Source organism: Danio rerio, chromosome 5 (genome assembly GCF_049306965.1).
Source record: "Danio rerio strain Tuebingen ecotype United States chromosome 5, GRCz12tu, whole genome shotgun sequence".
In the NCBI taxonomy this organism is placed as follows: domain Eukaryota; kingdom Metazoa; phylum Chordata; class Actinopteri; order Cypriniformes; family Danionidae; genus Danio; species Danio rerio.
Window position 1 is genome coordinate 60,687,341 of NC_133180.1, and position 72,089 is coordinate 60,759,429.

At 45.1% G+C, this 72,089-nt stretch overlaps 1 protein-coding gene across 9 annotated transcripts; it reads right to left on the minus strand.

Moving 5' to 3' along the window:
• Positions 1-3,869: 3,869 nt before the first annotated feature.
• On the minus strand, positions 3,870-25,421 carry prune2 (prune homolog 2 with BCH domain). Of its 9 annotated transcripts, none has more exons than NM_001111154.2 (12): positions 24,680-24,830; positions 24,424-24,544; positions 23,050-23,126; positions 22,700-22,900; positions 22,455-22,631; positions 14,731-14,833; positions 14,518-14,649; positions 14,358-14,444; positions 13,340-13,438; positions 4,689-4,727; positions 4,548-4,592; positions 3,870-4,021 (listed from the first exon to the last, which is right to left on the minus strand). In NM_001111154.2, the coding sequence occupies exons 3-12, from the start codon at positions 23,102-23,104 to the stop codon at positions 3,994-3,996; spliced, it is 966 nt and encodes a 321-aa protein (NP_001104624.2). In that variant the 5' UTR covers positions 23,105-23,126; positions 24,424-24,544; positions 24,680-24,830; the 3' UTR covers positions 3,870-3,993. The 9 variants fall into 9 exon arrangements, with proteins under 9 accessions (NP_001104624.2, NP_001361443.1, XP_073806557.1 ...); XM_073950456.1 differs by lacking the exon at positions 24,680-24,830 and adding an exon at positions 25,293-25,421 and having other exon boundaries at positions 3,872-4,021; positions 24,424-24,541; XM_005165659.6 differs by lacking the exon at positions 24,680-24,830 and adding an exon at positions 25,293-25,421 and having other exon boundaries at positions 3,872-4,021.
• Positions 25,422-72,089: the final 46,668 nt, after the last annotated feature.

Genomic DNA, 72,089 nt, shown 5'->3' on the forward strand with positions numbered 1-72,089 from the left:
CACATACATTTGTGCGTCACTATCAACTCGATGTAGACCCCTCACCAGGGTCCTCTATTCTCACTGCGTAGTGTGCGTTCACAGTCAGCAGTGAGTCTGGCCTAGTGGGTATTGCGTTCCCCTAGCGTTCTGGTTAGACACAGTGTTGAAGTTCCCTATAAGGGGAACGTCTCGGGTTACGTATGTAACCATAGTTCCCCGAGAGGGAACGAGACACTGCGTATTCCGCCATACTCTCTTCTGCCTGTTACTTCTTTCAAGCAAATTCGAAGTTGATACTGAATGCTCAGTACAGGCTTTTATACTCTCTGGTCTGACGACACCAGCTTAATTACATTAGATTGATTTCACATGTGCTTCAAGACGCGTATAAAAGAGGTGTTCCCCTAGCGTTCTGGTTAGACGCAGTGTCTCGTTCCCTCTCGGGGAACTATGGTTACATACGTAACCCGAGACGGTTTCGCTGTTTGATGTTGCAAGCTGATATTTCCTTATTATATTATTCTACTTAGTCTATATAGTCATGCAAACATTTGTTTGTAGAGCAAGTAGTTTGACTGTTTTCTGCCGTTTATTATTCCTAGTCATTTCTCGCATAGGCGACTGAATCAAAAGTTCTAAAATAATCACAAAAACTGGCGCACTTCTGAGTGAGGTCAATTTTAGAGTGAGGTCAATATCACACATATTCAGATAAGATTTTAATTTATTGATTTACTCTGCAATATAACATACATCTCAATTTCAATATGCTCTGCTGGAGAAGGCCTCTGAATTAAAGTTCATCTATTTATTTTATTCAATATCATTTCAGTCTAATTAAAAGGATCAGACATCAACAATCAGGACACATGCAGTGATACAATCACACACATTATGTCTCACACATACACTGTAATAGCACACACACACTCACCCTTGCACACTTAGTTTGAATATTGTGCTTTACAGCAATCTTTTAAAGTCCCTTTCTTTTAGTTTCAAAACCTGATAGCAGGAAGAACACAGGAGACCTAACAGCATATAAACACATACAAACAATCACACACCCACATACGAACCTATACACACTCTCACACACTGACAGAAGAGGTGTTCAAAAGTCACAATGACTGTGAAAACATTTGAAACAGCATGCTCTTAGGATTTGATAGAGTTCTGAAAGTGGCAACTATTTTTACATAGCACACACATTTAAAGACATCAAAGTTCTGAAACATCTAGGACTGAGTTTAGTGCTCTGAGCACAATTAACAACTAATTCAATACGACAGCTTATGATTCTTAAAGGTGAAGTGTGTCATTCTGCTGCACATAATGGAACCAGAATTGAAAATATAAATGAATTGATTCAACAGTAAATTTGAGTAGTGTTTTCTATTTACCACAGTCTGCTTCAATGCAGTTGCCTGATGATTGTAGCTTAATTAATACTTTGCTTTAAATCTAAGTTGGTAATGAATTGATTTGTCTCATAGCTTGTTGGTTTGGTTAAAGGCTTACAACTCTTTAACAAAGACTTTCTAAGAGAGGTGACTCTGAAGAAACATAGGCCATTGAAAAGTGATCAGGCAAGGATCCGCTCTATGGTCATTTATTTTAGCAAGCAGTGGGTTTTACAAATGTTCTTAAAGGTGACATTAGATTAAACCTTCATGTTTTAAAAATTTTCTGTGTTTAGGATTCAGCTAGGTCTGCCAGCTCAGACAAGTTGAAAAGAAAACACACAGCTTGTTCATTATTCAGTGAATGAATTTATGTGAAATTAATTGACCTGTTTGAATCCTGTGTTTATAAGTAACCAGATACTTCCGTGCCTTCTTCCAAACAAGCTATGGACTTCGTCCTCCTCCCACCTCTTTTTGTAAAATGATAACAAAGTTTCTAACAATGATGCCTTGCTTTTTTCTCATTTGAACAATAAAGTGATCCTGGCATGCAGTCTGCTCAGCGTGTTCAGATGTTAAGTCTCACATGTGTTATTACACATAATCTCAGCTTTAGAAGAGGAAACAGCTAGATGAATTAGCTTTAAATATAAAGGTAATGTCCTAAAAATGGGGGTAAAAACTTGCTTGTGTGTGCAAAACAACTAACGCTAAACTAAAAGGACAATTGACGCTAAACTCATATAAAAATTGCATTTAAAGGATGTAGTTGTACCTACAATTTGTCTAAAAGATATGTAAGCATTTTTTATATACAGTGCTCAGTATAAGTTAGTACACCTGATTTTGAAAATGAGTATTTCTATCCATTTCTCAGTGAATCTAGGCAATGTATTTTAGTGCATTTAAACTAAACAGGTTTATTAAACTGATATGTTTATAAAATAATATTTTAGTCACCAAACATATTTAGTTATTGAAAGATAAAACAATTCAAGCTAAAAATAGCAAAAAATTACAATCTACAAAAACTACATTCTTCAACTTTTTCTATAACATAAGTTTGGGTGTACTAGTTTTTGAACCGTTATTGTAAGTTATTTTGTTAGATAAGCTCCAGATTTGGCTTTAGTACTGACTAATCTAATGTATATGAACAAATAAAATATTGTTGAGCTTCCTATTAAAAATATGAATTCAAAAGATAGATTCGTGGGGGGTGTACTTATAAATGCTGATTACTGTATATCATTTGAATTAGTTTAGTTTGGTTACGCCAGTTTAAGTTCACTTATGTTTAGAATCAGATCATCATCTTTCATGTTCACAGCATTGTTTGTCAGTGTGGTGTTGTTGATTTACACAAATGAATAACATTTGTTAAATACTGAAGTTTCACTTTTATTATGTATAGATGTTTGTTTATGTTACATCACATTTAGTCATCATATTGTGAAAACAGATTTTAATACTTTGTTTGTCAGAAATACAGACAAAAGTCAGCAGTTGCTCGAGTTTTAGTTGAGTGCTGTGTGTGTACTATGCTAGTTTAGCTTCTACAGAATAGATCAGTAGGTTAAACACAACTGTGACCCTGCATCCTCAGAAAGGGATGGGAAGCAGCAGCTCATTAGTATTTAAAGAGATATAAAGCAAAATGGCTCACTGTGTACTAAAACTGTGTGTTTTTGTGACAGAGTAAATGCTGTTTATCTACACTGCCATTGAACTTTAACCGAAGATAATATAGACTTTTCATTAAGACCTTATCATATTAATAAGCATCCAATGTCACCTTTAAGCCACCTCTTGTGGCAGCATCCACCAAGTTGTGTACATTTAGCAATTTTGAAACCATTTTTAAAAAGCCACATATTGAATTTTTCAAGAAGTCAGTCTATGAAGGGCTTATAGTAATAGTGAAAGCATTTACCAACACACTTCACGTTTAAGAGCTACAAATGATTTGTCCCTGCTTCTTTTGAACCTATGCTAAGTAAACCTGACTTTGTTTCTGACAAAGGTGGTAAATAACTTGGAGTGTGCTATCAGTAGCATGAGAGGTTAAAGAGTTAGCAATCATGCTAACAGGGTGCTACAAATTGCCTTTGTGTTTAGAATTACTTTGCATGCATTAATGTTTATACTGGACAGCTGAAGTGACAGTATTATTTGTCTGTTTTGCCCTTTGTACATGCTCCAATTAGAAAAATACCTGACTGAAAATTTATGAGCCTTATAAGGGGAAAAGTACAACATGATATTATTGCTAAAATGCCTCCCATGCATAAATTCAAGTAACAAGAGAAACCTTCGCAAGACAATAAGAGACAAAGTATATTTCAAGCACTGAGCTGGTTTAAGCTACTGTTCTGTGGTGCAAATTCAAACGTGTGAATTATTGTATTAGAGGTGATTTGTTTTCAAGAACGTGATTCTGCTCTATTCATCCCAGCACTGTGAGACACCAAAGCACAAAAATAACATTTCTCTTATTTTATGCAATTATTGTATCCACACCAGTGTGCAATCATTACAATTTGAAATACTCAAAACATCCTTTACAGACATACAGTTTTGTTCTTGTACCGACATCCAATGGTTCCTATGAACTGCTAGCATTGGGCTGAGCTCTGCAACAGACATGAATATGTAAAAATGAAAATAATATAGTATTAATTACATAATTATTTAACATTAAAATGCTGCTACTACTACTATTACTACTACTACTACCAATAATAATAATAATAATAATATTAATAATAATAATAATACTTTAAAGTCTACACGAAACAGCATTCATAACACATTTTAATGTAATATAACAATATTTCAGTAAAACTGGAAAATAACACAGAAGACTAAACTATTTCATTCATTGTTAAGATTGTTTTCTTTAATGCAATAATTAAATGTAAGAATAAATATATATGACTGTTGATAAACAACCTTGCAATAAATATTTTCTTTGTAGCAATTTGGCTATTTATGTAGGCCAATAGACTTTTTAGCACAGCAGTTTTTTTATTATATATTTTGTCTTTTTTTCTTTATTATTATTAATAATATTATTATTATAATTGCATTATATAAGCAGAAATAATATTTATGGTGATTTTCATGTTTACTTGATTAAGAATGATTCAGAAAACTTACATAGGTTCTTGTGGAATCTCACTTCCTTGGAGAAAGCTGTTGATTCTTCATTAAGAAATGAAAAAGTTAGATGTGTTCATATAACTATGACAGTATTACATAAATACAGAGGGAAAACCATTGAACATCTGGAATACTCACCTAGAGCTTTCCGCAGCTTCCCGCAACTCCTCATCCACTCTAAAGACGCAGAGATTAATTAGGTAATGGTTGAAGTCAAAAACTTTATCCCACATGAAATTTTTACTCTTTTTTTATATTTCCAAAGTGTTGTTTAACATAGAGAAGAAAAATGTCAACTCATTTTTAATAACAAATTTCTTTTGTCTTTATCATGATGACTGTACATAAAATACAAGTACAATTAGATAGTATACAGGTTTTCAGCCTAAAGTGCAAAAGTCTTAACCAGGTTAATTAGGCAAGTCATTGGACAACAGTGGTTCTTAATGGGGCTGATAATTGAACTTACATTTTTTATTTAAAAAAAAATGCAATAGCCGTTTTTATTTGACCCAAAATAAAAGAAAAAAAGACTCTCTGGAACAAAAAAATATATAATAGAAAATACTGTGAAAATTTCCTATCTCTGTTAAACATCACTTGGGAAATATTTGAAAAAGACCAAACATTTCAACTTCAGCTTGGTTGTATACACCTATGACTATTTAAAAGCAACCAATTATGCAAAAATCACTTTTATTAGGGGTTAAACACAGTTATGTGGCAATCGTCTGTGGATGTAATGTGCTTCTAATGTTTTTTTTTTTTTTTTTTTTTTTTATATATATATAAATCACACTTCATAAAAACAGTTTGCAAAAACACTTTGATTGACATTCTCCCTTTGTACATGTCATCAGAGGGGGAAGGCCTCTGGGGACATTAGTCTTGTTTTTGAATCTGTAATGCTGACACATAGGAATTTGTAGCTCCACCCTGATTTGAAAGGAGTACAATTTCATTTGAATTTAAAGCAACAGTCACCAAAACGGCACAATTTGGATGGAAGCCTAAAAGGTCCACTATGTGGGATATTTTGAGCTGAAACTTCATAAACACATCCTAGGGACATCAAAAACTTATTTTACAATAAGTCTTATCTTGTAAAAAGGGGCAGAAAAATGCAGAAAAATGTTTCAAACAATTCATTCATGTTGTCCCAACACAAATTGATTAAATTAACTTTTAACAAATTAACACTTTTAACAAATGTATGCGGATTGAACATTAAAAAAATTAAGTTGTCCTAATGAAATCTCAAGAATTGTGTTGTTTCAGCTCTTTTTAAATACATAGTTTGAACAAATAAAATGTAAATATTTATATATTTGAGTGTAATTGGTCCTTTTTAAATGAAATAAGAAATAAAGAATAGTTAAAACAACACAAAATAAACATTGACTCAGTTTTCATATATAAACATCTGACAATAAATTCATTAATCATAATATTTAAATTAATATTTATTATTTATCAATATTTGTGTGGCGGACGGTTTCGCGTCATCCGCCGCAGTTTCGGCCCTTGTTTTGACTCTCGAGGCGTGTCCAAACGCCAGGTAAACACTATATAGTGAGCACGCTAGCTTTAGTCGGCAGGAGAAGCATTTTACCAACGAGACCAGCAGCCTGTAAGTACATTTAAGACTTGTTTCAGTTGTTGTGTATGGTTTGAGGACTAGTTTTCAGCTGTTTGTGTAAGGTTGTAGGACATTTAAACTTGCTTTCAGTTGTGTATAATACTAGAAGTGTTTAGCCACTGTTTCCTTGGTTACTATAAGAGCTTGTGTAGCGAACGCAGACGGTTTCGCGTCGTCCGCCGCAGTTTCGGCCCTTGTTTTGACTCTCGAGGCGTGTCCAGCTGAATTCAATCAGCTAGTGATTTGGGGTTATATAAGCAACTAGTTTCACTGCGGCAGCAGTTGCGGCAGCCTCGTGTGAAGACCGGCGAGTGTAAAGACCATCGACTCTACCTTCGCCATCGACTCTACCTGCGCGACTCAAGACCGACAAGTGTAAAGACTATCGACTCTACCTTCGCCATCGACTCTACCTGCGCGACTCAAGACCGACAAGTGTAAAGACCATCGACTCTACCTTCGCCATCGACTCTACCTGCGCGACTCAAGACCGACGAGTGTAAAGACCATCGACTCTACCTTCGCCATCGACTCTACCTGCGCGACTCCACCAAGCAAAGACACCGACAAAGCACTTGAGTACTTTATTTTCTTGTTTTACTTTATCTTTACACTTATTTTTTGTTGTCATTGCACTTTTATTATGTGTTTTCTAATTCCTGTTGTTACTAACACTTGCAAAACACAGGAGGTACGCTGCAGGCGTAATCCTCACAACCTTCGTTCAATACATGTATCTGCTATTTCACAACTCTCTCTCTCCGTGGGCCTCTGGAATTGTCAATCAGCTGTTAACAAGGCAGATTTTATTACCTCCATAGCTACATATTCTGACTATAATCTCATGGCTCTAACTGAGACCTGGTTGAGGCCGGAGGACACTGCTACACATGCTACTCTTTCTGCTAATTTCTCTTTTTCCCACACTCCTCATCAGACAGGGAGAGGGGTTGGGACTGGACTACTGATTTCCAAAGAATGGAAATTTACTCTGATACCGTCCCTGCCAACAATCAGCTTCTTTGAATTCCATGCAGTCACCATTATCCACCCCCTCTACATAAATGTGGTTGTCATCTACCGCCCACCGGGTAAATTAGGTCACTTCTTAGATGAACTGGATGTTCCTCTCTCATCTTTTTCTAATTTTGACACTCCCTTGTTGGTGCTAGGTGACTTCAACATTTACATTGAGAAACCGCAAGCTGCTGACTTTCAGACTCTGCTTGCCTCTTTTGACCTAAAAAGAGCACCTACTTCTGCTACCCACAAATCAGGTAATCAGCTAGACCTTATTTACACACGACACTGCTTCGCTGATCAAACAATAGTAACTCCACTACAAATATCGGATAATTTCCTTCTGTCTCTCAACATCCACATTACTCCTGAGCCGCCACACACTCCAACACTGGTTACCTTTCGCAGAAACCTACGATCTCTCTCACCCAATAGACTATCCACCATTGTTTCAGACTCTCTCCCTCCATCTTGCAAACTCTCTGCACTTGATACGAACAGTGCCACTGATACACTCTGCTCCACACTAGCATCATGTCTAGACCGATTATGTCCTCTTGCATCCAGGCCAGCCCGTGCCAGTCCTCCTGCACCCTGGCTCTCGGATGCTCTCCGTGAGCATCGCTCAAAACTTCGGGCTGCAGAGAGAATTTGACGGAAAACTAAAAGTCCTGCACAGCTCTTATACCAAACTCTTCTGTCTTCTTTCTCGGCTGAAGTTACTTCTGCAAAGTAGACATATTACCGTCTAAAAATCAACAATGCCACTAATGCTCGCCGACTTTTTAAAACATTTTCCTCCCTCCTCTATCCTCCTCCTCCACCCGCATCCTCCACACTTACTACTGATGACTTTGTTACATTCTTTTGCACCAAAACTGCAAAAATCAGTGCTCAATTTGCTGCACCTACAACAAACACACAAGATACACCACCAACACCACACTCACTCACCTCTTTTTCTCAGCTCTCTGAGTCTGAGGTGTCCAAACTCGTGCTATCTTGCCATGCAACCACCTGTCCACTCGATCCCATTCCCTCTCATCTCTTGCAAGCCATCTCTCCTGCAGTCATACCAACACTGACTCACATAATTAACACATCTCTTGACTCTGGTTTATTCCCCACTTCATTTAAGCAGGCTAGGGTAACCCCACTGCTAAAAAACCCAACCTGGACTATACACTACTTGAAAACTACAGACCAGTATCCCTGCTTCCATTCATGGCCAAGATTCTGGAGAAAGTAGTGTTCAATCAAGTCCTGGACTTTCTTGCTCAAAACAATCTCATGGACAACAAGCAATCCGGCTTTAAGAAAGGCCACTCAACTGAGACTGCTCTGCTCTCGGTCGTGGAGGATCTCAGACTGGCTAAAGCAGACTCAAAATCATCAGTCCTCATTTTGCTGGACTTTTCAGCTGCTTTTGACACTGTCAACCACCAGATCCTGCTATCTACGAGTTACTGGGCGCTGCGGGCACTGTTATACAATGGTTCAGATCTTACCTCTCTGACAGGTCATTCAGGGTGTCTTAGAGGGGAGAGGTGTCCAACCTACAGCATCTAAACACTGGGGTACCTCAAGGCTCTGTTCTTGGGCCACTTCTCTTCTCCATCTACACGTCATCTCTAGGACCAGTCATCCAGAGACATGGATTCTCCTACCACTGCTATGCTGATGATACCCAGCTATACCTCTCTTTTCATCCTGATGATCCTTGATGATTCCAGCTCGCATCTGAGCCTGCCTGTTGGATATTTCACACTGGATGAAAGATCATCATCTTCAGCTGAACCTCGCAAAAATGGAAATGCATGTAGTTTCTGCCAACCCGACTCTACACCATAACTTTTCAATCCAGATGGATGGGGCAACCATTACTGCATCCAAAATGGTGAAAAGCCTTGGAGTAATGATTGATGACCAACTAAACTTCTCTGACCACATTTCTAGAACTGCTCGATCGTGCAGATTCGCACTCTATAACATCAGAAAGATCCGACCCTTCTTATCTGAACATGCAGCTCAACTCCTTGTTCAAGCTCTTGTTCTCTCCAAACTGGATTACTGCAACTCTCTACTAGCTGGGCTTCCAGCTAACTCTATCAAGCCTCTTCAACTGCTCCAGAACGCAGCAGCACGAGTGGTCTTCAATGAACCTAAATGAGCACATGTCACTCCGCTGCTAGTCCGTTTGCACTGGCTGCCAGTTGCTGCTCGCATCAAATTCAAAGCTTTGATGTTTGCCAACAAAGTGACTTCTGGCCTTGCTCCTTATCTGCTCTCACTTCTGCAGATCTATGTGCCCTCCAGAAACTTGCGTTCTGTGAATAAACGTCACTTCGTGGTTCCATACCAAAGAGGGAAGAAATCACTTTCGTGAACGCTCACGCTCAATCTGCCCAGTTGGTGGAATGAACTCCCTAACTGCATCAGAACAGCAGAGTCACTCGCTATTTTCAAGAAACGACTAAAAACTCAACTATTTAGTCTCCACTTCACTTCCTAATCTGCAATTGCCTCTCTGGATATCACAATAACTGTAAAAAAATACTAATACTACTAATACTTTCCTTTTTAGACTTTACAAAACTGAAACTTGCCTATAGCACTTATTCATTTTTGCTCTAATAGTTGTGTAAATTGTTTAGTCCTCATTTGTAAGTCACTTTGGATAAAAGCGTTTGCTAAATGACTAAATGTAAATGTAAACAGGCTGAAAGACAGCTTCATCCATCAGGCTGTCAGAAAGCTGAACTCTCTCCCAGCTCTACCACCACTCCTCTCTCCCTCCCCACGCAGCTTTGGACTCTGACACTGACACACTGAAACACTTACACAATCTCTCTCTCTCTCTCTCTCTCTCTCTCTCACACACACACACACACACACACACACATCTGCACTGGTCACCTTATGACCTTATGTAGACACACCGTACTACCTCCCTATATGACACTGTCACAACTCTGGTTTGCACTCATTTGCTATTTGCCCTTAATGTCATTGTCATTGTATTGTTTACAAATTTTATTACTTATGCATATGTTTAGACCACATTTTATGTACAATTGTATATGTTGTAAATTTTCTTTTTTTATTAAAACTTTACTTTTTATATTAACATTATATGCTGAGCACCTAGGGTTTGAGAGTAACGTAATTTCGATTCTCTATATCTCCTGTACATGTGGCTGAATTGAAAATAAGGCTGTAATGAGGAGCCTGACACGGAGGGATCCATTTGCAGTATATTTATTTGACACAGTTCAATCACAATCATACAATACGCACTTACGTGCGAACTCACATCAACAGCATTCAATATGGGTCTAAGGGCTGGCCGCTGGCAGTCACAGAATGATAGTACAGGCATGGATCAGTGGCCGAGGGTGAGGTTCAGAGTCCAGATATCGGGCGTGGGTCAAGGGCAGGCGGCGTGGTTCAAAGTCGAAGTACAAGCAAGGTTCGGGGCAGGCAGAAGGCAACTCAGAATCAGAAACAGTCCAGGATAATACACGGGAGATCAGGCAAGGGAATAACGCTCAGAGATGTTAGCCGTGGCAGAACAAGACTTCGCAATGATCTGGAGTGTGTGTGCTGCTTATATGTGTGAGCGTGGGTCATTAACTGAATATGGTGCAGGTGTGCTGGCTGTCAGTGTAAGTGGGTGACGTAATGTTCAGAAGTCTGGTGATGGTGGCCTCTGCTGGCCAGCGAGGGGAATGACAGGGACCGAGTCGGTGACAGAGCCCCCCTCTAACGAACAGCTCCTGAAGTGAGAAGAATCGCGACGCTGGGGTCTTCCACGGGGGCCGAGGGGCCGGCATTTCCAGATGCTGCAGGTGAAACTCATTCAACAGAGTTGGGTCGAGAATATCCTTTCGATTGATCCAAGATCTTTCCTCCGTGCTGTACCCCTCCCAATCGATGAGGTACTATAATTGTTCCCCCCAGCATCTGGATCTCAGGATCTTGTGGATCTGGTAAGCCTCTTCTCTTCTGCCACCTCCCTATCCACCTCGGCTGGACCAACAGCAGGCTTGAGAAGGGAAACATGGAATGTAGGAGAGATACGGTAGTGGTTAGGCAAGGTTAGTCGGTAGGTTACAGGGGAAATTTGACGTTCGATTTGGAAAGGACCCACGTACATGGGTCTGAGTTTTCTGCAGGGAGTCTGAGGCGGAGGTCTCGGGTGGATAACCAAACCCACTGTCCTGGGGAGTAAGTGGGACCAGGACGCCGATGACGATCTGCTTGTTCCTTAAATCTTCTAATGGCATGAGAGCACGTTCCAAACCTTTTCACACTTCTTGAACCTGGAGTCAACGGCTGGGAGTTCTGAGGGTTCTCCGGACCATGGGAACAAAGGGGGTTGAAAGCCTAGTACACACTGAAAGGGGGTTAGACCAGTAGACGGTTTCCTTAAGGAGTTCTGTGCATATTCTGCCCATATTAGAAATTTGCTCCATTCAGCTTGGTTGTTGTGACAATAGGTCCGTAGGAAACGACCAATCTCTTGGTTGAAATGTTTAGTTTGGCCGTTGGACTGAGGGTGATAACCGAAAGTGAGACTGACGTTAACTTGAGGGTTCTTGAAAAAGGCAGACCATAATCGGGATGTGAACTGGGGACCTCTGTCGGACACAATGTCCTTGGGTAATCCATAGAAGCGGAAGACAAATTCACTGATCAGCCCGGCTGTTTCTAGGGCTGTGGGTAACTTGGGGATGGCGATGAGTCTACAAGCTTTTGAGAATCGGTCTATAACAGTGAGTATGGTGGTGTTGCCTTGAGACTGGGGGAGGTCAGTAATGAAATCTATAGCAATATGGGACCAAGGACGACGTGGGATCTCCAGGGGTTGCAGTAAGTCAGCGGGACGATGATGGCAGTGTTTGACCATTTGGCTTGATGAACAGTTATTGACCACCTTGATCACATCCTTAGTAATGGAGGACCACCAGTAACGGTTCTGGATCAAATGGATTGTGGCTGTACTACTTGGATGACCGGAACTGGGCTTATTATGGACTTCAGTTATGAGTTTTTCTCGAAGAGTTGGGGGAACAAAGACTTTATTCTCGGGACATGCCTGCGGTGTGGCATTTTGGGCTGATGCTTGGAGGATTTCCATCTCAATGTCCCATTGGATGGGTGCTAAAATCAGGGATTCTTTCATGACCGGGTGGACATCCTCAGCCAATGCCTCTTCATCCGACGAGCGTGATAGCGCGTTAGCTTTGACGTTCTTTGAACCAGGGATATATGTGACATTGAAGTCAAAGCGTGTAAAAAACAGTGCCCATCTTGCTTGTCTGGGGTTCAGTCTTTTGGCCAATCGGATATATTCTAGATTTTTGTGATCTGTGACAACAGTGAATGGGTGTTTGGTGCCCTCAAGCCAATGTCTCTATTCCTCCATTGCTGCTTTCATGGCTAGGAGCTCACAGTTACCAACATCATAGTTCTCCTCTGCTGGGTTAAGTTTGTGGGAGTAGAATGCACAGGGATGGAGTTTATTTGTTGTCTGGGATCTCTGGGAAAGTACTGCACCTATGCCTGTGTTGGAGGCATCAATCTCCACCGTGAAAGACAGAAATCTGGTGATGGTGGTCTCTGCTGGCCAGCGAGGGGAATGACTGGGACCGAGTCGGTGACAAAGGCTGACTTTGACTATTCAATAAAATACATTATTGGACTAAAAGTGTAGAACAAAAAAAATTAAATGGTTGTGTATTCTTGATAAAACTTGTGCTGTTTGTTTAAACTACTTCTTGGGTTTCATTGTTTTATGTTGAATGCACTTAAATTTGTAAAACTAATAAGTTAACTTAATTCTTACATGTTATCCCAAGACAAATTGGTTGTGGATAGAATCCATAACCATTGCTCCTCACCCCAGAATCAAAAATATCTGTTCCCATAGAAACATGTCTTCACAGGTTTTAAATTAGTCACAACTCCTGTGCTGATTCTCATAAACACATTCAATGCCTTTTCGTCTCACTCTCACAATGTATGTGTGCAGCTGGTCAGAGCCAAGATTGTGGTTACTCATGGTGCATGTCAAAAATATATAGTAATTAAAGACAATAAAACATGTCGCTCATTAAATGTTGCTTACCTGACGATGCATTCAGGTATGTGGACATACTCCATTGGGATGAGTTCCTCCAGTTCAGCTAAGCTGTTCACATATTTTATCTTACTGCTGAATTTTGAGCTGGAAAACATCAAATGCACTACATTTATTTATTGTTTTTTTATAAGAATAATTTGTATACTACTGTAGTTTTGTACACATTGTATTTTGTTATTTTAAATCACTGTTAGAAATATATTGATCTCACTGGGAAAATATCCATACATTAGCAGTTTTCCATATTTTGTGAATTATTTTTCTCCCATTTATTTATTACATTTATAGTTTTTAAATTGCATTGTGGCACCTTGATCTTTTCTCCAACAAATTTTAGTGACATTTATTGACAATTTTAAAGTTTTAAGTAATACATTGTTTGCATCATTGTTGTAAATTAATACAAATACCTGAGAATAAAATCAGACGATTTTGTGTTTTTTTTTGTGTGTGTGTGTTATTTTAATGCATAGCTGCATTTATTTAAATTATTACATAAAATATCGGTTTTATCCAGAATATATTTCAAATATAATTAATTTCTGTGATGGCAAAGTTGAATTTCCAGTCTTCGATGTGAAATGATCTAATTGTGATTCTAATATTTGGTGCTCCAGAGATATATTCGATGCTGAAAAAAAGTTGTGCTGCTTAACATTGCTTATAAAAGGACAAGAACGCATTTAGGTAATCAGATCAAAGGAAATGACACCATGAAAAAGGAGCAATACATAAAAATTCAAAACGCCAACATCAGGCAGTCTGCAATCAATCTGTGAAGAGAGCTTAAGATCAGGGTGAACGCATAAGAGGCTCTCTAAACTGAAAGAATTGAAGCTCATCGCTAAAGATAAATAGACAAAATACTAGTGGAGACATGCAAAAAGCTGGTCAGCATTTAAAGGAAGCAAGTGATTGCTCCAAATGCCAAAAAAGGCTTTTCTATTAATTACTGAGAAGGGTATGACACTGTATCAAAACATTTAAAATTCTGTCCCCATACCTGATAAAAGGTTTTGTGATGGCTAGAATTGTCCTAATGAACCATGACGGATGAACAATGATGAAAGATTTTAGGTTCTTTCTCAACCTGAAAATTGTAAACAAAAGATATTAGTAATATATTATTGAGAATATTAAAAAGTAATATATAGACTATACACCTCCTGTCAATCATCTGGTAGCATCTCTTGAGCCAATTGAGGCCAGGCATCCTCCGGTGTGGTGTGGCTCCATTTAAGTAAACAATCATATAATCTTCTGCTACCATGAGCTCCAGTGTACTGATAACATACCTGAAGTAAAATTTTTATTTAATTAATAATATTGATGTGATTAAAAGATAATTTGAAACAAGGACAACTGAATGAACTCACAGAAAGAGGTTTTCCATGATCTCGTGATAGTCCTCTCTATCACTGTCAGGAAGGAAGCACGCAGCAAACACAATGATGGCATTTGCACCATTGCTATAGTAGCCTATGAGAGAAGAAAACGTTCAAGGTTACAGAAGTAACCCTACGTTCCCCGAGAAGGGGAACGGAAGTGCTATTAAGTGGATTTGATCTTTGTGAAAATCCATGAAATGGGAGGATTCGGTTCAGCAGCCTCTTGTCTGAAAGAGTATTGAACGGGCCAATGAATGCAATGAATTGGCAGCGTAAGCTTGCACAGGTGTGCTTCATTGCCAATTATCCCAGCATATAAGCACACCTGGAGCGAGCAAACGCCACCCTTTTAAGCTGAAGAGATTTTCAAACAGCTAAGGGACAGTCATTATGGCGACGGAGTATAGCACTTCCGTTCCCCTTCTCGGGGAACGAAGGGTTACTTCTGTAACCTCGAACGTTCCCCTTCGGTTGGGGAACTTCAGTGCTATTAAGTGGATTTGATCTTTGTGAAAATCCATGAAATGGGAGAACTATGGAAAGCGCCATAATAACTGCACCTTACCAACGCCCCCGATTAGGGGATAGTCAAACAAGCGCGACGCACCCACATCATGGGAGGCGCGGTCCTCCAACGTGTCCCTGGCCCTAATTTATCCTACTTCAACAGAAGTCTTACGGATTTAGATATATTTTTTGGGAAGTCGTGAGCATCTAGATAATTCTAGGAAAATACGACAGTACGTTGGAAAGCGTGCAATCCCGATAGGGAGGACGCTGCGGAGGCCATCCGTTACCCAAGGGGGATAGATGGCAGAATTTACATATGGACTAGCCCTAAAAAGGGGGAGTACGCATAGCAAAAGAGTGGTTAGCGGAGAGGGAAGACACTGGTCCGCCCGGGGGGGGGGACTTAACCGTGGCTGAATAAGCATATGGGATCGCCTAGTGGGGATTACGCATAGCAGGCACCTATACCCAAAACGCGGGCTGACCAGCGGGCAGACCTACAACGTAGTGGGCCAGCAAGTGACTCCTCCGCTGAGTCAGTGCTGGGGGCCACGGAGGAATCTGCAGGGCTCACCTGACGGGGAACTTCACTGACAGATTAAAAGGCGCACGTACCTCCGTGTTAGGGAGAATGGCGCAGCAAGCGTGTTTCAACACCCTACCGAATTGTTTCCTCAATCACCAAGGGTTACCTAATACCCTTGAGGAAACCGGCTCCACTTGCAGATTGTAAAACCTTGCAAATGTGTTGGGTGTCACCCAGCCCGCAGCTCTACAGATGTCTGTTAGAGAGGCGCCGCGTGCGGGCGCTCGAGAGGATGCGAAGCTCCGAGTGGAGTGCGCACGCACTCTCAGGGGACGCGGCTCACCTCGGCTCTGATAAGCGAAAGAATGTCATCCACAATCCAGTGGGAACTTTTTTCGGTACGGCACGTCCCTGCTGCTCAGATGATCTAAACCTTGAGTGTGGTCTGGATATTACGCAAAACGCGAACTGGACAATAAAGAAAGGGCTGGGTCTGCCTCCTCCGAGGGCAGCGCTTGCAGGCTCACTACCTAGTATTAAAACGGAGTGGTAGGAACCTTGGGCACATATCGCGGGCGGGGTCTCAGGACGTGGGAGAAAGCCAGCCCAATTACAGGCACGAGTCACTGACCAAAAAATGCGAAGGGAAAATCGAAGGGATCTGACGCTGCTTGTGTAGCGAGGGCGAGATCCTAAGAGGGCATGAGAGGGGGCGGGGTGGATTAATTCGCTTAGCATCCCTGAGGAACCGGATGATGAGGTTATGCGTTCCCACGGTGCTGCCAGCCACCCCGTCATGAGAGCGGAGATGGCAGCCACGTAACCTTGAGTGTGGAGGGCGACAGCCTGCTCTCCAGCTTCTCTCGGCATAAAGAAAGCACAAGGCTGATCTGGCAAATTACGGGGGTCTTCTCTGCGAGAGACGCACCATTCAGTGAATAGACTCCACTTCAGGGCATAGGCGCACTCGGGGAGGGGGCTTTAGCCCGAGTGACGTATTAGCCACCGCATTCGGAGGTTACCTAAGTCTTCCTTGCGTCTAAGGACCTCCAAAGATCGGCGAGGGTGCCAGATAGTGCCCTGTCCCTGAGAGAGTAGGTGCTCTCTCGAAGGGAACTGCCAGGGGAGGGCTATCGCGAGGGAGAGCTCTGACATCCAGGTCCGGTTGAGCCAGAGGGGCGCAACCAGCAACCTGTTCCTCGTCCTCCCTGACCTTGCACGGTAACTGCGCGAGCAGGCTCACTGGGGGAAACGCGTATTTGTGCATGCCCCGAGGCCAACTGTAAGCCGATGCATCCGTGCCGAGAGCACTGGGTCAGGGAAAGAGCAACTGGCAATGAGCGATCTCGGGGGAAGCAACAGATAGATCTGGGCTTCCCCGAATCGCTCCCATATCAGTTGAACAGACTCGGGGTGGAGTCTCCATTCTCCAGGACGTAAGGCTGCCGTGAGAGCGCATCGGCTGCACGGTTGAGCTTGCCTGAATATGAATGGCGTGCATCGATTTCAGCCGCGAATGACTCCAGAGGAGCAGACGGCGGGCGAGCTGAGACATGCGGCGAGAGCGAATACCCCCCATACGGCTGATATACGCCGCCGCCGCCGCCGTACTGTCCGTCCTGAACAGCACGTGTTGCAGCTCCAGCACCGGAAAAAACAGTGGAGAGCGAGGAATACTGCCAACAGCTCCAGGCGATATGCCAATGCAAATACACACAAGTGACTTGGGGGGCCGTTTTGCAAACTGAATCGCATAGCCGAGTCTGATTGTGCGTATGAGCCACCGCGAAGAGCTGGCCCGCGCTAACCAGGCAGGCAGAGCTCCCGCTAATGGACTCATCGCTACAATCGCTGACGTACCAGCAGTGGGGCAGCACGGAGTGGGTGTGCTGATCCGGGAAGCACGCGGGTCCCACGGAAAAGGTGGAGGTGAGATGTTTGCTCTCACTCCGCACCCGAGCTCCGGAGGGGAGGCTCAAGGGGTGGGAGAAAGGAGAACGTCCTCCCATCGCGCGTGAGCCACTGGCGAAACGTACCGAATCTGCAAGCTAGAAAGCAGAGCGTACCAGACTGGCAGATTTCAGGCTGTCACAACCGGGGAAGTGGAAAAGTGCTCTTTCATAATGTTTTCATGGCAGTAAAAAGTGCCGTTGGAAATGGGGCCACGCCCTCCAGCGGGGAAAGAGCAAGTTCCTTCTTCTACAGATGGCCTGTCCCTGGGACGCTTCGCGCTCGCTTCGCCAGAGGCGTGTGCGGGGGCGGAGCAGCTCTCGTAGGCGGGCGCCTTCGGCGAGGAGCAGGTATGATTGGCACGGCGGGCGGAGCAGGCTACGGACCGCCGATAAGACATCACCCATCAACTGCTCACTCACCGCCTTGAATTCCTGGGTGAATTCACAGACGGTGTCGCCGAACATGGCTTGGGATATGGGGAAGTCAAGAAAGCGGACTTTGTCGACTTCGCGCATATCAGCCAGGGGTGGCGCTCCTGGATCACTAATGTGGACATCGTCCTCCCCAACGCACATGCAGCGGACTCAGTAGTCCGAAGAGCTAAGTCGGCGGCGGTGCAAAGCTCGTAAGCCTGGGTTGGACCCACCCTCTTGCAGCTCGGCCAGCGCCTGCGCTTGGTGGCACTGGTAGGTGGCTATCGCATGCAAGGCGGAAGCTGCCTGGCCCGCAGCTATGTAAGCTCTATCTCAGAGGGAGGCAGATAACTTACAGGCTTTGGATGGGAGACGAGGCGGACCCCGCCAAGAAGAGGCGCCGCGCGGATTGACCGCCATCGCGCACTCAACCTGAGGAATTGCCACATACCCCCTGGCTGTTCCACCGTCAAGAGTGGTGAGGGTAGAGGGACACGCAGCATGAGCAGAAAAAAGTGCTCCTCAAGACCGCGTGAGCCTAATGTGCACCTCCGGGAAGAAGGGAACGCCCCTCTAGTCTGTCCGGCCGCGGAGCTGGGGGATAAACCATCTCCAACCCACGGCCAAAGCAGCCCGGGAAAGCACGGCTAACATGTCCGTTTCAGGATCCGTAGTGACAGCGCTCACCTGCCCGAAGGGGGCGAGTGGGTCTGGATCATCATCGGACAATGAAAGCCCACCCTCCGATGCCGCGGTGGACGTCTGGTCTCCGGTGTCATCGGGCATTAGGGCTATCATCTGTTAGACGGATCGCTTCCACCGCCCGAAGCTTGGATGGAGCGCTTAGAGGAGCAGGAGGTCCGCGGGCCCGTGGGCGACGGATTATCTCTCGCTGAAACCCTCAGATTTGCCCTAGTGCAGAGCAGGGGACAACTGGGGTGGTTTGCCCTTTTGCAAAGGCTAGCCGCGATCTTTACTGCGCAACAGTCATGGCATCGCAATGACGACATGAACTGCCCGCGAGCAACGCATTAACATGCTGGACCCCCCAGGCATGTAACGTAGTGCCCGTCCCCATCATCCGAGGACAGGAAACCACAGCATCCAGAAACGCACAGTCGGAGCGCCGTCCTGAAAAGGACGTGCTGCACGACTGTGTTGCTCTTTCTGTGACGTTTGCAACTTTATACGCACCGCTCTGGAGGACCGGACCCAAAGAACACCAGGCAAGGGAGAAACCCAGCTCGACCGTCTGCCGCTGCGTGTACACACTCTGGACCGGGAGAATGCTCTCGTTCGCTCAGAATCGCTGGTCACAGCAGGAGGAACCCTCATTGACTCGATCAGAAAGTCTCTGAAGCGAAAAGGATGGCGTTTGCTCGCTCCAGGTGTGCTTATATGCTGGGATAATTGGCAATGAAGCACACCTGTGCAAGCTTACGCTGCCAATTCATTGCATTCATTGGCCCGTTCAATACTCTTTCAGACAAGCGGCTTCTGAACCGAATCCTCCCATTTCGTGGATTTTCACTAAGATCAAATCCACTTAATAGCACTGAAGTTCCCCAACCGAAAGGGGAACCACAGTTGTGAAAGATCCCTGCAAACAGACACTGGTTTCATCATGTAAACCCATTGCTCAACGAAATTAAGTCAAATTACAAGTTAGCTTTGTACAAAAAATAAATAAGTCTGAGCTTAATTCTATTAAATGTGTACTCAGTCTTAAAAGTATGTTTTTAAAAGTTGTTATTGCAGATGTTGTAATATTAATGAAATTAATGAACATTTATGACAGAATAAACTTTTAACTTTTGACAAACTTTTTGAATGTCATCATATTTTGGTGTATTGAAAAAACTAAAGCCCATAATCAAAGCCTACATCATAATAAGAAATGAGTGATTACAATAAAAAAATATTAGGAATTAAATTACAGCATATTTTGTTATTGCCTTCTATGCAGTGTGTAACAGCTCTAAGTGAATAAAAAATGAAGCTAAAGTTTAAATCGGAAAGTGCACCATTTTTAAAACGATTGATTCTTTAAAAAGAGTCAACTTGGTTTAAATAGTCTGTAACTGTTTTGTGATGATGTCAACAAAACATTTGCCATATATGAGATGCCGACCCAGAAAAGCTTAAACTGGCCCTTCTTAATACCTCTGAGGCAGTATGCTCAGGCATTCCGTCTGAATGGGGAAACATTATTTTTTTAAAAAATTGCTTACCAAGCTTAATAAAACATTTCACATTAAGAATAACCAATAAAATAAAATAGAACAAGTTTAATTTAATTTCTTCAGAAAGTCATATCTGGTCCGAGCCCCTCTCCTGGAGATTTGGCATAGCGATATTGTACTAAAGTGGGTCTTCATTTGCCATGTTGACTGTTACACTTTGTCCCAATCAAAACTATAAGAGAAGTCTTGTGTAATCTATAATGTTTGGCTGGGCTCACACATACAGGTGTTGGTCAAATAATTCAAATGTCTTCAAAAAGTTGATTTCTTTTACTGGTTCTATTCAAAAAGTGAAACTTGTTCAATCTATAAATTCATTTCAAACAGACTGATATATTTCAAGTGTTTATTTCTTTTAATGACAACTAATGAAAACCCCCAATGCAGTATCTCAGAAAATAAGAACACATTAATATCAATTTAAAGAGAGTAATTTTAAAAAATCTTGGTGAATTGAAAAGTATGAAGATGAAAAGTATGAGCATGCACAGCACACAATACTTAGTTGGGGAGCTTTTTTCCTGAATTACTGCAGCAATGCAACATGACGTAGAATGCTCTAAAATGTCCTGTTATTGAGCTGTGTTTACCTTGGACCTCAGAAAATACAGTGGAGCAGCAGATGACTTGGCACCCTAAACCATCACCATCTTAGAAGAATTTACACTGTACCTCAAGCAACATCTATTGTGTGCCGCTCCTCTCTTCCTCCAGACTCTAGGACCTTGATTTGGAAATGCAAAATTTACTTTTATCAGAGTAATTAACTTTGAAGCACTCAGCAACTGTCCAGTCTTATTCCAGGTGAGACACATATGTCTGTTGCTCAAGAGTGGCTTGACACAAGGAATGCGACAGCTGAAACCCATGTCTTGCATACGTCTGAAGCACTGACTCCAGCTGCGGTCCACTCATTGTGAATCTCCCCCACATTTTTGAATGGGTTTTGCTTTACAATGCTCTCCAGAGTTTTCCTTATTGCTTGTAAACCTTTTTTTACCACATATTTTTCTTCCCTTCGCCTTTCTATTAATGTACTTGGAAATAGAGCTCTGTGAACAGCCAGCCTTTTTTGCAATGACAATCTATGTCTTGGCTTCCTTGTGCAAGGTGTCAGTGGTCATCTTTTGGTCAAACTGTCAAATCAGCTGTCTTCCTCATAATTGTGTAGCCTACAGAATTAGACTGAGACACATTTATAAGCCATTAAGTTAAGTTAATTTGCTGATTAGAGTGTGGTACCAGGTGTCTTCAATACTAAACCTTTTCACAATGTTCTCATTTTCCGAGACACTGGATTTGGGGTTTTCTTTAGTTGTCATTCAAATCAAAGTTAAAAGAAAAAAACTGTTGAAATATTTCAGTCTGTGTGGAATGAATGTAAACATGATATAAGTTTCACTTCTTGAATTGAATTAGTAAAATACATCAACTTTTTGAAGACATGCTAATTTTATGACCAGCACTTGTATACTCTTCACCATGGTCGGCTACTTGTTGGGCGTTTCTCTCTATCTTTTGCTGAACACAGTCAACCAATCACAAAAGTGATTTTTGGAAAATCTGAATCGCTGATCAAATCATATGTGAGTCATTGAATAATCAGGTAAAAAATAAATGCATTTTATAAAACAATGAAAGTAGTTTTTGACCTTGTGTGCATATCAGCCCGTTGTTGGACACCCCCAAAACCAAAATATGATAATTTTTATAATGCATATGGCTGTTAAAAGGGTTAGCACCCAAAAATAGAAAACTCTGTCATCATCTATTCAACTTTTACTTGTTTGAAACCTGATTGAGTTTGTTTCTTCTGTTGAACACAAATATATTTCTTAATAAAGATTAGAAATGTGTAACCATTAGCTTAGTATTTGTTTTTCCTAATATGGAATTCAATGGTTACAGGTTTTCTGTGTTCTTCAAATTATCTTATTTTGTATTTAACAGAAATAAGAAATAAAGGTTCTACACAATTTCTCCTTTGTTTTTGCACACTAATTTGTGTGCTAATCACCCTCTTGTTATACATGACCCAGAGTTTCTTTTAAAGTTCTGATTGCATACCTCCATGGGATATGACTTTTTGGTAGGGTTCAATGCTCTTCATGTTGATGCGGTGCTCTTGCTCTCCAATGATGACCGTTCTCCAGAGTTTGGAATCCTGCCGTTCCTCCTCAGCACTGTATGTGGGAATGGACTCAACTGTTTCTTTTACAGAATCTCGCTGGGATGCTTGAGGTTCTAAAAACACAGAGAATTATTAATCTGCTTTCAATAATACAAAATGGTTACAAGTGTTAGTAACCTACCTTCCCAGTCTATTTCATGGTCTGTATAATCTGCTTCATCAGGTGTGTCCAGATCATCCACATTGATGTCGAGGTCATCTGGCGTGTCAAACAGGTCATCCTCACTTTGGTCCAATGAAAGACTAATACGGGGAGCGGACAGTTTTTTCCTCTGAGAAGACACACCCCCTTGGCCCTGTAGAGGCAGTGAGGTGGGTGGAGCTAGTTGGAAATGAGCAGACAATTAAAATGACGTGAATGTAAATCGTTATAAAATCAATAATAATTTAAAAAAAATAATAAATTAAAAAATAAAATAAAAAAATTACTAAAATCTTCAGAAGATTCTGTGTCATTGTTAGAATTCTCACCTGGTCTACTCTCTGCCCCTTCAAAACTCATCTTGCTTTCATAAGTCTGGTCCATCCCCACATTGCCAGAAGGGGAACTATAAGAAACATTATATTTATAACACTTTGTTGTCAAAGATGCATATAACTATCCACAATAGTTTTAATAAAAAATATTATTTCTAGTACTAATACTACTACTACTGCTACTACTACTACTACTACTACTACTACTACTACTAATAATAATAATAATAATAGCAATAATAATAATAATAATAATAATAATTATTATTATTATTATTAATATTATTATTATAGTAGGGTAATAATTATAATAAACTTGTTAATAACAACCATAATAAAATATACATTTATTCCAAATAATGCTTACAAATATAAAAGATAATCAAAGAATAGAAGAAGAAGAATAAATAAATAAATGAATGATAACTGATTAATATATAGTAGTTAACATGTGAAGAACATGCAAAAAAAAAAAAAAGTTTTTCAGAATTGTCCTAAGACAAGACTGGGTGTTGTTTCAATAGCAATAAGACAACTTTAATGAAAGGTTTTGATCCACAAATGTTGCTACTTTTGTCCTTTTTTCATTAGTAATATAAAATCACTGTTCATTGAGACAATCACCTTTTCATTATCTTCCATGAGTTCAGAATAAAGAGAATACTTCTATTACAGAAATGTAAGGCTCTGCCATATTAGTTTCTTTTTTTTTTTTTTTGTTTCTGCAGGGAACACATTCTCTTATTCTCTCTTGTGGGTTTCAACAATTCAGCAATGTATTTTTTAAAGCCAATTAATTAAACTAGAATGCAATGCATTACTTTTTTAAAAATGTTATTCAAATATTATTAATTCTATTTATTTATATTGTTTTTAAGTAATGCATTATTCCTTTCTAGGGCCAGAAAGAATCTGCAGAAAAAAATCTGTGAATTTATGCAGACTGATTTTGGGAGTATTATAACTAAAACCTAATTTATTAAATTAACAATAACAATTTTTTAACTTTTATTTATTGTTTATAATGCAAATTCAATTAAATCCACTTATTTGGTAAACAAAGCAAGTCTCTCAAATAATATATCTACAAAAAGACAGAAAAATATTACTTTTTAAACTGTATTGTAAATAATTCATAGGAACATTTTCATTCATGAAATTAATTTAAAAACTGAATTAATATAAATTTACACACATTTACACAAGTAAATAAATAGATTCATTAATACACTAAAAATCTGCTAATTTCTGCATGCACACATTCTGTGTGGGCCTACTCATTACTTAGAAATACTATTTAAATAGAATCAACAAACAATAATAATAATGTAAGTGAGTCTAGTTAAATTGTAAAAAGTAAGAACTCACAGACACAAAGAGCTGTTTCAAATGAGTCTTAAGCACAGAAGATGCACTTAAAACTGTGAATCCAGAACTTTTGCAGCTTTTTCTTCAGTATAATACAATGGCAGTCTTGCATTGGCTGCTGCTGCAATCAGAACAACCAAATTAACTGTCAACAGAAATCTGCTCCTAAAATAGTTATCTGTGCAATTATTTCTCCATCTCCCTTTGAAATTAAAAGCAGTGTGCATTCATGTGTAAATGTATGCATAAAACACACACGCAGCCATGTGAGAAGGGAAACTGTCTCGCGGGAGTGTCTACAATAAGCTGCCAGATGGTTGCCAGTTCACACAGAGTGTTGAGAGAAAGAAAGAGAGTGGGTGAGGGTGAAAGTGAAAAGGTCTGTTGCTTTCTCCCTCCATCAAGATGTTGGATTAATCCATCCTCCACAGCAGGAAACAGAAAAAGTAGGCGGGCATTATGTCATCATCATGGACCCCTTCTTCTCTCTCCCTCTTCTTTGTGAATCACTCTTCCGCCTCAGTGTCCACACACATTCACATCTCAGTGTCACACACACACATAGGCAAATTATTGAGCCATACATGTAGAGCAGTGAATTTGAATGATGCTCAAAAACAGGTCAACTGTACACATAGGCTGAAGCCTCGTTATGGTAAAACGTGTGCTTGCATTCAACAAGACAAACATTCATTTATGATCCATATGCAAATAGAAGCAGCTGCCTCTATCTTGCATCATAGAGGATGCTGATGTTAAACCTCTTCCGCTATCGCACACAGATGCATCACAAACAAATGCCCATCCCTTCTTCCACTCCCAGCTTTCAAATCACAGCAAGCCTGATATAATACCCACAATGCACTCACCACCACGGTTGAGGCACACCTCTGTTCCCTTCTCTGGGTTTTAGATCATGGATGTGTGGCTGTATCTCTCAGCGTCAGGGATGCTCAGCTCATCCACTGCCGAGTGCATTCACCATTTTATGGTCATGTGACCTCCTCAAGCACCAAATAAGGATGTGAGGCTGTTCTCTCCGCCCTGAGCTTGAGATATAAATGAGTGAGACTGAGCAGCAACTCTCAATGAAGCTCAAGGGGTCTGAATGCACAGGTGAACATTATGAGGTAGTACAAGGTCACAGTGTTTAGGAACTGCAATTTTAAGCTGTTCTTTTTTTGTTACATGTGGTAAAGAAGTGCATTTACGCATTCTTTTCAAATAAGTTATTTAAATTAAAATTTTTATTGAATGGCAGCATTTTGGGTGTCATGGTGGCGCAGTGAGTTGCACATTCGCCTCACAGCAAGAAGGTCACTGGTTCGAGCCTCGGCTGGGTCAGTTGGCAATTTTGTGTGGAGTTTGCATGTTCTCCCCGTGTTTGCGTGGGTTTCCTCAGGGTGCTCAAGTGTCCTCCAAAAGACAATTTGGTAAGCTAAATTACATTGGATAAGTTGGCAGTTCATTCCACTGTGGGAACCCCTGATTAATAAAGGGACTAAGCCAAAAAGAAAATGAAGGAATTAGTGTATCTATATTTGTGTCTTGTATTTAAAAAAAAGAAAATGAATGAATGAATGCCATTATTTAAACATTAAAGTGATTTGAGCCAAGTAGGGGTAAACCAGGGGCAATTCCTCCTAGCAGAAACAAACTTGAGTAAAATCTATAAGAAATAGGCTTTTGCTTTTTAACATCTAAAATAATTTAAATCATATATTTACAGTTGAAGACCACATTACTAGCCCTACTTTTTTTATATTTCTCAAGTTAAAAGGAGAGATTTTTTAAATATATTTTTAAACATAATAATTTCAGAAACAAACTTTATTATATTTAGATTAACAAAATGATAATGTATATGACAAGTTATATTTGTTAAAATAATATTTTACTACTTATTTTCAAGATAGTAATCAGTTAAGCAATTTAAAGTTCAATAACAAGTTCAATTACCTTAACTAAGTTAGATTAACTAGGCAAGCCAGTGGACAACAGTTTTTTGTTCCTTACTTAATCATGGGGAAAATGCAAAGGGGGAAAATAATTCAATTTGATAATAAAATTTTAAAAATACATACTTTTAAAATGTTAAGTTAGCTCTGAAAAAAAAAATTCTAGGGGCGAAGCTGTGGTGCAGTAGGTAGTGCTGTTGCCTCACAGCAAGAAGGTCGCTAGTTTGATCCTTGGCTCAGTTGGCTTTTCTGTTTGAAGTTTGCATGTTCTGCCATTGTTCGCGTGGGTTTCCTTCGGGTGCTCCGGTTTCCCCCACAGTCCAAAGACATGCGGTACAGGTGAATTGGGTAGGCTAAATTATCCGTAGTGTATGAGTGTGTGTGAATGAGTGTTTGTGGATGTTTCCCAGAGATGGGTTGCGGCTGGAAGGACAACTGGTGCGTAAAAATGTGCTGGATAAGTTGGTGGTGACTCCAGATTAATAAAGGGACTAAGCCGACAAGAAAATGAATTTAATGAATATTTTTAAGTACATTTTTTCATTGTTACAATTGCCAACAGCAACGTTACAATTGTAACACTAAATTTATTAATAAGTCTTATCTTTATTTGTCTAAAAACATCAATTGTATTATTATTGTTATTAGTGCACCTAGGGTAGCACAATTGGCTCACAGCAAGAAGGTCGCTGGTTCGACCCTCGAACTAAGCCAAAAAGAAAATGAATGAATGAATTAGTGCACCTATATTTGTATCTTGTATTTTAAAAAAGAATTGTTTATTTCAAGTTATAAAGCAAATTGCAAACTACAATTACTTCTGGTTTATACATTATAGTTTATAATTTTGGAATATATATAGAAAAATGGTTAAAGTGTACTGTCTGAAAGAGCTGACAAAGATTTATAATAAACTGAAATATATTTAAATGTCATGTAATTGACACATTGTTATATGAAATTAATAAATAAATCCACAAATAAATAAATAAATAAATGTATATGAATCCAAACATTCCTGCTTAAATAAATGCATCAATAATTAATAGTGTGGGTAGATAAATAATTAAAGAAACTATACATGTTTGTACTGGTGATTGATAAACACCATCTCCTTAGCATGTTAAGTTGAGGAAAGTAAATACGGAGCAATGTAAAAAAAAAAATGAAAACATGCTTGAATGGGGGTGCAAAAATCTATTTTCAGTTTAGCATTTTCTTATTCCCCAATGTAATTATTTTTCTGCATGTACTATTTTTTATTTATATTCATTCAATTATTCATTCATTTATTTTTTGACTAATAAAGTCCCTTTATTAATAAGGGGTCGCCACATCGGAATAAATCGCCAACTTATCCAACATGTGTTTTAAGCAGCAGATGCCCTTCCAGCCACAACCCAGCACTGGGAAAAACCCATACACACTCATTCACACACACACACACACACACACTACAGCTAATTTAGCTTATTCAGTTAACCTATACCACATGTCTTTGGACTGTGGGAGAAACCGGAGCACCTGAAGGAAACCCACGCCAACATGGGGAAAACATGCAAACTCCACACAAAAATGCCAACTGACCTAACCAGGACTCAAACCAGCGACCTTCTTGCAATGCGGCAACAGTATTAACCACTGTGCCACCCTAAATGTTTTCAAATGTATCATTTTTAAATTATAACAAAGTGCACATGATGACAGATAATTTTGTCATACATTTTATGCTTCTATCCTAAACACTCAAAATTATGTCAATTTCATTATCAAAACCTAAATTAAAAAATAAACATATGAAAAAATAAGCATATTTCAAGATGTCTATAACAGTTTATGACATTTATTTTTTAATCCCCATTCATATATTTTTTTACTGTGATGTCAGTAAATATATATATATATATATAACTACATATTAAAAAAATGTCTTACTTCAGGAGTTCACAACTGTCCTGTATTATCTACATACTCAAATCATAAACTATTGTGGTCAAACTGTAAATCAAGGTTTGTGCTCTCATCATTCACTTGATCACCCATGAAGATTCATTGTGTTGAATCTGCTTTTTGAAAGTGTTCACAGAAAAGGTTACTCCTTAAATTACAAGGTAAAAATAGCAAAATGTCTGTTCCCTGCTGTACCAAGATGAAGCATGTTCTCTGATTTAAGATCCTCACAGTGTTGCGAGAAGTGTGTTGTGTGTTCAGCTACTCACCAGCTTTTTGCTCCAAGTCTCTTGTATTTTTTAAAGGAAGCAATGGGAGGTGCTCTATGACCTCTTACTCAGAAACTGTTTGGTCCAATGTTCATTGCTACGGTTACTTTGCCACACCTGACATAAGTGTAAAGACATAAGTCACTGCTAGATTTATAAATTCACTCTTTAGCTCTCTTGAACAATGTCAGTGGTGAAAAAAATAAAATCACATCGAGTTGCTTTTTAACTTCATTGTTGTAACAAATTGTAAATCCATAATGATCAGAATGTATTTTAGGGTACAAATCTCTGCATTAATAATTAAACCATTAACTGTGATTTTAAATCACATCGTGGCTCACTGTTCAGTAAAACTAGGAGCCCGTCAATAGATAAGAGGTTACTGACAGATTGTTTTCTACACTGTAAAAAATTGCTGTTACAAAATGGTGAGATTCTACAGTAAAATAATGTTTTTTCACTAAAACAGTAATATTCTGTTAAATACAGTGCATTCTAGGTAACATTTTTGTTTGTCGAGAAAATAACCAACAGCAGAAAACTGTGAGCTTAAAGTTCAGATTCAACGTTTTTAAAGTCTGTGTTTGAAATCACACTTTGTGCCCTTGTTCACTGTTCTATACACTAGTTCACTAATAAAGTTCACCTGACAGAGTTAATGAACACTAATGAGTGAATTCAGACACTGATGAGCACCTGCTGTTAAAGGGCCCATATTATGGGTTTTTGAAAATTCCCCTCCATGTAGTGTGTAACACAGCTCTAAGTGAAGTGAAGTATCCAGCTAAGGCTTAAATCTGTAAGAATACAGTGTTTAAAACGGTTGATTCATCTATAAAAGAGTCGACTCATAGTGCTTCAAACGAGTCGCCTTGATACCGACTCATTAGGTGTTTCGCCATGACGTACGAACGAAACCAAGTTATTCACGTGCACGCGCAAACCCGGGAGATTTCAAACCTGAGGCCCCCCCCCAGACACACACAAACATGCCGGTTGATTGAAGTCACACTGCAGATGGATATATTGAGTCTCTACCCAAAGATGAAACCTCAGCATTATAACCAAGCAGTTGGAAACTTCTGGAAGCTACATGCTACAAAGAATACTTCATCTGAGTTTGTTAAAGGAAGGATCAGTAAAGAGTAACTGATGGACGTCAGGATGGGTTTCCTCCATTTCTCAAGTGTAAGTACGTGCGGTTAAAGTTGTTGCCTCGTTTACTCTAGCTTGCAAATGTATTTAGTTGTGATTTGTTACTTGTAACCGCGTGTACTGTATCAGGTTAACTGGATATATTATCTTATCGCGTGCAAAGTCACGTTAAAAACGCGACGCGTGCTGTTTGTTTATGGAGCTCCGTGCTAGAGTTCTGCTCCCGCGATTTATTCGGAAATTTATTCCCGCGCCGCAGAAATCTGGCGCGGGGACAGCCGCGGGAATAAATTTCCGAATAAATCGCGGGAGCGGTCGGTAACGGGTTTAATTTGGGACGGGAGCGGGCTGTCTAGCAATATCACGGATATTGCTATGCGAATTAGAAAGAGAGAGTCTGCTTGGTATGAGAGAGCGTATGAGAGAGAGCGAGAGAGAGAGAGAGAGAGAGAGAGAGAGAGCGAACGAACGAACGAGCTTTGAGCTGTGTGTATGTGTTTATACAGACAGCTTGGCTGTCTGGACTGTATACTGGGTGATTTTTGGTTGTGTTCTCCGCTCTAGCGGGACCGGGCGCGGCGGGCAGAAAACGGAGCGGGTTCTCAGGCTAAAACCTGGCGGGTGCGGGCGGAAGCGGGAGCGTTGTCATCCGGACGTGTGTGTGTGTTTTTGTGTGTGTGTGGTATGGCGAGTACACGACTGTCTCCTTCGTTCGGTTATCCGTGGCACTATCCACTCGCCATAGTGTGGCAGCTAAAATCCACGCCTACACTATCGAGCGTGTATGAACTGTGATTACTTTTTAAATTGCTGATTAGCTATTGGCCATTTCCCTCTCTGACTGAAGGCAGTCGACCAATCGCGACAGACTGTCATCGGTCCAATCAGCGCAGATTAGCTTCGCGCTAAGGAGGGGTTTGGGAACAAATGAATCACTGGACGATTCATACAGGAGTCGCTGGGATAATTAGGTAAAAATAAATGCAGATTATAAGACCATGAAAGTGTTTTTTGACCTTGCATGCATATTAGACTGTTGTTGGAGACCCTTACAACCAAGATATGACCCTATTTCATGTATAATATGGGCTCTTTAATAATCAAAATCACTGAAGAAAAGAGAAACAAGAAACACAAACAGTGACTTGAGTTACAGCATTAAATAAAATAAAGTAAAATAAAACACCTTCAGTCTCAGCAGAGGATCATTAAACAACTCCACAAACAACAGCAGACACACTTATTACTGACTGGTTTGACTTCCATACCATTCTCATTGAGATCTAACAGAAATTTAGGTCTTTTTTTGTGTCACCGTAATGGAGTGAGGGGCTGGTTTAGTTGGGCTCTTCACCCTTGAACTCATTAATTTAAACTCCAACTGCAACAATTATCCAGTAGCTGCTGTATTTCATAAAACAGTAACATTACTGTAATACTAATTACTTTAGTATTACATTTACTGTAAAATGTAATACATCATTTTACTGTTTTCTTTTTTTACTGTAACACCAATTACAGTAGTGATACACATACTGCAAAACTGAAAACAGTATTTTACTGTACATTTTTACCATACAGAACTACGGTATTTTAATGTTACTTTTATTATTACTGTAAAGTATTTTACAGTTATCAATTGTTATTTTATTGTATTTAATAGTGCTTCTTTATAATGAGCAAAAATGTTCAAAAATTGCACAAATGTTATTTTAACGTTCAAGAAATACAAGAAAAATAAAGAAACTGAAACTTTAACTTCACAATAAAAGTTTATTGTTTAAACCCTACTGAAACAGTAGCAATTATTCAATTTAACACAGCAACAGAACACTAATGAACAATTGATCATTAAAACCAGTCAACAATTAATGTATCAAAAAGTATTACAATTTTAAAAACAGATGAAAATACTGCTACAAGACAGAAAATGATGAAGGTCAAATGATGTTGTGGAAAAGGGACTGTTACAACCTCTTTGATGTTAGTCTAGGGTAAAAGTAGTAACATTTAAAAGGTGTGGTACCTTTACAAGATGATGGGTGAAAGTAAAAGACACAAACAACAAAACTGCCAACAAAAGTGATTTAATGTACAAAAAAGTGAAATCAGAATAATGCCCAAATATATATATACAATAAGAAAAATATTTACAATATTAAAGTAACAAATTAAACAAAGTATCAAACAAAATTAGGTCAACTCAAGAGTAAGGGGACGCTAGTGAAGCCAAATCAAATAAATAAATATAACAAAACAATTCTAACGCATAAGCAAACCCCTTACCTCGCTAGAAGCATGAAAAGAAAAAGAAAAGAAAAATCTTCAGCGCCGAGCGCCGTAATCTTACCTATTCTGAACTAAAAACAAAACAAATACATAAGTGGCATTCACTTTCTTACCTGGTGTTTTAAACAATGGATTGACTACGTGTATGTAAGATGGAAGTCGTACGACATCTTCCCTGTCCGCCTTACTCTGAGGACAACGGGAACTCTCAATGATCTCTTTTGGGTTTGGCAGGTAAGAGTTGTGCCAAAGTAACAAACAAACAATCAAATATAAATGTACAGAAATCACAAAGTCGTTCAAAAATGGGCAGAAAATATTCGAAATAATTTTATCCAAATGAAAGTTAAGCAAAATTAACCAATAACAAAATCATGTCGGCAAAAATACACAAAAACGGGATCAAAGGAAAAGCGCACTGTCATCCGCTCTCCCTGGCGTCCTTATATGTGACAGCGCCACGTCACCCAATGATGAGTGACTGGTCTCCTGACCAATCGGCTTCCGCGAAGGCGGACCTAAAGGATATGACAGGTAGAAATGGGGAGAGAGAAAGAGAGGGAGAGAGAAAAAGAGAGAGAGAACGGGACGCAAAAATTCCACCAATATACGGCAACCGTTACAGGGACAGTGAAAAAGGGCAGCAGCACTTCTGATTAGAGATGCGCGGTTGGCGGTTATAGCCGCGTACTCCGCGGAAAAACCGCGGATCAGGCGGATGACGTAACGAAAAAATAATATTTTAATTAAATTCGGGTGGGTGTCGGGCGGTTGTACTGTTTTTATAGGCATAGCTGGCGCACCAACGAAAAAGCCTAGGACTGACTTCACAGAATGGGAGGAGGAATCGGATACACTAATTCTGGATGAAGTACAGAAGTATTCCTCTACAAACTTCCGTATAGACGGATCAGCAGAGGAAAATCTACTTCCTTTTGGGAGAAATAAGGCCAGTCATTCCCACGACTACAGCACCTTTCCAAGAGAATTCTATGCATTTCAGGAACAAGTGCTGCGAGCGAGCGCTCCTTCAGTGCAGCAGGGCGCATTATAGTGGCTATGCAGGCGCTCCTGTCTGAATCCTGACACTGTAGATGCTATTTTATTCCTGCATTGTGCCAAGAAAAAAATCAAACTAGACCTAAGGTCAGGCATATTAAACCAATTAGCCTATGTTATTTAGGCTACACATATGTTCAATATAAACTTTTGAGTTCGGTCAGCTGATAATTTTACGTTCATATTGGTTTAGCCTATTCTATTCTAGACATGTTGGCCTCGCTTTTACGTTCCGAGGCTAAGGTTATTTTGCCAGAATTTCTTTGTCGCAACTGGCGTAGTATTTCATTATGCTTCAAGTTTGAGGGGAATGGGGATAATCCTAAGTCCATGGGTTATTGGGGCACTTGTCATACATGCACTTAGCCTGGTCATACTTTATGTTCGCTCAAAGAGGGATGGCATATCTATTTTTCTAATTTAATTTCTAATTGTGGGGGTGACTGAGCCTACAAGGCTTAGGCACGATATGACGTTTTTATTAAAAAAATTTTCAACTGTTTGCCAAAGCATGCGACTATAGCCTATGCCTACATTAAGATATTTATGTTAATATTTTTTTACTGCCTGTTGTTTCTTTTGGCATATAAAATAGGTATTGTCTGATAGAGATATAAATAAAGGTTCATCTTGTCGCAGAACTGGTGTTGTTTCCGATTTCTACAAGCTCAATAACATCCACAGCAAAAAATAAAAAATAAATAAATAAAAAAATAGTCAAAAAACTGTGCCCATTAATTAGATGTGCAAGGCAATCAGGTACGTTTTTGGGGTTGCTATGGACAACTACAAATGTAAACATTATTAGGCTATAATGTAAATGACTTATTATTCTATCTATTTACTAAAAAATAAAGTGAAATAGGCATTTAGTAGTAGACTAAATAGCAGCATGTTGAAATGATGTGTCAATGCGTTTTCTATTAGGCTACAATAAAAAAAGTTGTATAGTACAGTGCGTTTAATTTAGGCTATTTATTTACTTTTGTCCCTGTGCGCCGATTGGAGACGGAGTTCACTGCTGATATTCTGAGAGCTCGGGTGTTTCTTATTTCTTATTTGTGCATCCTCGTTTCCTTTCCTTGCTTTCTTTCCTCGTGTTTCCACCCCACCGGGATACGAGGGAAGGACGCAAAAAAAAGACTCAAGGACCAAGGAATCGAATCAAGTGAAAAGACACGTCCTCGTATCTTTAGCGTCACTTCAAAGCATTGTCAATTAATGACTTGCACGTTTGGATTAACTGCATGTCTACATTAAAGTCATTCTCTATTCTATAATGATCAATAAAGAAACATTCATTTAATAATAAAAAGGAATAAGCCATTCAAATAAAGAGCCCAATCAGCAGATGGCGGGCGGGTGCGGTTTTAAAAATTGGTCAAAAATGTTACTGCGGATGGATGGCGGACGGATGATGAATTTTGTCATGCGGCTGCGGATGATATAATACCCCATCCGCGCATCTCTACTTCTGATGATCCTGCAAAAATGACAAGCAAAATCAATCACTGGAGTAAAAACTAATCATGCCTCAAATTATTTCATTCATTTAGAATGAATCATTCACAGAAGTAACCCTTCGTTTCCTGAGGGGGAGAACGGAAGTACTATAAGTGGATTTGATGTTCTAAATCCACGTATGGGTGACTCGGTTCAGAAGCTACTTGTCTGAAAGAGTATTGAACGGGCCAATGAAAGCAATGAATTGGCAGCGTAAGCTTGCGCAGGTGTGCTGCATCGCCAATTAACTGAGCATATAAGCACACCTGGCGCCAGCAAATGCTATCCTTTTTAAGCTGAAGAAACTTTTAACAGCTAAGGGACAGTCATTATGGCGACGGAGTATAGTACTTCCGTTCCCCCCCTCGGGGAACGAAGGGTTACTTCTGTAACCTCCCCTTCGGTTGGGGAACTCCAGTACTATAAGTGGATTTGATGTTCTAAATCCACGTATGGGAGTCCATTGAAAGCGCCATAATGACTGCACCTTACCAATGCCTCCGATAAGAGGGCAGTCAGGCAAGCGTAACGCACCCAAATCATGGAAGGCGCGGTCCTCCAACGTGCCCTTGGCCCTGACTTATTCCCACTTCAAAAGAAGCTTCACCGAATTGGTATATTTTTTTGGGAGTCGCTAGCGTCTAGATAATTCTAGGAAAATACAACAGTACGTTGGGAAGCATGCAATCCCGGTAGGGAGGACGCTGCGGAGACCATCCGCACCCAATAGGGAGACAAATGGAATTTCATATGGACTAACCCTAAGGATAGCGGATAGGGAAGGCACGGGTCCACCCAGGGGGGGGACTTAACCAAGGCGGAAAAAGCATATGGGGATCACCAGCGGGGATCGCACATAGCAGGCACCTATACCCAAAAACGCGGGCTGACCAGCGGGCAGACCTAACGTAGTGGGCCAGCGAGTGACTCCTCCGCTGAGTCAGTGCTGGGGGCCTTGGAGGAATCTGCAGGGCTCACCAAATAGGGAACTTTACTGACAGACAGGAAGGTCCACATCTCTCCGTGTTAGGGAAAAAAGGCACCGCAAGCGTGCTACAACACCCCACCGAGTTGTTTCCTCAATCACCAAAGGTACCTAACACCCTTGAGGAAACCGGCTCCACTCGCAGATTGTAAAACCTTGCAAATGTGTTGGGTGTCGCCCAGCCCGCAGCTCTACAAATGTCTGTTAAAGAAGCGCCGCGTGCACACGCCCAAGAGGATGCAATGCTCCGAGTGGAGTGCGCACGCACTCCCGGGGGACGCGGCTGACCTCTACTCAAATAAGCACATGAAATGGCCTCCACAATCTAGTGAGATAATCTTTGTTTAGACACCGCACTTCCCTGCTGCCGTCCGCCATAACAGACAAAGAGCGGCTCAGAAGATCTAAAGTACTGAGTACGGTCCACATAAATGCACAGGGCGCGAACTGGACAAAGTAAGGAAAGGGCTGGGTCTGCTTCCTCCGGGGGCAGCGCTTGCAGGGTTACTACCTGATCTCTAAAGGGAGTGGTAGGAACTTTGGGCACATAACCCGGGCGGGGTCTCAGGATAACGTGAGAATAAACCGGCCCGAATTCCAGGCACGAGTCACTGACCGAAAATGCCTCCAGGTCCCCGACCCTCTTAATGGAGGCCAACACGGCCAGCAGAGCTGTCTTCAGGGACAGAAATCTTAAGGATACTGAATCGAGTGGCTCGAAGGGATCAAATCGCAGGCTCATGAGAACGAGGGCGAGATCCCAAGTGGGCATGAGAGAGCGGCGAGTTGGATTAATTCGCCTAGCACCTCTGAGGAACTGGATGATAAGGTTATGCTTTCCCACGGTGCCGCCAGCCACCGCGTCATGGTAAGCGGAGATGGCGGCAACGTAAACCTTGAGAGTGGAGGGCGACAGCCTGCTATCCAACTTCTCTTAAAGGAAAGAGAGCACAACATTGATCTGGCAAGATCGGGGGTCTTCTCTGCGAGAGACACACCATTCAGTGAATAGACTCCACTTCAGGGCGTAGTCAGTGCTGGGGGCCTTGGAGGAATCTGCAGGGCTCACCGAATAGGGAACTTTACTGAGAGACAGGAAGGTCCACATCTCTCCGTGTTAGGGAAAAAAGGCACCGCAAGCATGCTACAACACCCCACCGAGATGTTTCCTCAATCACCAAAGGTACCTAACACCCTTGAGGAAACCGGCTCCACTCGCAGATTGTAAAACCTTGCAAATGTGTTGGGTGTCGCCCAGCCCGCAGCTCTACAAATGTCTGTTAAAGAAGACACACCATTCAGTGAATAGACTCCACTTCAGGGCGTAGGCGCACCTCGTGGAGGGGGCTCTAGCCTGAGTGATGGTATCAACCACCGCGGACGGCAGGTTACCTAAATCTTCCTCGGGTCTAGGGACCACACGTGGAGGTTCCAGAGATCGGGGCGAGGGTGCCAGATGGTGCCTTGTCCCTGAGAAAGTAGGTTCTCTCTCAAAGGGATCTGCCAGGGGAGGGCCGTCGTGAGGAGGGAGAGCTCTGATATCCAGGTCCGGTTGGGCCAGAGGGGCGCAACTAACAGAACCTGCTCCTCGTCCTCCCTGATCTTGCACAGTAACTGCGCGATCAGGCTCACTGGGGGAAACGCATACTTGCGTATGCCCCGATGCCTGCTGTGGGCCAGTGCATCCGTGCCGAGAGTACTCTCAGTCAGGGAATAAAACAACTGGCAATGAGCGTTCTGGGGGAAGCAAACAGATCGATCTGGGCCTCCCCGAATCGCGCCCATATCAGCTGAACAGACTCGGGGTGGAGTCTCCATTCTCCAAAGTGAATCTGCTGCCGTGAGAGCGCATCGGCTACACGGTTGAGCATACCTGGCATGTGAATGGCGCGCAGCGACTTCAGCCGCCGGTGACTCCAGAGGAGCAGATACCCCCCATGCAGTTGATATACGCTGCCGCCGCCGTACTGTCCGTCCTGACCAGCACGTGTTGCTGCTCCAGTACCAGAGAAAAACGGCGGAGAGCAAGGAACACTGCCAACAGCTCTGGGCGATTGATATGCCAATGCAGCTGGGCACCTACCCACAGGCCCGCAGCTGCATGCCCACGACACACGGCTCCCCAGCCTGTGCTGGAAGCATCTGTTGAGACAACATGACAACATGACTGGACGCCTGTCCCAGAGGCACACCGGCCTGCAGGAACGAGGGGTCGTTCCAGGGGCTGAGGGTGCGGCAACACAGCGCAGTAACAGAGACTCGGTGTGCGCCCGCATGCCATGCGCGTCTTGGAACTCGATCTTGAAGCCAGTGCTGAAGTGGTCTCATATGGAGCAGTCCGAGCAGTGTGACAGCCTCCAGGAGCCTCTGAAAATATTTCAGTGGGACCACTATTTTGCTGTTGAGCTCCCTCAGACAGTTCAGCAGCAGGCGAGCGCGCTCTCCGGAGAGGCGCGCTACCATGGTGACCGAGTCCAGCTCCATCCCAAGAAAAGAGATCCTCTGCACCGGGGCGAGTTTGCTCTTTTTCCAGTTGACCTGCAACCCCAATAGGCGAAGATGCCGGAGCACCTCGTCTCTGTGCGCAGTCAATTGCTCCCGAGAGTGGGCAAAAATCAGCCAATTGTCGAGATAATTGAGTATGCGGATGCCCGCGAGCCGAAGGGGCGCTAGGGCACCCTCCGTGAGTTTGGTGAAGACCCGCGGAGACAGAGAGAGCCCGAAGGGGAGGACCTTGTACTGCCACGCTCGACCTTCCAACGCAAACCGCAGAAACTGGCGGTGGCGTGGAAGAATGCAGACATGAAAATACGCGTCCTTCAGGTCTATGGTTGCAAACCAATCCTGAGGGCGGACGCATCGGCGGATGCGCTTCTGCGTAAGCATTCTGAACAACAGCTTGTGAAGGCAGCGGTTCAAAACGCGCAGATCTAGGATGAAGTATGGGCTGAAAAACCTGCTCTCCATCTCGGCTGGAGGTACCGGCTCGATTGAACCCTTCGCCAGGAGGGCAGCAATCTCCTCTCGCAAGACAGGGGCGGACAGGGGATTGACCCTGGGGAAATACACGCCCGTGAACTTGGGAGGCCGTTTGGAGAACTGTAGTTCATAGCCGAGTCTGATCGTGTGTATGAGCCACCGCGAGGGGCTGGCCCGCGCTAAACAGGCAGGCAGAGCCCTCGCTAATGACGTCATCGCAGCAATCGTTGACGTACCCGTGGAGCGGGTGTGCTGATATGGGGAGCGTGAGGGTCCCACAGAAGAGCTGGAGGAGAGCGATACACTCTGGCTCCTCACCCTGACTCCGGAGGGGGGGGCTTGGGGGCTGGGAGAAGGGAGACCGTCCCCCCAGCGCCCGTGAGCCGCTGGCGGAGTATGCAGACCCTGCGAGCTGAGAGGCAGCGCATCCCAGACTGGCAGGGTTTGAACTGTGACATCCAGGGAAGGGGAAAAATGCTCTTTGTTCGAAACTTTGGTGGCACTGAAAAGTACTGTTGGAATATGGGCCCCGTCTTCCAGCGGGGAAAGAGCAAGTTTCCTCCTCTCCGGATGGCCTGTCTCAGGGACGGTTGCGGTCCGTTTACCGGACTTAGCGGCGCCCTGGGCAGAAGGGGCTGCCGGCTTCCGGCGTGCTCGATGCGCCCGCTTCGCCGGAGGCGGAGGCGGGGGAGTGGCCGTTGGCAGGCGCCCTCGGCGAGGAGCAGTGGAGGTGGATGGCACGGCGTGGGACGGAGCAGGCTTACGGTCCCGCCGATAGATGACATTGCTTATCGCATCCGACTGCTCCTTCACCGCCTTGAACTCCTGGGTGAATTCACCGACGGTGTCACCAAACAGGCCAGCCAGGGATATGGGCGAGTCAAGAAAGCGAACTTTGTCAACATCGCGCATATCTGCCAGGTTTAGCCAGAGGTGGCGTTCCTGGACCACAAGTGTGGACATCGTCTTCCCCAGTGCGCACGCGGCGGACTTAGTAGTCCGGAGAGCATAGTCAGTTGCAGTGCGCAGCTCGTGTAACAAGCCTGGGTTAGACCCACCCTCGTGCAGCTCGGCCAGCGCCTACGCTTGGTAGCGCTGGTAGGTGGCCATCGCGTGCAAGGCGGAAGCTGCCTGGCCCGCAGCCTTGTAAGCTCTTGCTCCGAGGGAGGCAGATAACCTACAGGCTTTGGACGGGAGAAGGGGGGGACCGCGCGAAGTAGGGGCGCCACGCGGACAAAGATTGACTGCAATGGCGCGCTCCCCTGGCAGCCATACCCCCTGGCAGCTCCACCATCCAGGGTGGTGAGGGCAGAGGCGGACGCAGTGCGGGCAGAGAAAGGTGCCCTCCAGGACTGCGTGAGCCTATTGTGCACTTCCGGGAAGAAGGGGACGAGAGGCTTCAAAGGCTTCGCCTTTTGGTCCTCTACGTAACACCCATCTAGTCAGTCTGGCCGCGGGACTGGGGGATGAACCATCTCCAACCCGACGGCCGAAGCAGCCCGAGAAAGCACGGCCAACATGTCCGCTTCAGGATCCGTTTTGACGGCGCTCGCTTGCCCAGAGGGGGCGAGCGGGTCCGGATCATCGTCGGACAATGAAAGCCCACCCTCCGATGCCGCGGAGGACATCTGATCTCCGGTGTCAGCGAGCGTGAGAGCTACCATCTGATTAGACGGATCACTCCCAGCACCAGAAGCTTGGATGGAGCGCTTGGAGGAGCGAGAGGTCCGCGAGCCCTTAGGCGGCGGATTATCTTTCGCTGGAACCCTCAGATCTACCCGAGCGCCCGCTCCAGAGCAGGAGGTGACAGGGGTGGCTCACTCTCTTACGAAAGTTAGCCGCGATCTCAACTGCGCGACGGTCATGGCATCGCAGTGACGACATGAACCGCCACCGAGCACCACATTAACATGCTGGACCCCCAAACATGTAATGCAGTGATCGTGCCCATCATCCGGAGCCAGGAAACCCCGCAACCAGAAACGCACAGTCGGAGCGCTATCCTGAAAAGGACGTGGTGCACGACTGTGTTGCTCTTTTAGGAAACTGAAACAATACGCACCGCTCTAGAGGACTGGACCCAAAGGGGCGCCAGGCAAGGGAGAAAACCCAGCTCGACCGTCTGCCGCTGCGTGGACTCGCTCTGGACTTGGAGACACTCGTTCGCTCGATGTGGCTGAAGACAGCAAGAGGAACCTTCATGAAGCTCGATCAGAAAAGTCTCTGAAGCGAAAAGGATAGCGTTTGCTGGCGCCAGGTGTGCTTATATGCTCAGTTAATTGGCGATGCAGCACACCTGCGCAAGCTTACGCTGCCAATTCATTGCTTTCATTGGCCCGTTCAATACTCTTTCAGACAAGTAGCTTCTGAACCGAATCTCCCATACGTGGATTTAGAACATCAAATCCACTTATAGTACTGGAGTTCCCCAACCGAAGGGGAACTGAAGAGTAGTCAAGCAGTCTATTTCATGAAATGTTTGTGATAATATTTTGCGGTCAATTCATATTACTGTAATTCAATATGCAATTATGGCATGTCAGTGAGACAAATAAATATTATTACACCTCCCCAGTGACATTTTCTCAAATTAAATCATCATGACGTTACTGTGCACAGCATCAGTAAAACGTTAAGAATAATTTAAATACCAATTTTTTTAAAACAGTCACTGCTGATTACAAACTAAAATATAAAAAATAGGCTTTCAGAAATCCTGAATGCATGATAATATGAAAATTTATTACTCACTGATGTCGAAGCACTTCCAGGTTGTCAGAGATGTAGACAGGACAGAATATGTGCCATCATATGAGATCTTGTGCAGCCTTTGTTGGACATCAAGGTAGTATGTTCACCCACACTGTGAAAAAAAAAAATCTGTTATTTTACATGTTTACATTACATTTTCCCAGCAGCTAGGGTAATAGAGTCATTTGGTTAAGTCAAGTGGTTTAAAATATTTTTATTTATTAAATACTTGCTTATCCATATATAGATGTAAAAGTAACCAAAATAAATAATTTAGTAAAATATGAGGGATACTAAGCATGTTTGGTCTACAGAGAGAAGTAAACATTTACTTTAAGCATTGATCCTAATGAATCTATTTCTGAACTACATCCAACCTCGCCTCGGAAACAGCATTTTTGAGCATTTAGATCAGGGGTGCTCAACCCTGTTCCTGGAGATCTACCTTTCCGCAGAGCTCACCTGCAATCTTGATCAAGAACACCTGTCTTTATTTACCAAGTGCTCCTTCAGATACTATTTAGTTTGTTTAGTTGTGTTTGATCAGGGTTGGAGCTAAACTCTGCAGAAAGGTCGATCTCCAGGAACAGGGTTGAGCACCCCTGTTTAAGACAATGAAAAATAAGACATCTAGATGATATTATATATTCAATCATTTGTGAAATTTAAATGACTTATATTCAGTATATACACATAACATAAAATTAGAATAAGAATAAAAACATAATACTCTATGCCAAATAAAATACTTCAGATCTAAATAAAGCCGGTGTTTTTACCTAAAGGTTCCTTTCCTCCATAAAGTTAACCTCCACTCCACAGCTGCCCTGTCCTGACCTATTCATGCATCTCTAAGGACCGAGCTGTCCTGGGAGAAGCTTGCTAATATACAGAATTGGACTCAAGGCCTTCTGGGCGTTCAAAGCATTTGCAGACCTGGACAGATTTGTCCAGCCCATCACCCCCTTGTGCTGGAAAAGGGATTCATTCTCCCTATGAGCTATCAACCAAGGCTGAACCTGGACGGGGGCGTCCCGCGAGTCACTTTTAACACTCAAGGCAGGGATAGTTTGTCCCAATTGGAACGTAGCCAAGGCAGAACCTGGACGAGGGCATCCCACGTGACACTTTTAACACACAAGATAGGGCTAATCTGTCCCAATCGGAACGTAGCCAAGGCAGGACCTGGTCGCAGCAGGCATACAGCGTTGAACTAAGAAGACAGGGCTCATTTTTGTCCCCACTGAATTTACTTTTACCACACAGATAATAAATAAAAGGAATAATGAAGACACTGAACACCATTTGACCGTTAAGTTGTACAATATTTATTCAGGACGATTCAGAGTCTTCTGTTTGTTCGAGCGGGCGAGCGCCCTGGCTTTTCCCTTTGGCAGGGCGCCATGGCAGCGTCCTCCTGCTGGTTCCCTCCTGGAAAAGAGACACATAAAGGGAAGTTAGCCAATGCCATACGTTCTGCTGTCCACGCCAAAGAGAATGTGATTTTTACCAGGGGAGAGACGGAAGTCTCTGTCCTCTTGCGCCCTTTCCGCGGGGGGCTTTCAGTGCCCGCTGCCTCCCCATCCTCCTCCTCCTCCTCCTCCTCCACCAGGGCCCTTTCAAAGAGTCTGCGGCGCTCGCGTGCTTGGAGAGGTCCGAGGTGAAGTGCGTAGAACTTATCTGAGGTTGAAGTGTCATGGCACATGAATTGCGCCACCTTGCGGCGATCCTCTGAAGAGTGTGCATTCTTTGCCTGCGTCGGAGAGAGACAGAAGCTTGATTAGGATAGAAGCCGCCGCTGGTAGTTACAGGGGCGTCACAATGCCTACTCACATGAGTCACGATCGCAGTGCGTACGTCAGTAAAGGTGGGTTTGCCTGGAAGGCCCATACTGAGCCAAGCAGACTGAAAGTACTTGTTCAGGGTCCGACAAGGACTGGCTCTGGAAGTGAAAAAGAAATAGGTAGCCTGGCTCCCTCCGGGGAGACCAGCCCGCAGCGCCAAAAACCTGCGGAACCAGCTGTATTCCTCCCTGTTTAGGGACAGCTGAGCCGCCCCAAAGGCTCTGTTTGTTTTGTGAGTGGTAATCTGACATCAGAGAACAAGCAGTGAGTGAGTGAGTGAGTGAGTGAGTGAGTGAGAGAGCATGCTACTGGTGACCCCCACCTTACTTGCGCCATACTCACGTTAATGACATAAGCAGACTCGTCGGGGCTTCTGGAGGCCTCTTCAACCTCCTGGATTGTGAGATTCTGGAAGACTCCACAGCGGTGCCCAGAGATGGAGGTTAGGTAGCCAGTCAGAAAGCCATAGAAGCGCCACTGTTGCCTAGTGCTTGGGTTGGATTCGAGGCTATCTGGTGAAGGACATTAGACAGATTAGACCACCGACGGTTCTATTTCCTTTCTGGGTCACCAACAGCTCTTGGCTGCTGGTGACTTGTTCTCCGGGGCGCCAGCAGCTCAAACAACAGCTGCTGGTGGCCCGGAGAGGAATTGTGCGTTTCTTCTTCAGGGGCACCAGCAGGACTGCTGGTGCCCCTGAAGAAGAAACGCACAATTCCTCTCCGGGCCACCAGCAGCTGTTGGTTCATCCAGCCACGTCGGTCTGCCCCCCTTCCCCCCCGAATGAGTCCCATTCGCGGGGGAGAGGGGCAGACAGACGTGGCTGGATGAACCAAGGGCTGTTGGTGCCCCGGAAGAACGAACAGGGGGAATCGCTGGAACGGCGGAAGGGCTTGCTTACTTAGCAGGGCGGGAATTTTCCTCCCAGCGGTCCGGTGACAGCGCACCAGGCTGGCCTTGGGGATCAGTCGGCTTTCCTTCGCCTGCTTGGTCCTTACCTCGTGCACGACGACACGCCGGCGTATGCCGCGGATGAGGGCTCTGACCTCCCTTCGAATCAGAACCAGAGCCGTGCTGGAGAGCTGACAGGCGGCCGGCGGCGTCTCCGAGAGGTAGTCTAGGAACTGAGCCACGTTCTTCAGGTAGTGCTGCCTGGTGGGCTCGGCCATGCGCGTCTGACCTAGCCGGGCGGCCCACGCTCGGATTCGGGCTGGTTGGTTGAGGAAGAGGAAGTCCCCTGGCTCCGCGGTGCCCCTGGCCATGTAACCAAGGAAGGCTTTGATTCTCCCCAGCTTCGAAGTGACGTTGTTCCGCAGGCGGGGGGTGGGCTCGCTGCCCAGTTGGTACCCTTCGAACTCCCCCAAGAGAAGGTCTGTGGAACGAGCACAACCAAGAGTCAACTTCCCCGAAGCCACACACCCAGCAGAGCGACAGTGACGTGCCTGAAATATACTCAACTCAGCGCGGGGACGTGGTCCGGGAACGGGTAGGCAGTGGGCTCCAAAGCCTCCGGAGGCTCGGGGGGCGTCGGACCTCCGGCCGCCCCTCGCCCGGGAGGCGGTGGTGCAGGAGGCGACCTGGTTCTCCTGGCCCTCTTCCTCCTCCTTCTCCCCCCTTCTCCCTTCCTTAGCTCCCGGTAGAGGCGTGTGATTTGGAGCAGGGTGGACCGCATCTTGGTAACCTGTTTCCCCAGGTCCGTGAGCTGAGCCTGTATGCGCTCGGTGGCGCGCCTGCAGCCGCGGTCGGCGCACGGGCGGCCGGCCTCTGGGTCCTCCGAGTCCCGCTCCCCCTCGGAGGACGATGCTAGCTGGGACACGACGGGGATTGCAGGCTGGGTGGACCGCAGTCACTGCAACTCCCGAGCTACTTTCCGGCGTTTCGCCCTCCCCATAGCCTCTTTCCTTCCCGAGGTCGAGAGCTCCGCGTGCTGCCTCAAGTGCCTGTCTAGGCGGGCTGGCGTCCGGCGACATCCCGGGACCGGGCACGGTGTCTTCCGCGTGTCCACGCGGCCGGCGGCCAGCGCGAGAAGCAGCCGCTTCTCGTCCGAGTTGGCCACCTTGTGAACGGCCGTCAGGTGAGGCGCAAGCCGGCTGTAGACGTTGAAGCATAGGGCACATTCAGCCATGACCGTGCTAGAGCCAATGCAGAGGGGGAAAGGGGCCCGCACGCCACGTGCGGCGGTTAATAAGCGGCCGGAGGCGGCGTCCACTTCCGCGTCATGACGTTGGTGCACCCGTATTTCTTAAAGGGGAAGGACACCCCCCCCGCACCAGGAGGTGTAAGCTGATGCCCTACGGAGATCCATTCGGTTCAAGCCTTATATTGTTACGACTTCTCAAGTAGGGGGGAGAGGGGTGTCCACCTCACTCCCTTCCCCCCTTTTCAAAGGAACCAGAGGGGGTGTCCCGTTAAACAATGCACCCCACCGCCCCTTCATCGTTGCCCCGGTCAGCGGTTCGACACCTCTCTCTCTTGTCACGACTCGAGTTGGGGAAGGGGTGTCCCACCTCACTCCCTATCCCCCCTTCATTTTGCTGTTCTGGCCAGCGGGAGCTTTTCCACAGCCATTCACGTTCACTTTTTCCACCCCAAAACGGGGATTGTTTGAGCCCCATTGGGGGGGGGGGACAGCTCCACACGCGCCAGCCGCGGGAGCTTTTGTGACCTGCTACAACCAACATGGAATACGCACCAACCATCGAAAGGGGAGTCCAGACAGCCCGTAACCCCGGCACCACTGACCCTGGCACGTTTCACCTCGCCGGAGTCCACTAGCTTCCCCTCCCAACCAACCACCCTCACTCCCCCGGGAGCAGGGTAGGCGGGGTGGGGGTCAGCCGGGAGCCAGCAAGGATAAACCCAGGGGGTGGGCGGCGTTGCGGGCGGACGGACGGGATGCAGACGCACACACTCGGGCGGGGGTAGAATCGAAGCCCACACCAGCTCGTTCCCTACGCTGCCCCTGGGGCCTCGATTCACCACGCCGGGTGACTCGACCGAACCCACCGAACATCCCCCAGCCCTCGCAGGGCGAGGGGCGTGGGGCGGGGGCACGGGCCGAGTATCGGCGCGGGGGAAACGGAGTCCAGGGGGGCGGGCTGGCGGGCAGGCTGAGCAGCAGACAAGCTCTGGGTCATTTAGCCAGACGGGCCATCTGGGTCCTTTACCCACAGATCGGGGCGGGAAGGGGGGGCGCTGTGTGCGGAGGGACACCCCCACGCCTCCCTGACAGAGCGCCCAGGACGGGGAGGATCTGCCACACCCATAGAGGCCGACCCCATTGGTGCTTTGGGGGGCCTGGGTGGGGGCCTGGCCCCTGGGGCGCCACACTAGCTCCTATCGATCAGTCACCGTGGGGTCTGGCGACTGGACTGTCAGAGACTAAGTCCATATTTCTTCGCCTTCCCCGAAAACCTGATGGCAGGTCAGAGATTGTGGGTGTCGGGCAAAAACCTCCAGGCGCGGGACGTCCCGACAAGCAGGCCGGGAAGGGTGGTCTCCCGTCGGGCATGGTTTGGTGGGCTCGGGCCTGGGTCTAACCAACGCCCCGGTGAGCGCCAGGCATAACGTATTCCTGTTGGACCTTTTGGCGCTAGATGCGTAAAGATGTGCCGCTGGTGAACCATTGATGGAGCCGCTGGTGAACCATTAATGGGGCCTCTGAGATCCAGCGTTGGGGAGGCCGGTGCCCGGCGCGCTCTGCCCGGGGTACACACACCCTTCTTGGGGAGCGAGCCCAGCCCCTCTCCCTGGCCTGGGGCCTCTGAGATCCAGTGTTGGGGAGGCCTGTGCCCGGCGCGCTCTGCCCGGGGTACACACACCCTTCTTGGGGAGCGAGCCCAGCCCCTCTCCCTGGCCTGGGGCCTCTGAGATCCAGCGTTGGGGAGGCCTGTGCCCGGCGCGCTCTGCCCGGGGTACACACACCCTTCTTGGGGAGCGAGCCCAGCCCCTCTCCCTGGCCTGGGGCCTCTGAGATCCAGCGTTGGGGAGGCCGGTGCCCGGCGCGCTCTGCCCGGGGTACACACACCCTTCTTGGGGAGCGAGCCCAGCCCCTCTCCCTGGCCTGGGGCCTCTGAGATCCAGCGTTGGGGAGGCCTGTGCCCGGCGCGCTCTGCCCGGGGTACACACACCCTTCTTGGGGAGCGAGCCCAGCCCCTCTCCCTGGCCTGGGGCCTCTGAGATCCAGCGTTGGGGAGGCCTGTGCCCGGCGCGCTCTGCCCGGGGTACACACACCCTTCTTGGGGAGCGAGCCCAGCCCCTCTCCCTGGCCTGGGGCCTCTGAGATCCAGCGTTGGGGAGGCCTGTGCCCGGCGCGCTCTGCCCGGGGTACACACACCCTTCTTGGGGAGCGAGCCCAGCCCCTCTCCCTGGCCTGGGGCCTCTGAGATCCAGCGTTGGGGAGGCCGGTGCCCGGCGCGCTCTGCCCGGGGTACACACACCCTTCTTGGGGAGCGAGCCCAGCCCCTTTCCCTGGCCTGGGGCCTCTGAGATCCAGCGTTGGGGAGGCCGGTGCCCGGCGCGCTCTGCCCGGGGTACACACACCCTTCTTGGGGAGCGAGCCCAGCCCCTCTCCCTGGCCTGGGGCCTCTGAGATCCAGCGTTGGGGAGGCCGGTGCCCGGCGCGCTCTGCCCGGGGTACACACACCCTTCTTGGGGAGCGAGCCCAGCCCCTCTCCCTGGCCTGGGGCCTCTGAGATCCAGCGTTGGGGAGGCCTGTGCCCGGCGCGCTCTGCCCGGGGTACACACACCCTTCTTGGGGAGCGAGCCCAGCCCCTCTCCCTGGCCTGGGGCCTCTGAGATCCAGCGTTGGGGAGGCCTGTGCCCGGCGCGCTCTGCCCGAGGTACACACACCCTCCGGCGGCAAGCGCTGGTTCCAAAGGACCCCCTAGATTTGCACCTAATCACCAGCCGTGCCCGGGCACCCCACTATTAAGCCCGGGGACACTAACTCCTCCAAACCGCATGGATCAGACAGACGTGCTGCTGGTGACCCAACTGGCCAAGACGTACCGCTGGTGGCCCAATCGGTCTTTGGGTTTGTGAATGGGTCACCACCGGCCCTGGGCTCGTGTATGGGGCACCAGCCGCACGTCGTTTTAGCCTCCGTCAGCGGTGGGGTCTTATGTTTGCTGCGGGAATATGAGCGCTGGGAGGCGGGTTAGCAGCTCAGCAATGGACCCCTAGCTCCCCCGGGTTCGAACGCATCTCTTGGGGCTTCTTTGATTGCCTTTGAGGCCTGGGTCTTTGGCTGAACCAGGGCAGTTACGCGCACCTAGCTCCCCCGGGTTCGAACGCATCTCCTGGGGCTTCTTTGATTGCCTTTGAGGCCTGGGTCTTTGGCTGAACCAGGGCAGTAACGCGCACCTAGCTCCCCCGGGTTCGAACGCATCTCCTGGGGCTTCTTTGATTGCCTTTGAGGCCTGGGTCTTTGGCTGAACCAGGGCAGTAACGCGCACCTAGCTCCCCCGGGTTCGAACGCATCTCCTGGGGCTTCTTTGATTGCCTTTGAGGCCTGGGTCTTTGGCTGAACCAGGGCAGTAACGCGCACCTAGCTCCCCCGGGTTCGAACGCATCTCCTGGGGTTTCTTTGATTGCCTTTGAGGCCTGGGTCTTTGGCTGAACCAGGGCAGTTACGCGCACCTAGCTCCCCCGGGTTCGAACGCATCTACTGGGGCTTCTTTGATTGCCTTTGAGGCCTGGGTCTTTGGCTGAACCAGGGCAGTTACGCGCACCTAGCTCCCCCGGGTTCGAACGCATCTCCTGGGGCTTCTTTGATTGCCTTTGAGGCCTGGGTCTTTGGCTGAACCAGGGCAGTTACGCGCACCTAGCTCCCCCGGGTTCGAACGCATCTACTGGGGCTTCTTTGAATGCCTCTGGGGCCTGGGTCTTTGGATGAACCAGGGCAGTTGCGCGCACCTAGCTCCCCCGGGTTCGAACGCATCTCCTGGGGCTTCTTTGAATGACTTTGGGGCCTGGTTCGATCAACCGCGAAATCGGAAATTGCACTAAGTCCTTCATATGTGTCTGTTATCGAAAACTTGACGGCAGGTCAGCGAAACCCAGGGACGCGCTACCCCCCCCTCCAGGCGTGGGTCATGCCGGAGAGAGTGGTCTCTATCCGGGCATGGCTTGGTGGGCTCTCCCCTGGGTCTAACCGACTCCCCCGGTGAGCGCACTAATGTTTCAGCTGATGCGTAAATTGGTACCGCTGGTGCACCATTGGCCTCCAGGGCTCCATGTCCCGCGCTCTTTGCCCAATACACCCTCACTTATCCCGGGGAACCACTGATCGCCAAAACCCCCCCCTCCTGGCTCTCTGACCCCCTCGCTTACCGTTGGTGACCCAAATAGGCCTTTGCGCGCGCTGGCCTGCGGGGATATGAGCGCTGGGAGGCGGGTTAGCAGCTCAGCAATGGACCCCTAGCTCCCCCGGGTTCGAACGCATCTCCTGGGGCTTCTTTGATTGCCTTTGAGGCCTGGGTCTTTGGCTGAACCAGGGCAGTTACGCGCACCTAGCTCCCCCGGGTTCGAACGCATCTCCTGGGGCTTCTTTGATTGCCTTTGAGGCCTGGGTCTTTGGCTGAACCAGGGCAGTTACGCGCACCTAGCTCCCCCGGGTTCGAACGCATCTCCTGGGGCTTCTTTGATTGCCTTTGAGGCCTGGGTCTTTGGCTGAACCAGGGCAGTAGGGCGCACCTAGCTCCCCCGTGTTCGAACGCATCTCCTGGGGTTTCTTTGATTGCCTTTGAGGCCTGGGTCTTTGGCTGAACCAGGGCAGTTACGCGCACCTAGCTCCCCCGGGTTCGAACGCATCTACTGGGGCTTCTTTGATTGCCTTTGAGGCCTGGGTCTTTGGCTGAACCAGGGCAGTAACGCGCACCTAGCTCCCCCGGGTTCGAACGCATCTACTGGGGCTTCTTTGATTGCCTTTGAGGCCTGGGTCTTTGGCTGAACCAGGGCAGTAACGCGCACCTAGCTCCCCCGGGTTCGAACGCATCTCCTGGGGTTTCTTTGATTGCCTTTGAGGCCTGGGTCTTTGGCTGAACCAGGGCAGTTACGCGCACCTAGCTCCCCCGGGTTCGAACGCATCTACTGGGGCTTCTTTGATTGCCTTTGAGGCCTGGGTCTTTGGCTGAACCAGGGCAGTTACGCGCACCTAGCTCCCCCGGGTTCGAACGCATCTCCTGGGGCTTCTTTGATTGCCTTTGAGGCCTGGGTCTTTGGCTGAACCAGGGCAGTTACGCGCACCTAGCTCCCCCGGGTTCGAACGCATCTACTGGGGCTTCTTTGAATGCCTCTGGGGCCTGGGTCTTTGGATGAACCAGGGCAGTTGCGCGCACCTAGCTCCCCCGGGTTCGAACGCATCTCCTGGGGCTTCTTTGAATGACTTTGGGGCCTGGTTCGATCAACCGCGAAATCGGAAATTGCACTAAGTCCTTCATATGTGTCTGTTATCGAAAACTTGACGGCAGGTCAGCGAAACCCAGGGACGCGCTACCCCCCCCCTCCAGGCGCGGGTCATGCCGGAGAGAGTGGTCTCTATCCGGGCATGGCTTGGTGGGCTCTCCCCTGGGTCTAACCAACGCCCCCGGTGAGCTTATCCATAGCGTTTGCCAGCGGTCGTTCCAAAGACCCCCCCCGCTAGAGACCCACCATCCCCCAAATGAGTGTTAGTTGTTTCAAACAGCAAAAAAATAAAATCAATGCATTTCGTTTTCAAAATGAATTTTTTTTACTTTCTCCAGTTAGTTTAGTTGCAGATCCCTCCACATCTGTGCTTTATTTGGTTCTAGACTTAAGAGTAACTGGTGTCACATTCCAGGTCCATCACAATCTGAGCTAGAAAGACAATATGGCAAAAGACAAGACACATATAAATAAGTCTCAGAATAAAATATTTAAAAGGATAGTTTACTTTTCTGCCACCATTACTCCATGTGTTTTGAATCCATTAAAATTTCTGTTGAACACTAAAGCAGATATTTTGAAGAATGTTAGAAACCAGTAACTATTGACATCCATATTTGAACCAAATTTCTTTAAAAATATATATGAGTTTGTGTTCAATGGAACAAAAAAAAATCTAACTATTTTGAAACAAGTGGAGGATGCCAAAGATGCCATTATTTTCCTTTTTGGGTGAACTGTCATAAAAACTGATGTATCGCTTGAGGAAAACTAAATCAAGTACCTCCTGTGAGCAAGCAGAATCATTATGCCATTGTATTCAGCCAACCGACCTAGCCGAGGCTCGAACCAGCGACCTTCTTGCTGTGAGGCGACAGCACTACCTACTGTGCCACTGCGTCACTACTGGAAGAAGAAAAAGAGGTTGTACATGAAACTCCTCACAACAAATCTGTGAACAACTTGACAATTCAAAATCTAATCAAAATGAGGAAGACATAAACATTACCTTGAATAATCAAGTGAGGAGAGATTGGTAGCATCAGTTCCCCTTCGGTTGGGGAACTTCAGTGCTATTAAGTGGATTTGATCTTTGTGAAAATCCACGAAATGGGAGGATTCGGATCAGAAGCCGCTTGTCTGAAAGAGTATTAAACGGGCCAATGAATGCAATGAATTGGCAGCGTAAGCTTGCACAGGTGTGCTTCATAGCCAATTATCCCAGCATATAAGCACACCTGGAGTGAGCAAACGCCATCCTTTTCGCTTTAGAGACTTTCTGATCGAGTCGCTGAGGGTTCCTCCTGCTGTGACCAGCGATTCTGAGCGAACGAGAGCATTCTCCCGGTCCAGAGTGTGTACACGCAGCGGCAGACGGTCGAGCTGGGGTTCTCCCTTGCTTGGCGTTCTTTGGGTCCGGTCCTCCAGAGCGGTGCGTATAAAGTTGCAAACTTCACAGAAAGAGCAACACAGTCGTGCAGCACGTCCTTTTCAGGACGGCGCTCCGACTGTGCGTTTCTGGATGCGGTGGTTTCCTGTCCTCGGATGATTGGCACGGGCACTGCGTTACATGCCTGGGGGGTCCAGCACGTTAATGCGCTGCTCGCGGGCAGTTCATGTCGTCATTGCGATGCCATGACTGTTGAGCAAGATCGCGGCTAGCCTTTGCAAAAGGGCGAACCACCCCAGTTGTCCCCTGCTCTGCAGCGGGCACTCGGGCAGATCTGAGGGTTTCAGCGAGAGATAATCCGTCGCCCACGAGCCCGCGGACCTCCCGCTCCTCTAAGCGCTCCATCCAAGCTTCGGGCGGGGGAAGCCATACGTCTAACAGATGGTAGCCCTTACGCCCGATGACACCGGAGACCAGACGTCCACCGCGGCATCGGAGGGTGGGCTTTCATTGTCCGATGATGATCCAGACCCGCTCGCCCCCTTCGGGCTGGTGAGCGCTGTCACTATGGATCTTGAAACGGACATGTTAGCCGTGCTTTCCCGGGCTGCTTCGGTCGTGGGTTGGAGATGGTTTATCCCCCAGCTCCACGGCCGGACCGACTAGAGGGGCGTTCCATTCTTCCCGGAGGTGCACAGTAGCCTCACACGGTCTTGAAAAGCACTTTTTTTCTGCTCGTGCTGCGTGTCCCTCCACCCTCATCACTCTTGACGGTGGAACAGCCAGGGGGTATGTGGCGATTCCTCAGGTTGAGTGCGCGATGGCGGTCAATCCGCGCGGCGCCTCTTCTTGGCAGGGTCTGCCTCGTCTCCCATCCAAAGCATGTAAGATATCTGCCTCCCTCGGAGCTAGAGCTTACATAGCTGCGGGCCAGGCTGCTTCCGCCTTGCATGCGATAGCCACCTACCAGCGCTACCAAGCGCAGGCGCTGGCCGAGCTGCACGAGGGTGGGTCCAACCCAGGCTTACGAGCTTTGCACCGCCGCCGACTTAGCTCTTCGGACTACTGAGTCCGCTGCGTGTGCGTTGGGGAGGACGATGTCCACATTAGTGATCCAGGAGCGCCACCCCTGGCTGATATGCGCGAAGTCGACAAAGTCCGCTTTCTTGACTTCCCCATATCCCAAGCCATGTTCGGCGACACTGTCTGTGAATTCACCCAGGAATTCAAGGCAGTGAGAGAACAGTTGGTGGGTCATGTCTTATCGGCGGTCCGTAGCCCGCTCCGCCCGCCGTGCCATTCATACCTGCTCCTCGCCGAAGGTGCCCGCCTACGAGAGCTGCTCCGCCCCCGCACAAGCCTCTGGCGAAGCGAGGACGTCGGGCACCTCGGAAGCAGGCAGCCCCCCTGCCCAGAACGCCACTAAGTCCGGCAACGGCAAGCGTCCCTGGGACAGGCCATCTGGAGAAGAGGGAACTTGCTCTTTCCCCGCTGGAGGGCGGGGCCTCATTTCCAACGGCACTTTTTTACTGTACTGAGAGCGGGTTTTACAGCCAACATTTCATTGTGCCCAAAATGAGCGGTGGGTCACGGCCAATCCTAGATCTGCGCGTTTTGAATCGCTGTCTGCACAAGCTGCCGTTCAGAATGCTCACGCAGAAGCGCATCCTCCGGTGCGTTCGTCCTCTGGGTTGGTCTGCAGCATTAGACCTGATGGACTGTGCAGAGGATCTCTTCTCTCGTGCTGGAGCTGGACTCGGTCACCATGGCAGCGCGCCTCTCCGAAGAGCGCGCTCAGCTGATGCTGTACTGTCTGAGAGAGCTTGACAGTAAAATAGTGGTCCCACTGAAACTATTTCAGAGGCTCCTGGGGCATATGGCATCCGCAGCCGCTTCATGCCACTCGGATTACTCTATATGAGACCACTTCAGCACTGGCTTTACGATCGAGTCCCCAGACGCACATGGCACACGCGCGCACACCGAGTCTCTGTTACTGCGCTGTGTCGCCGCGCCCTCAGCCCTTAGAGCTACCCCTCGTTCCAACAGGCCTGGGTGTCTCTAGGACAGGCGTCCAGTCTTGTTGTCATTTCAACAGACACTTTCAACACGGGCTGGGGGGCTGTGCGTTGCGGGCATGCGGCTGCGGACCTGTGGAAGGTACCCAGTTGCATTGGCATATCGCCTGGAGCTGTTGGCAGTGTTCCTCGCTCTCCACCGTTTTTTTTCCGGTGCTGAAGTGGCAACACGTGCTGGTCAGGACGGACAGTACGGCGGCGGCGGCGTATATCAGCCGTATGGGGGGTATGCGCTCTCGCCGCATGTCTCAGCTCGCCCGCCGTCTGCTCCTCTGGAGTCATCCGTGGCTGAAATCGCTGCACGCCATTCATATTCAGGCAATCTTAACCGTGCAGCCGATGCGCTCTCATGGCAGCCTTACGTCCTGGATAATGGAGACTCCACCCCGAGTCTGTTCAGCTGATATGGGCGCGATTCGGGGAAGCCCAGATCTATCTGTTGCTTTCCCCCGAGATCGCTCATTGCCAGTTGTTCTTTCCCTGACCGAGTGCTCTCGGCACGGATGCACTGGCTTACAGCTGGCCTCGGGGCATGCACAAATATGCGTTTCCCCTAGTGAGCCTGCTCGCGCAGTTACTGTGCAAGGTCAGGGAGGACGAGGAACAGGTTGCTGGTTGCGCCCCTCTGGCTCAACCGGACCTGGATGTCAGAGCTCTCCCTCGCGATAGCCCTCCCCTGGCAGTCCCTTCGAGGGACCCTCGCCGATCTTTTGAGCGCGAGGAAGACTTAGGTAACCTCCGAATGCGGTGGCTAATACCGTCACTCGGGCTAGAGCCCTCTCCCCGAGCGCGCCTATGCCCTAAAGTGGAGTCTATTCACTGAATGGTGTGTCTCTCGCAGAGAAGACCCCCGTATTTTGCCAGATCAGCGTTGTGCTTTCTTTACGCCGAGAGAAGCTGGAGAGCAGGCTGTCGCCCTCCACACTCAAGGTTACGTGGCTGCCATCTCTGCTCTCATGACGCGGTGGCTGGCAGCACCGTGGGAACGCATAACCTCATCATCCGGTTCCTCTGGGGCGCTAAGCGAATTAATCCACCCCGCCCCCTCTCATGCCCTCTTAGGATCTCGCCCTCACTACACAAGCCGCGTCAGATCCTTTCGATCCTCGACTCAGTATCTTTCTGTCCCTGAAGACAGCTCTGCTGGTCGCGTTGATATCGATTAGAGGGTCGGGGACCCGGAGGCATTTTTCGGTCAGTGACTCGTGCCTGTAATTGGACTGGCTTACTCTCACGTCCTGAGACCCCGCCCGCGATATGTGCCCAAGGTTCCTACCACTCCGTTTTAATACTAGGTAGTGAGCCTGCAAGCGCTGCCCTCGGAGGAGGCAGACCCAGCCCTTCTTTATTGTCCAGTTCGCGTTTTGCGTATTATCCGGACCGCACTCAGAGTTTAGATCATCTGAGCAGCTCTCGGTCTGTTATGGCGGTCGGCAGCTGGGAAGTGCCGTACCGAAATAAGTTCCCACTAGTTTGTGGATACCTTTCTTTCACTATCAGAGCCGAGGTGAGCCGCGTCCCCCGAGAGCGCGTGCGCACTCCACTCGGAGCTTCGCATCCTCTCGAGCGCGCGCCCTCGCGGCGCCTCTCTAACAGACATCTGTAGAGCTGCGGGCTGGGTGACACCCAACACATTTGCAAGGTTTTACAATCTGCGAGTGGAGCCTGTTTCCTCAAGGGTATTAGGTAACCCTTGGTGATTGAGGAAACAATTCGGTAGGGTGTTGAAACACGCTTGCTGCGCCATTTTCCCTAACACGGAGATACGTGCGCCTTTTTATATGTCAGTAAAGTTCCCCGTCAGGTGAGCCCTGCAGATTCCTCCGTGGCCCCCAGCACTGACTCAGCGGAGGAGTCACTTGCTGGCCCACTACGTTGTAGGTCTGCCTGCTGGTCAGCCCGCGTTTTGGGTATAGGTGCCTGCTATGTGTGATCCCCACTAGGCGATCCCATATGCTTGCTATGCGTACTCCCCCTTTTTAGGGCTAGTCCATATGTAAATGCTGCCATCTATCCCCCCTTGGGTAACGGATGGCCTCCGCAGCGTCCTCCCTATCGGGATTGCACGCTTCCCAACATACTGTCGGGTTTTCCTAGAATTATCTAGATGCTCACGACTTCCCAAAAAATATATATCTAAATCCGTAAGACTTCTGTTGAAGTAGGATAAATTAGGGCCAGGGACATGTTGGAGGACCGCGCCTCCCATGATGTGGGTGCGTCATGCTTGCTTGACAATCCCCTCATCGGGGGCGTTGGTAAGTTGTATTCATTATGGTGCTTTCCATAGTTCTCCCATTTTGTGGATTTTCACAAAGATCTAATCCACTTAATAGCACTGAAGTTCCCCAACCGAAGGGGAACGTTCGAGGTTACAGAAGTAACCCTTCGTTCCCCAAGGAGGGGAACGGAAGTGCTATACTCCGTCGCCATAATGACTGTCCCTTAGCTGTTTGAAAGTCTCTTCAGCTTAAAAGGATGACGTTTGCTCGCTCCAGGTGTGCTTATATGCTGGGATAATTGGCTATGAAGCACACCTGTGCAAGCTTACGCTGCCAATTCATTGCATTCATTGGCCCGTAGCTGCAAAAAAAGATAAATATAATAAGAGTAAAATAAGACTTAACATTTAATAATCTAAATTTATGGTACAACCATACCAATCTGTATGGGGTTCAAATAAATTTTTATACAAATCTTTCCCTACACCTGAACACCAAAAATAAAATGTACAATTAATGACACACTATACAATAAGCTCATTAACCAGTGAGAAATAAACAATTAATATGAATTATGTTAATATTAACGTTAGCTTAAAAGACATAAACTGAATTTTATTATCAGCTCAATTTAATAAAACAGTTTAGACTTGTTTCATTGTGTGTTTAGTTTGAATAACTAAGTTAACTTACAGTTAACAAACTTAACCATAATGATAACTTAGTCAAAATGACCACATGAAGACCAGAGCTTACCTTAACGTTAAACGTTTAACTTTTCATCGTGACTTTGCCTTCATCTCAGTGTTGTGCTGAAATAGAGAATGCAGTTAACAACACCAAGTAAAAGTTACGTTTTTTTTTTCAGGTAACTTAACATTACTATGGTCAAAAACTCACTCAAGATAAACTCACTGTACGTTATCTAATACCTCGCAAACACTACAATCACGGTCTGGCATCGAATAACGTGACATAAGTGCCTACAACTAAAGTAACTTGGTTAATTATTTTAAATTACACACACACTACACGAAATATACACAAAACAATCCTTTAACGAACATAATTTGACTTTTAAACACTTACCGTGGATGAATTCACAGGAGGAAAAGGCGACAGGTTGATTTCAAATTAGGAGAGCCGTTGCTTGCCTGGTGAAGCTCGAATCGAGTCAGCTCTGTTCTTTGAATCGGCTCCTTAGAACAGTAAAGAGTCGAATCCGCCTAAAACCGATTCCTTTTTGTATATTATTGTAAGACACAACAATTAATCATTACTATTTCGTTATACTGCCACACACATTTATAGACATATTGCTGAATATGCTTGTGAACACATGTGATAAAATAATTCCCGAGCAAATGGTTCAATCTGATTCGGTGTCGTTTGAGTGCTGAACCGAACAATTGCAAACATGATATAGATAAAATAGTAATATTGGTTTTTTTTTTTCACTTTACCAGCGAAAATATTACATATATCTGACTTTAACAATAAGAATAAGGTTCGCTTGAAGTGTTTTAAGAATTAATATTTTTTTCTCCCAGAGTTAATTTCAAACCAAGCAAGTATAATGGCGGATGAGAAACCTGCTGAAAAAAACAGCTTAAACCAGCCTATGCTGGTTGGCTGGTTTTAGCTGGTCGACCAGGCTGGTCTTAGAGGGGTTTTGGCCATTTCCAGGCTGGTTTCCAGCCAGTTCGTAGCTGGTCAGGCTGGGAGATGACCAGCTAAAACCAGCTTGACCAGCCTAGCCAGGCTGGGAGCCCAGCCAAAACCAGCTATGTCCACCTTAAACCAGGCTGGTCAAGCTGGTTTTAGCTGGATTTAGCTGATCATTTTCCAGCCTAACCAGCTAAGACCAAGCTGGAAATGGCTGGAAACCAGCCTGGAAATAGCCAAAACACCTCTAAAACCAGCCAACCAGCCTAGGCTGGTTTAAGCTACATTTTTCAGCAGGGAAACCATTGTAAAACGATGGTAAAACCATTGTAAAACCATTGTAAAACGATGGGAAAACCATTGTTTTATCATTGTAAAACCATTGTAAAACGATGGTAAAACCATTGCAAAACGATTGTAAAACCATTGTGAAACCATTGTAAAACTATGGTAAAACCATTGTAAAACCATTGTAAAACGATGGTAAAATGATTGTAAAACCATTGTAAAACCATTGTAAAACGATGGTAAAACGATCATTTTATCATTGTAAAACCATTGTAAAACGATGGTAAAACCATTGTAAAACTAAAACCATTGTAAAACGATGGTAAAACGATCGTTTTATCATTGTAAAACCATTGTAAAACCATTGTAAAACGATGGTAAAACGATCGTTTTATCATTATAAAACGATGATAAAACCATTGTAAAACGATTGTAAAACCATTGTAAAACGATGGTAAAACGATCGTTTTATCATTGTAAAACGATGGTAAAACGATTGTAAAACCATTGTAAAACCATTGTAAAACGATGGTAAAACGATCGTTTTATCATTGTAAAACCATTGTAAAACGATTGTAAAACGATGTTAAAATGGTCGTTTTACCATTGTAAAACCATTGTAAAACGATCGTTTTATTATTGTAAAACCATTGTAAAACCATTGTAAAACCATTGTAAAACGATGGTAAAACCATTGTAAAACCATTGTAAAACCATTGTAAAACCATTGTTTTACCATTGTAAAACGATCGTTTTATCATTGTAAAACCATTGTAAAACCATTGTAAAACCATTGTTTTACCATTGTAAAACGATCGTTTTATCATTGTAAAACCATTGTAAAACCATTGTTTTACCATTGTAAAACGATCGTTTTAACATTGTAAAACGATTGTAAAACGATGGTAAAACGATCGTTTTATCATTGTAAAACGATGGTAAAACGATCGTTTTATCATTGTAAAACCATTGTAAAACCATTGTAAAAGATGGTAAATCGATCGTTTTATCATTGTAAAACCATTGTAAAACCATTGTAAAACGATGGTAAAACGATTGTAAAACCATTGTAAAACCATTGTAAAACGATGGTAAAACGATCGTTTTATCATTGTAAAACTATTGTAAAATCATTGTAAAACGATGGTAAAACGGTCGTTTTACCATTGTAAAACCATTGTAAAACCATTGTAAAACCATTGTTTTACCATTGTAAAATGATCGTTTTATCATTGTAAAACGATTGTAAAACCATTGTAAAACCATTGTAAAACCATTGTTTTACCATTGTAAAACCATTGTAAAACCATTGTAAAACGATTGTAAAACCATTGTAAAACCATTGTAAAACGATGGTAAAACGATTGTAAAACCATTGTAAAACCATTGTAAAACGATGGTAAAACGATCGTTTTATCATTGTAAAACCATTGTAAAACCATTGTAAAACGATCGTTTTATCATTGTAAAACCATTGTAAAACGATTGTAAAACCATTGTAAAACCATTGTAAAACGATGGTAAAACGATTGTAAAACCATTGTAAAACCATTGTAAAACCATTGTTTTACCATTGTAAAACGATCGTTTTATCATTGTAAAACCATTGTAAAACCATTGTAAAACCATTGTAAAACGATCGTTTTATCATTGTAAAACCATTGTAAAACCATTGTAAAACCATTGTAAAACGATCGTTTTATTATTGTAAAACGATTGTAAAACGATGGTAAAACAATCGTTTTATCATTGTAAAACGATGGTAAAACGATTGTTTTATCATTGTAAAACCATTGTAAAACCATTGCAAAACGATTGTTTTACCATTGTAAAATGATCGTTTTATCATTGTAAAACGATTGTAAAACCATTGTAAAACCATTGTTTTACCATTGTAAAACCATTGTAAAACGATTGTAAAACGATTGTAAAACCATTGTAAAACCATTGTAAAACGATGGTAAAACGATTGTAAAACCATTGTAAAACGATGGTAAAACGATCGTTTTATCATTGTAAAACCATTGTAAAACCATTGTAAAACGATCGTTTTATCATTGTAAAACCATTGTAAAACCATTGTAAAACGATTGTAAAACCATTGTAAAACCATTGTAAAACGATGGTAAAACGATTGTAAAACGATTGTAAGACCATTGTAAAACCATTGTTTTACCATTGTAAAACGATCGTTTTATCATTGTAAAACCATTGTAAAACCATTGTAAAACGTTCGAGGTTACTAAAGTAACCCTTCGTTCCCCGAGGAGGGGAACGGAAGCACTATAAGTGGATTTGATTGTAAAATCCACGCATTGGGAGGTTCGGTTCAGAAGCTACTCGTCTGAAATAGTATTGAACGGGCCAATTAAGAATGAATTGGCAGCGCAAGCCTGCGCAGGTGAGCGGCATAAGCAATCAACTGAGTATATAAGCTCACCTGGCGCCAGCAGACGCTATCCTTTTTAAGCTGAAGAGACTTTCAACAGCTAAGGGACAGTCATTATGGCGACGGAGTATAGTGCTTCCGTTCCCCTCCTCGGGGAACGAAGGGTTACTTTAGTAACCTCGAACGTTCCCCTTCGGGGGGAACTTCAGCACTATAAGTGGATTTGATTGTAAAATCCACGCATTGGGAGCCCATTGAAAGCGCCATAATGACTGCACCTTACCAACACCCCCGATGAGGAGATAGTCAAGCAAGCGTGACGCACCCACATCATGGGGGGCGCGGTCCTCCAACGTGTCCCTGGCCCTAATTTATCCTACTTCAACAGAAGTTTTACGGATTTATATATATTTTTTGGGAAGTCGTGAGCATCTAGATAATTCTAGAAAAATACGACAGTACGTTGGGAAGCGTGCAATCCCGATAGGGAGGACGCTGCGGAGGCCATCCGTTACCCAAGGGGGGATAGATGGCAGAATTTACATATGGACTAGCCCTAAAAAGGGGGAGTACGCATAGCAAAAGAGTGGTTAGCGGGGAGGGAAGACACGGGTCCGCCCAGGGGGGGGGACTTAACCGTGGCTGAATAAGCATATGGGATCGCCTAGTGGGGACCACGCATAGCAGGCACCTTTACCCAAAACGCGGGCTGACCAGCGGGCAGACCTACAACGTAGTGGGCCAGCAAGTGACTCCTCCGCTGAGTCAGTGCTGGGGGCCACGGAGGAATCTGCAGGGCTCACCTGACGGGGAACTTTACTGACAGATAAAAAGGCGCACGTATCTCCGTGTTAGGGAAAATGGCGCAGCAAGCGTGTTTCAACACCCTACCGAATTGTTTCCTCAATCACCAAGGGTTACCTAATACCCTTGAGGAAACCGGCTCCACTCGCAGATTGTAAAACCTTGCAAATGTGTTGGGTGTCACCCAGCCCGCAGCTCTACAGATGTCTGTTAGAGGGGCGCCGCGTGCGCGCGCTCGAGAGGATGCGAAGCCCCGAGTGGAGTGCGCACGCGCTCTCGGGGGACGCGGCTCATCTCGGCTCTGATAGTGAAAGAAAGGCATCCACAATCTAGTGGGAACTTATTTCGGTACGGCACTTCCCTGCTGCCGACCGCTATAACAGACAAAGAGCTGCTCAGATGATCTAAACTCTGAGTGCGGTCCGGATAATACGCAAAACGCGAACTGGACAATAAAGAAGGGCTGGGTCTGCCTCCTCCGAGGGCAGCGCTTGCAGGCTCACTACCTCGTATTAAAACGGAGTGGTAGGAACCTTGGGCACATATCGTGGGCGGGGTCTCAGAACGTGAGAGAAGCCAGCCCAATTACAGGCACGAGTCACTGACCGAAAAATGCCTCCGGGTCCCCGACCCTCTAATCGATATCAACGCGACCAGCAGAGCTGTCTTCAGGGACAGAAATATACTGAGTCGAGGATCGAAGGGATCTGACGCGGCTTGTGTAGCGAGGGCGAGATCCTAAGAGGGCATGAGAGGGGGCGGGGTGGATTAATTCGCTTAACGCCCCCCGGATGATGAGGTTATGCGTTCCCACGGTGCTGCCAGCCACCGCGTTATGAGAGCGGAGATGGCAGCCACGTAACCTTGAGTGTGGAGGGCGACAGCCTGCTCTCCAACTTCTCTCGGCGTAAAGAAAGCACAACGCTGATCTGGCAAATTACGGGGGTCTTCTCAGCGAGAGACACACCATTCAGTGAATAGACTTCACGTCAGGGCATAGGCGCGCTCGGGGAGGGAGCTCTAGCCCGAGTGACGGTATTAGCCACCGCAATCGGAGGTTACCTAAGTCTTCCTCGCGTCTAAAAATCTCTTCAAAGATCGGCGAGGGTGCCAGGTGGTGCCCTGTCCCTGAGAGAGTAGGTGCTCTCTCGAAGGGACTGCCAGGGGAGGGCTATCGCGAGGGAGAGCTCTGACATCCAGGTCCGGTTGAGCCAGAGGGGCGCAACCAGCAAACTGTTCCTCGTCCTCCCTGACCTTGCACAGTAACTGCGCGAGCAGGCTCACTGGGGGAAACGCGTATTGCGCGTGCCCCGAGGCCAGCTGTAAGCCAGTGCATCCGTGCCGAGAGCACTCGGTCAGGGAAAGAACAACTGGCAATGAGCGATCTCGGGGGAAGCAACAGATCGATCTGGGCTTCCCCGAATCGCGCCCATATCAGCTGAACAGACTCGGGGTGGAGTCTCCATTCTCCAGGACGCAAGGCTGCCGTGAGAGCGCATCGGCTGCACGGTTGAGCTTGCCTGAATATGACTCCAGAGGAGCAGACGGCGGGCGAGCTGAGACATGCGGCGAGAGCGCATACCCCCTATACGGCTGATATACGCCACCGCCGCCGTACTGTCCGTCCTGACCAGCACGTGTTGCCGCTCCAACACCGGAAAAAAACGGTGGAGAGCGAGGAACACTGCCAACAGCTCCAGGCGATATGCCAATGCAACTGGGTACCTTTCCACATGTCCGCAGTCGCATGCCCGCAACGCACAGCCCCCCAGCCCGTGTTGGAAGCGTCTGCTGAAACGACAACAAGACTGGACGCCTGTTCTAGAGACACCCAGGCCTGTAGGAACGAGGGGTCGCTCCAAGGGCTGAGGGCGCGGCGACACAGCGCAGTAACAGAGACTCGGTGTGCGCGCGCGTGCCATGCGCGTCTGGGGACTCGATCGTGAAGCCAGTGCTGAAGTGGTCTCATATAGAATAATCCGAGCGGCATGAAGCGGCTGCGGATGCCATATGCCCCAGGAGCCTCTGAAATAGTTTCAGTGGGACCACTATTTTACTGTCGAGCTCTCTCAGACAGTACAGCATCAGCTGAGCGCGCTCTCCGGAGAGGCGCGCTGCCATGGTGACCGAGTCCAGCTCCAGCCCGAGAGAAGAGATCCTCTGCACGGGGGCGAGTTTGCTCTTTTCTCGGTTGACCTGAAACCCCCACAGGTGGAAGTGCCAGAGCACTTTGTCTCTGTGCATAATCAACTCTGTGCATAATCAAAGAGAGGGCAAAATTCAGCCAGTCGTAAAGAAATTGAGTATGCAGATGCCCGCGAGCCGAAGGGGCGCTGAGGCACCCTCCGCGGGCTTGGTGAGGACCCGCGGAGACAGAGAGAGCCCGAAGGGGAGGGCTTTGTATTGCCAAGCTCGACCTTCAAACGCAAACCGCAGAAACTGTCGGTGGCGAGGAAGAGTGGAGACATGGAAATACGCGTCCATCAGGTCTAATGCTGCAGACCAACCCAGAGGATGAACGCATCGGAGGATGCGCTTCTGCGTGAGCATTCTGAACGGCAGCTTGTGCAGGCAGCGGTTCAAAACGCGCAGATCTAGGATTGGCCGTGACCCACCGCTCTTTTTGGGCACGATGAAGCGTGGGCTGTAAAACCCGCTCTCCATCTCGGCTGGAGGGAGCGGCTCGATTGCATCCTTCGCCAGGAGGACAGCAATCTCCTCTCGCAAGACAGGGGCGGACAGAGGGCTGACCCTGGTGAATACACACCCGTGACTTGGGGGGCCGTTTCGCGAACTGAATCGCATAGCCGAGTCTGATTGTGCGTATGAGCCACCGCGAAGAGCTGGCCCGCGCTAACCAGGCAGGCAGAGCTCTCGCTAATGGACTCATCGCTACAATCGCTGACGTACCAGCAGTGGGGCAGCGCGGAGTGGGTGTGCTGATCCGGGAAGCTCGCGGGTCCCACGGAAAAGCTGGAGGTGAGATATTTGCTCTCACTCCAAACCCGAGCTCCGGAGGGGAGGCTCGAGGGGTGGGAGAAAGGAGACCGTCCTCCCAGCGCTCGTGAGCCACTGGCGAAACGCACCGAATCTGCAAGCTAGAAAGCATAGCGTCCCAGACTGGCAGATTTCGGGCTGTCACATCTGGGGAAGTGAAAAGTGCCCTTTCATAATGTTTTCATGGCAGTAAAAAGTGCCGTTGGAAATGGGGCCCCGCCCTCCAGCGGGGAAAGAGCAAGTTCCCTCTTCTCCAGATGGCCTGTCCCAGGGGCGCTTCGCGGTCCGTTGCCGGACTTAGCGGCGTTCTGGGCAGGGGGGCTGCCTGCTTCCGAGGTGCCCGACGCGCTCGCTTCGCCGGGGGCGTGTGCGGGGGCGGAGCAGCTCTCGTAGGCGGGCGCCTTCGGCGAGGAGCAGGTATGAATGGCACGGCGGGCGGAGCGGGCTACGGACCGCCGATAGACATCACCCACCAACTGCTCTCTCACCGTCTTGAATTCCTGGGTGAATTCACAGACAGTGTCGCCGAACCTGGCTGGGGATATGGGGAAGTCAAGAAAGCGGACTTTGTCGACTTTGCGCATATCAGCCAGGGGTGGCGCTCCTGGACCACTAATGTGGACATCGTCCTCCCCAACGCACACGCAGCGGACTCAGTAGTCCGAAGAGCTAAGTCGGCGGCGGTGCGAAGCTCGTAAGCCTGGGTTGGACCCACCCTCGTGCAGCTCGGCCAGCGCCTGCGCTTGGTAGCGCTGGTAGGTGGCTATCGCATGCAAGGCGGAAGCAGCCTGGCCCGCAGCTATGTAAGCTCTAGCTCCGAGGGAGGTAGATAACTTACAGGCTTTGGATGGGAGACGAGGCGGACCCCGCCAAGAAGAGGCGTCGCGCGGATTTACCGCCATCGCGCACTCAACCTGAGGAATCGCCACATACCCCCTGGCTGTTTCACCGTCAAGAGTGGTTAGGGTGGAGGAACACGCAGCACGAGCAGAAAAAAGTGCTTTACAAGACCGCGTGAGCCTACTGTGCACCTCAGGGAAGAAGGGAACGCCCCTCTAGTCGGTCCGGCCGCGGAGCTGGGGGATAAACCATCTCCAACCCACGGCCGAAGCAGCCCGGGAAAGCACGGCTAACATGTCCGTTTCAGGATCCGTAGTGACAGCGCTCACCAGCCCGAAGGGGGCGAGCGGGTCTGGATCATCATCGGACAATGAAAGCCCACCCTCCGATGCCGCGGTGGACATCTGGTCTCCGGTGTCATCGGGCGTAAGGGCTACCATCTGTTAGACGGATCGCTTCCCCCGCCCGAAGCTTGGATGGAGCGCTTAGAGGAGCGGGAGGTCCGCGGGCCCGTGGGCGACGGATTATCTCTCGCTGAAACCCTCAGATCTGCCCGAGTGCCCGCTGCAGAGCAGGGGACAACTGGGGTGGTTCGCCCTTTTGCAAAGGCTAACCGCGATCTTGCGCAACAGTCATGGCATCGCAATGACGACATGAACTGCCCGCGAGCAGCGCATTAACATGCTGGACCCCCAGACATGCAACGCAGTGCCCGCGCCCATCATCCGAGGACAGGAAACCACCGCATCCAGAAACGCACAGTCGGAGCGCCGTCCTGATAAGGACGTGCTGCACGACTGTGTTGCTCTTTCTGTGAAGTTTGCAACTTTATACGCACCGCTCTGGAGGACCGGACCCAAAGAACGCCAGGCAAGGGAGAAACCCAGCTCGACCGTCTGCCACTGCGTGTACACACTCTGGACCGGGAGAATGCTCTCGTTCGCTCAGAATCGCTGGTCACAGCAGGAGGAACCCTCATCGACTCGATCAGAAAGTCTCTGAAGCGAAAAGGATAGCGTCTGCTGGCGCCAGGTGAGCTTATATACTCAGTTGATTGCTTATGCCGCTCACCTGCGCAGGCTTGCGCTGCCAATTCATTCTTAATTGGCCCGTTCAATACTCTTTCAGACGAGTAGCTTCTGAACCGAACCTCCCAATGCGTGGATTTTACAATCAAATCCACTTATAGTGCTGAAGTTCCCCCCGAAGGGGAACCATTGTTTTACCATTGTAAAACGATCGTTTTATCATTGTAAAACCATTGTAAAACGATCGTTTTATTATTGTAAAACGATTGTAAAACGATGGTAAAACAATCGTTTTATCATTGTAAAACGATGGTAAAACGATTGTTTTATCATTGTAAAACCATTGTAAAACCATTGTAAAACGATCGTTTTATCATTGTAAAACGATTGTAAAACCATTGTAAAACGATCGTTTTATCATTGTAAAACCATTGTAAAACCATTGTAAAACGATGGTAAAACGGTCGTTTTACCATTGTAAAACCATTGTTTTACCATTGTAAAACGATCGTTTTATCATTGTAAAACGATTGTAAAACCATTGTAAAACGCTCGTTTTATCATTGTAAAACGATTGTAAAACCATTGTAAAACGATCGTTTTATCATTGTAAAACCATTGTAAAACCATTGTAAAACGATTGTAAAACCATTGTAAAACCATTGTAAAACGATGGTAAAACCATTGTAAAACCATTGTAAACGATGGTAAAACGATTGTTTAATCATTGTAAAACCATTGTAAAACGATGGTAAAACCATTGTAAAACGATGGTAAAACGATTGTTTTATCATTGTAAAACCATTGTAAAACGATGGTAAAACAATCGTTTTATCATTGTAAAACGATTGTAAAACCATTGTAAAACGGTCGTTTTACCATTGTAAAACCATTGTAAAACCATTGTTTTACCATTGTAAAACGATCGTTTTATCATTGTAAAACCATTGTAAAACCATTGTAAAACCATTGTAAAACCATTGTTTTACCATTGTAAAACGGTCGTTTTACCATTGTAAAACCATTGTAAAACCATTGTTTTACCATTGTAAAATGATCGTTTTATCATTGTAAAACCATTGTAAAACCATTGTTTTACCATTGTAAAACGATCGTTTTATCATTGTAAAACGATTGTAAAACCATTGTAAAACCATTGTAAAACGATGGTAAAAAGATCGTTTTATCATTGTAAAACCATTGTAAAACCATTGTTTTACCATTGTAAAACGATCGTTTTATCATTGTAAAACGATTGTAAAACCATTGGAAAACGATCATTTTAACATTGTAAAACCATTGTAAAACAATGGTAAAACGATCGTTTTACCATTGTAAAACCATTGTAAAACCATTGTAAAACCATTGTTTTACCATTGTAAAACGATCGTTTTATCATTGAAAAACGATTGTAAAACGATGGTAAAACGGTCGTTTTACCATTGTAAAACCATTGTTTTACCATTGTAAAACGATCGTTTTATCATTGTAAAACGATTGTAAAACCATTGTAAAACGATCGTTTTATCATTGTAAAACCATTGTAAAACCATTGTAAAACGATTGTAAAACCATTGTAAAACCATTGTAAAACGATGGTAAAACGATTGTAAAACCATTGTAAAAACGTTGTAAAACGATGGTAAAACGATCGTTTTATCATTGTAAAACCATTGTAAAACCATTGTAAAACGATCGTTTTATCATTGTAAAACCATTGTAAAACCATTGTAAAACGATGGTAAAACCATTGTAAAACAATGGTAAAACGATTGTTTTATCATTGTAAAACCATTGTAAAACGATGGTAAAACCGTTGTAAAACCATTGTAAAACGATGGTAAAACGATTGTTTTATCATTGTAAAACCATTGAAAAACCATTGTAAAACCATTGTAAAACGATCGTTTTATCATTGTAAAACCATTGTAAAATCATTGTAAAACGATTGTAAAACCATTGTAAAACCATTGTAAAACGATGGTAAAACCATTGTAAAACCATTGTAAAACCATTGTAAAACGATCGTTTTATCATTGTAAAACCATTGTAAAACCATTGTTTTACCATTGTAAAACGATCGTTTTATCATTGTAAAACCATTGTAAAACCATTGTAAAACCATTGTAAAACGATGGTAAAACGATTGTAAAACAATTGTAAAACCATTGTAAAACAATGGTTTTACCATTGTAAAACGATCGTTTTATCATTGTAAAACCATTGTAAAACCATTGTTTTACCATTGTTTTACCATTGTAAAACGATCGTTTTAACATTGTAAAACGATTATAAAACGATGGTAAAACGATCGTTTTATCATTGTAAAACGATGGTAAAACGATTGTTTTATCATTGTAAAACCATTGTAAAACCATTGTAAAATGATGGTAAAACGATCGTTTTATCTATGTAAAACCATTGTAAAACCATTGTAAAACGATGGTAAAACGGTCGTTTTACCATTGTAAAACCATTGTAAAACCATTGTAAAACGATTGTTTTACCATTGTAAAACGATCGTTTTATCATTGTAAAACGATTGTAAAACTATTGTAAAACGATCGTTTTAACATTGTAAAACGATTGTAAAACTATTGTAAAACGATTGTTTTACCATTGTAAAACCATTGTAAAACGATTGTTTTACCATTGTAAAACCATTGTAAAACCATTGTAAAACGATGGTAAGACGATCGTTTTACCATTGTAAAACCATTGTAAAACCATTGTAAAACGATGGTAAAACGATCGTTTTATCATTGTAAAACCATTGTAAAACAATTGTAAAACGATCGTTTTACCATTGTAAAACCATTGTAAAACGATCGTTTTACCATTGTAAAACCATTGTAAAACGATGGTAAAACGATCGTTTTATCATTGTAAAACCATTGTAAAACCATTGTAAAACGATCGTTTTATCATTGTAAAACCATTGTAAAACCATTGTAAAACGATCGTTTTACCATTGTAAAACCATTGTAAAACAATTGTAAAACGATAGTTTTACCATTGTGAACCATTGTAAAACGATCGTTTTACCATTGTAAAACCATTGTAAAACGATCGTTTTACCATTGTAAAACCATTGTAAAACGATGGTAAAACGATCGTTTTATCATTGTAAAACCATTGTAAAACCATTGTAAAACGATCGTTTTTTCATTGTAAAACCATTGTAAAACCATTGTAAAACGATCATTTTTTCATTGTAAAACCATTGTAAAACCATTGTAAAACGATCGTTTTTTCATTGTAAAACCATTGTAAAACCATTGTAAAACCATTGTAAAACGATGGTAAAACGATCGTTTTTTCATTGTAAAACCATTGTAAAACGATGGTAAAACGATCGTTTTATCATTGTAAAACCATTGTAAAACGATGGTAAAACGATCGTTTTATCATTGTAAAACCATTGTAAAACCATTGTAAAACGATCGTTTTTTCATTGTAAAACCATTGTAAAACCATTGTAAAACGATCGTTTTTTCATTGTAAAACCATTGTAAAACCATTGTAAAACGATGGTTTTACCATTGTAAAACCATTGTAAAACGATGGTAAAACGATCGTTTTATCATTGTAAAACCATTGTAAAACCATTGTAAAACGATCGTTTTTTCATTGTAAAACCATTGTAAAACCATTGTAAAACGATCATTTTTTCATTGTAAAACCATTGTAAAACCATTGTAAAACGATCGTTTTTTCATTGTAAAACCATTGTAAAACCATTGTAAAACCATTGTAAAACGATCGTTTTTTCATTGTAAAACCATTGTAAAACCATTGTAAAACGATCGTTTTTTCATTGTAAAACCATTGTAAAACCATTGTAAAACGATCGTTTTTTCATTGTAAAACCATTGTGAAACCATTGTAAAACGATCGTTTTTTCATTGTAAAACCATTGTAAAACGATAGTTTTTTCATTGTAAAACCATTGTAAAACCATTGTAAAACGATCGTTTTACCATTGTAAAACCATTGTAAAACGATGGTAAAACGATCGTTTTGTCATTGTAAAACCATTGTAAAACCATTGTAAAACGATCGTTTTACCATTGTAAAACCATTGTAAAACGATGATAAAACGATCGTTTTATCATTGTAAAACCATTGTAAAACCATTGTAAAACGATCGTTTTTTCATTGTAAAACCATTGTAAAACCATTGTAAAATGATCGTTTTTTCATTGTAAAACCATTGTAAAACGATCGTTTTTATTATTGTAAAACCATTGTAAAACCATTGTAAAACGATCGTTTTTTCATTGTAAAACCATTGTAAAACCATTGTAAAACGATCGTTTTTTCATTGTAAAACCATTGTAAAACCATTGTAAAACGATCGTTTTTTCATTGTAAAACCATTGTAAAACCATTGTAAAACGATCATTTTTTCATTGTAAAACCATTGTAAAACCATTGTAAAACCATTGTAAAACGATGGTAAAACGATCGTTTTGTCATTGTAAAACCATTGTAAAACTATTGTAAAACGATCGTTTTTTCATTGTAAAACCATTGTAAAACCATTGTAAAACGATCGTTTTTTCATTGTAAAACCATTGTAAAACGATGGTAAAACGATCGTTTTATCATTGTAAAACCATTGTAAAACCATTGTAAAACGATCGTTTTATCATTGTAAAACCATTGTAAAACCATTGTAAAACGATCGTTTTTTCATTGTAAAACCATTGTAAAACCATTGTAAAACGATGGTTTTACCATTTAAAACCATTGTAAAACGATGGTAAAACGATCGTTTTATCATTGTAAAACCATTGTAAAACCATTGTAAAACGATCGTTTTTTCATTGTAAAACCATTGTAAAACCATTGTAAAACGATCATTTTTTCATTGTAAAACCATTGTAAAACCATTGTAAAACGATCGTTTTTTCATTGTAAAACCATTGTAAAACCATTGTAAAACCATTGTAAAACGATCGTTTTTTCATTGTAAAACCATTGTAAAACCATTGTAAAACGATCGTTTTTTCATTGTAAAACCATTGTAAAACCATTGTAAAACGATCGTTTTTCATTGTAAAACCATTGTGAAACCATTGTAAAACGATCGTTTTTTCATTGTAAAACCATTGTAAAACGATAGTTTTTTCATTGTAAAACCATTGTAAAACCATTGTAAAACGATCGTTTTTTCATTGTAAAACCATTGTAAAACCATTGTAAAACGATCGTTTTTTCATTGTAAAACCATTGTAAAACGATCGTTTTTTCATTGTAAAACCATTGTAAAACCATTGTAAAACGATCGTTTTATCATTGTAAAACCATTGTAAAACCATTGTAAAACGATCGTTTTTTCATTGTAAAACCATTGTAAAACCATTGTAAAACGATCGTTTTTTCATTGTAAAACCATTGTAAAACCATTGTAAAACGATCGTTTTACCATTGTTAAACCATTGTAAAACGATGGTAAAACGATCGTTTTATCATTGTAAAACCATTGTAAAACCATTGTAAAACGATCGTTTTTTCATTGTAAAAGCATTGTTAAACCATTGTAAAACGATCGTTTTACCATTGTAAAACCATTGTAAAACGATCGTTTTATCATTGTAAAACCATTGTAAAACCATTGTAAAACGATCGTTTTTTCATTGTAAAACCATTGTAAAACCATTGTAAAACGATGGTAAAACGATCGTTTTACCATTGTAAAACCATTGTAAAACGATGGTAAAACGATCGTTTTATCATTGTAAAAACCATTGTAAAACCATTGTAAAACGATCGTTTTTTCATTGTAAAACATTGTAAAACCATTGTAA

Excerpts from the sequence above, each read along its gene's own strand:
- prune2 (XM_068221205.2), bottom strand. The coding sequence starts at position 23,104 with ATGGACCAGACTTATGAAAGCAAGATGAGTTTTGAAGGGGCAGAGAGT. Across the intron at positions 14,834-22,454 it reads AAAAGTCATATCCCATGGAG|GCTACTATAGCAATGGTGCA; the intron begins GTATGCAATCAG and ends CTTCTCTCATAG. Across the intron at positions 14,445-14,517 it reads TACCAGATGATTGACAGGAG|GTTGAGAAAGAACCTAAAAT; the intron begins GTGTATAGTCTA and ends TACAATTTTCAG.